The sequence below is a fragment of the Helianthus annuus genome, chromosome 12 (assembly GCF_002127325.2).
Source record: "Helianthus annuus cultivar XRQ/B chromosome 12, HanXRQr2.0-SUNRISE, whole genome shotgun sequence".
Lineage (NCBI taxonomy): Eukaryota > Viridiplantae > Streptophyta > Magnoliopsida > Asterales > Asteraceae > Helianthus > Helianthus annuus.
The window spans coordinates 58,137,323-58,209,411 of record NC_035444.2 but is presented as its reverse complement, the minus strand read 5'-3'; the positions used below and the strand labels follow the sequence as shown (position 1 = coordinate 58,209,411).

The window sequence follows — 72,089 nt, the reverse complement described above, 5'->3', positions numbered from 1 at the left end:
ATAGCTCTCTCTAGGGTTTCAAAATGTAGAAGGTGAAGGAGCAGGGAGGTTATACTCGTGTTTGGTCCTGGCTCCAAGATTTGAGTTCTGAAATTTTCACAAAGGCCCTCTTAAGTAAAAAAAAGAAATTAGTTAACTAGGTAACTTGACTTGGTTAAGTTATATAACCTATTTTACTTGTCTAACCCAACAACTAACTAGGTTAGTTTATATTACTCACTTTAAAATCGTAAACTTAATTAATTTAATTAATTAACAATAAAAAGGTAACCGTATTTATAACGAATTAAATAAATAAATAGATAAATAAATAAATGAATAAATAAATAAAGATAAAAGATTTCCAACGATACGACGGATTATAATTTGCAAGAGGCAAGTTTCTAAAAATAGATTTTTTTAAGACTCGGTTTCTAAATTAGGAAGGTCATGAAAACGCGGAGCGTTACATAAATAATACATGTTTGTTTCATACAAGTTAACACGTTACTAACACGTATTGATCATGGCAAACCACGTAGCAATCATAAAATAACATTCTCAACTTGTGCGAGTCGGATGGTTGGGCCATTGAGCTTGTGCGAGCCCAACCATCTTGTGCGATCTAAGTGTCTAAGCCCAAACTATACCCGGCCCAACATATAAGAAGTCCAACATAAAGGTCTCGGCCCATGCAAGAGCCTTGTGCGATCCGAATTGGATTGTACGATTGGAGGTTGGGCTGCCCGGCCCAGATTAGACAACACAAGTCTTGTGCGATCCAGGCAGACTTGTGCGGTCTGTTTGGGTTGTGCGATCGAGCTAGTCCAGCCCAAACTGTACACCCGCCCAACATCACAACTTGTGCGATCCTAGTGGTCTTGTGCGACTGTGAGTCTCTTGTGCGACTGGACTCGTGTGTTTGGTCTCGTGCGATCAGATCAAGATGTCTTGTGTGATTTGGGCTCTTGTGCGACTGGGTTTAATGACCGATTATTATGTTAATTCGGTTACAAGCATTTATCTTGCCAATCAATTACCAAGTTTCCAACTTATCTCATATCAATTAGCAATTAATTTGTTTCCAATCATGCCCCTAATCGATCAAACTAGCACATCTAACATTTCAATTCACATGAACCCTAACCTAATCATATGAACAATAACATAACGATTACATGAACATGTGCCATAAGATTCAACCCGAAACACAAGATTTGTAAACTTTCCATCAACAAAATTAACCCATCGAGCAAACCCTAGCAGCCGACTAACATTCAACAGTTTCTATTTCATCATGTAAGCAATTCGTGAACAAGCTAAGCTAGCCGATTATCAACACTATCTTTCAATCTATATGTGAGCCGATTAACAAGAACATCACATACGGTTCCTTATCAAAAATCATGTCTACAACTCTAAAAACACGAATCATAATACCATGTAACAAAACATAAATCACTAAGCGATTAGAATCAAAGAGAGAGAGGATGATCTTCGGTTGTCTTGTGCCGTCGGGTTCGAAGAAGAGAAGAGGGAGCTAGGGTTTTGTGGACTTGTGTGTTAAGTGTCTTGTGACAAATGAGAATACCAATCCCCAACTATAGGAATTTACACGATTAAGAGGAGTGGGCCGAGCCCAACTCGGCTGCCCTATGGTGTCCGATTACAAGGTGTGGCCCAAATGGGCTTGTGCGATCAATTCGTGTTGTGCGGTTCGGGCCGTTAAATATACACACACATTACATAACACAATGCACATAGTCATAACAATCATTAAATAATATATTTCACATAAGCACGTAGCGTTACAAGATAGGTCTAAAGTACGAGTTGTCACAAAGTGCACCCATCGTGGACGTAGTATAGTGTTGGTAAGATACCGAGGTCGTCCAAGGACACAAGAGCTTTTAGTACCGGTTTATCCTTAACGTCTAATCAAATCAAAAAGTTAGAAAAGGTTTTTAAACTATAAAAATAAAAACTAACTAAATGCTGAAAAATAAAATAAAAATAATAATAGATAGACAAGATGAATCACTTGGATCCGACTCGTGTATTAGTATAACCTTTGATTATTTTCGCACTTTTGCACTTGTTTAAGAGATTATCTTAGTTATTATAGTAGGCCCCTCTTTTGAAGGCGACGTTACCCTCAACCCAGTAGTTTGAGTCAGCAAGGATACAATCCTAAAGGGTTGGATTATTGGAAGATAATTAATTAAGTTATTAATGCAAATTGTGGTAGGCCCCGCTTTTGGCGGTGACGTTACCCTCGGCTAAGTAGTCTGAGTCAGCAGGGATACAGTCCTAAATAGCCGGGTTATAGTATTAATAGTAGTTAACTTATGAGGGGGTCAAAGAGTTTGGATCCCCGCCATCCAATACCTATGGGCATTTAAGGAGATCCTACTAAATTTGACCCAGGTCCCTTGCAGGACCTCTAAACGCTGAACAAGGGCAAGACCCTTACCAAACCGTTCCCTTAACCCCCGACCAGGTAGCCAACATACCTCCATATAGACCGTGGAGATATGAATGGTAAAAATCTTTTATTTTATATAGACAGTAAAATAATGCCAAGACACCACGGACAAACGATAAGGAAAGATCACCTTCAACATAAGTAACTAGTTATTAAAGTCATTAATACAAAACCAAATAAAAAGTGCAAAAGATTAAAAATAAAAAGTATTATACTAAACACTTGTCTTCACCAAGTGATGTAAGAGACTTAGGCAAACATGGCCTTGATTGTCAAGAACTCTTACGATCAATCTTGGATCCCGAGACGACTCACACACTCTACGATGGACAATGGATGATGGTGGTGGATGATGGTGTTATGGTGGTGGTGGGTGGTGGATGAAGTGTGAGAGAGGTGGTGTGCCAAGGGATGAGTTGAAATGAAACCAAGCACTCCTATTTATAGGCTGAACAGAAGGCTGGGCACGGCCCCGTGTCCGCTGGACACGCCCCCGTGCCCGTCTGACACTCTCTCTCTTCATTAATTGTTATTTGCAATTACAATTAATGCGTCTGCTGTGCTTTCACCACGCCCCCGTGCTCACTGGACACGGCCCCGTGGTGGGCAATGGAAGCTTCTATAGGTTTGTCTTTTCTGCTGCTTCTTGGGCACGGCCCCGTGCTGGCTGAGCACGGGGCGTGTTCAGTCTTCTGTTTTCTCTTCTTTGCTTGGGAGGATGCCGTTGAGGGGTCGGGCAATCCACTTTTGTTCCTTTTCTTGTATTTATGTTAGAATTGGCTGTCTTTTTGCTTCTTTTGTGAATTTAAGCTCATTTCATCCTGAAAATACAAAAGGAAGACAAAAACACTCTTTTCCCAACATTAGTACTTAAAAAGGGTTAGTTTTATGCCTCATTTGATGTAATTTATATGTTGCATTTTACACACATCAAATACCCCCACACTTGAACTTTTGCTTGTCCTCAAGCAAAACTCTTTAAATATATGGCTTACACTCCCAAATGGAATGGGTAGAAGAGAAGGTTTTTGGCTTGTCATAGAGTGTCGGGAATCCAAGATCTTTTTAGGTTTTATTTTTATTTATTTACAATCCTATTCGTTATGATTTATTTAGAACGTTCCATAAGAGAAATTACTTATTTAGGCTTAGCATGCCTTTTTAAAATTTCATTTATATACAAGTTCACATACCTCACGGGAGAAATCACTCAACACTCGGCCGAAGGTGTAATTTTTTAGTGAATCACTCGAGAGCGGCATGGAACTTATTCCTACCATAAGCTTGCCAAGCAATCAATCCTCCTCCTTTTTAACTATATACCTTTGTAAATATCAAGAGGACTTTTTGGGTGAAGGGTTAGGCTTGGGCTAAAGGTGGGTGGTTGGGTTAGTGGTTAGTAAAAGGGCGAAAAGCGTAAAAAGCGTCGGTTTTCGTAAAACACTTTGTTTTTAGTGACTTTTTATTTTGAAGTATTTCTCCAAACAAGCTTTTGTTTTCATAGCTTTGTTTGTTTGTTTTAACTTCATCATTCTCTTTTTTTTTTTTTTTGATCACACAAAACTGAGCTTACGAAAAACCGAGCTTGTTACTAAAATAAAGGGTGAAAATAAAAGGGTTTTTGGTGGGTAAAAAGGGTTTTTAGGGTAAAGAAATGAAAGGTTTAGGCTCAAAGGGGTTAACTAGGGGGATTTTGGGTAGGTGGTAAAAAAAATTGAAAAATAATGGTGTAGAAAGAAAAATGGTTAGTCCTAATGCCTCCATCATTTACTTACTTGGGTTTAAGTTGGGAAGGACCGGGAATGAATCGCCGTGGCAAGTTCTAGAGTTGTAAGAACCAAGCGGCTATTCACACAAGAAACGAAAAATGAGCATTTAGTCTAAAGATGTGAATTTGTATGCTCAATAAAGGCTCAAAACTCACTTTTGTGGGAATGGGTTTTTAATGTGATCAAGTATATATAATCAAATTTTAACTAAGCTTGTTATGCCGTTTCGTAATTTTCTTATGTTGGTTCTTGTTATCACGACGCTCTCGGTTGTGAAGTTATAAAAATATAACCTTATTAATCTTAGGATTCCTAACTTAAACTTTAGACAAGTAAAAAAAATGAAAATTTTTGAAAAAAATTTGGAGTGTTTAGCGGTTCCAATAGAGTTTTGTGTAAGGCTTGTTGTTAGGACTTGCAAAATATCGAGGTGTTAGCTTCCCCCCCCCCCACACTTAAATTACACATTGTCCTCAATGTGTCCCAAAAATAAATTTTTAGGTTGATTGGATGTGTAATGTGGTGTTAAAAAGCAAAGATTTATGTTACTGGCAGTCTGGACACGGCCCCGTGGGGACCAGACACGGCCCCGTGTTCAGGTGCCAGTAACAAAAATTAAAGAAATGAGACAGAAGCCTAGACACGGGGGCGTGTCTGGTGAACACGGCCCGTGTCCAGTTACCTGAACTGGGCATTTTTCTGCAGGGGTTTCAGCACGGGGCCGTGTTGGTTGGACACGGCCCGTGTTGAGCCTTCTGTAATGGAGAATTTTGTGTCGGGTTGCCTTGTTCTTGTGCATGGGGCCATTTTTCTCGTTCCCTTTGTCATCCTTCACCACCATGAGTGTGTTTTATTTATTATAAACCATCAAACTTTAGAAACCATCATTTCATTGCAACCATAGAGAGACATTACATAAAACTAAACATGAAAACACATAAATATTAAACCATGGAGTTCTAGCCCTATACTTTATTTTAATTAGCAAAATTTCCAAGAAGCTACTAATCTTGGTTAGATAAGGCTTTTTAAAACTCCTTCTTCCGGGTGTGGCTTTCCTCACATGTCGGCGAGCCACTCCTCCACCTCCCTTGGAAGGAGAAAAGAGGGCTCATTGGCATTAGTTTGAGGAGTTTCGATTTCCGCTGGGATCTCTTGTTGGTGTTCCACGGGAGGTTCCGCCGGAAAGTCTTCCCACTCGGTAGGGTTTGCTAATCCCGAGTGCCAAGTTCCAATCCTGTTGTGGAAGGATTGGTTCCATCGGGGGTGCTACGAGAATATTTAACCTCTGGTGCAAGAGGTTAATTTCTTGGAAGCTGCTTTCGAGTCCCACCGTAAGATCGTTAATACGGTCAATTAGGACCTCCTCTACTGACATCATTTCGTCGAGAGCCTCCCTTAATGCTACCACATAGTGCACAAGCGTAGCTTCAACGGAGGGCCTCCTTCCTCTTCGGCTGTTTGATGAATGCACGGATGATGTTTCACTGTTTTCACTCGACATTCTACGAAAAATAAACTGAAAAATAGTTTATTTGATGAAACAGTATCTGGACACGGCCCCGTGCTCATTGAGCACGGCCCCGTGTTCATCTTTCTGCAGAATTTTGAAGCAAGGAAACTTGAAATTTTAAGTTATTTTCTGAACTCGTGGGGTCTTTTTAAACATTAATAACTTAAAACAATGCTACATAACATGTTTTTACCAAGATTCCTTGAACAAAACTCATTGCTTCCTACCACAAAGTTTGAAGAATTCAAACTTTTAATGGTAGTTTTTAGAGAAAGATGGAGAAGAAGGAAATGGCTAGAAGAGGAAAGGACAAGATGGGTTGTTGGAACCTTCTTTTAGACTTACCTAAGATAGTTTGAGAGAAGATTCCTTCAAATCTCTGTCCCAAGTTGGTCCAAATGTGCAGAATTCTTGGCTGCATTTATAGAAAACGACAGCATCCTGGACACGGCCCCGTGTTCATTGGACACGGCCCCGTGTGCAGATGGAGTTCTGACACAGTTTGTCTGTATTCTGACGTACTGATCAGAAGGGAATCTTTTGGTGAACACGGGGGCGTGTTGGCTGGACACGACCCCGTGTCGAGGGACCATTTTATGAAGTTGTCTAGTTTTTAAGGAACTTACCCGTATCGGGCGGCTCTTGATTGGTTGGAACAACCCCAAAGTGCCTAAGATACCTTAATTGCCCTAGACTAAGGCGAGAACGCAAGAGGTTGTCGGTGAGGGTAATTCCTATTTTCATTCTAGGTGGACAAGTCCAACCCTTTTCCGAGCTCTCGTTAAAGAAGGTGTATGCCGAATCGCTCAGGTCTATGTATGCACCGAACGAAGTCGATGGAGAGTCCTTCACGGCACAATCGGCACAGGGACGACTATCGTCCAAGTCTTCTCTAGGTATGAAGGTATTTTCGGAAGCAACGAGGTTGTCGGAATGCGGTTCAAACATTTCTTCATGGTCATCGTCTTGGGGAGGATCGATAAAATCCTTCCTAAGTTCTTTTGACCAATTTAGAATTAGCTCTTCTAGTTGAAATAACTCGTCAAGTAGCATTTCCCCTAGAATATCTGGCTGGGCGCATTCGAGGGAGAGATAGTGCTTATTTTTACTTTCGCCCCTCTTAAGGTTATAAGGAATTGGTGGGTCTATATAGTGGGGCCTATAATTTAGAAAGTAACATTTTAATTCTTCATGTTCGCCTCCACATAATTGACACCACGTACCATAAGAGTGCCGAAAGTAAAAAGAATTACTATCACTCATGTTTATGTCAGAAATTACCAACCGCCGGGATCTAACGGTTCTGTTTTCAGTAAGAGAATCTTGGGCACGAGGGCGTGTTGAGTGAGCACGGTCCCGTGTTCAGCTTACTGTCTGACTTAAAACAGGATTGCCAGTTCCAATGATTGAGCATGGGGGCGTGTTCAGCGGGCACGCCCCGTGCTGAGCTCTGCAGAAGCTGAAAAACTAAGAAAATCCTAAAAAGTTAAAAAGAAAAATAAAAATATGATTAGGCCGTTGATTCCTAACTTTCTTTAAATCCTTGTGTCCCCGGAAACGGCGCCAAAAACTTGATGCGTGTTAAGTGCGATATATTTTTGATGTATATTTTAAGCCCTTTTTACACTTTTAGCCAAGTTTTAAATTTATAAAACACGATATTTACTAACACTAAACACACATATGGGCAAGTGCACCCATCGTGGACGTAGTATAGTGTTGGTAAGATACCGAGGTCGTCCAAGGACACAAGAGCTTTTAGTACCGGTTTATCCTTAACGTCTAATCAAATCAAAAAGTTAGAAAAGGTTTTTAAACTAGAAAAATAAAAACTAACTAAATGCTGAAAAAAAAATAAAAAAATAGATAGACAAGATGAATCACTTGGATCCGACTCGTGTATTAGTATAACCTTTGATTATTTTCGCACTTTTGCACTTGTTTAAGAGATTATCTTAGTTATTGTAGTAGGCCCCTCTTTTGAAGGCGACGTTACCCTCAACCCAGTAGTTTGAGTCAGCAAGGATACAATCCTAAAGGGTTGGATTATTAGAAGATAATTAATTAAGTTATTAATGCAAATTGTGGTAGGCCCCGCTTTTGGCGGTGACGTTACCCTCGGCTAAGTAGTCTGAGTCAGCAGGGATACAGTTCTAAATAGCCGGGTTATAGTATTAATAGTAGTTAACTTATGAGGGGGTCAAAGAGTTTGGATCCCCGCCATCCAATACCTATGGGCATTTAAGGAGATCCTACTAAATTTGACCCAGGTCCCTCGCAGGACCTCTAAACGCTGAACTAGGGCAAGACCCTTACCAAACCGTTCCCTTAACCCCGACCAGGTAGCCAACATACCTCCATATAGACCGTGGAGATATGAATGGTGAAAATCTTTTATTTTATATAGACAGTAAAATAATGCCAAGACACCACGGACAAACGATAAGGAAAGATCACCTTCAACATAAGTAACTAGTTATTAAAGTCATTAATACAAAACCAAATAAAAAGTGCAAAAGATTAAAAATAAAAAGTATTATACTAAACACTTGTCTTCACCAAGTGATGTAAGAGACTTAGGCAAACATGGCCTTGATTGTCAAGAACTCTTACGATCAATCTTGGATCCCGAGACGACTCACACACTCTACGATGGACAATGGATGATGGTGGTGGATGATGGTGTTATGGTGGTGGTGGGTGGTGGATGAAGTGTGAGAGAGGTGGTGTGCCAAGGGATGAGTTGAAATGAAACCAAGCACTCCTATTTATAGGCTGAACAGAAGGCTGGGCACGGCTCCGTGTCCGCTGGACACGCCCCCGTGCCCGTCTGACACTCTCTCTCTTCATTAATTGTAATTCGTAATTACAATTAATGCGCTTGCTGTACTTTCACCACGCCCCCATGCTCACTGGACACGGCCTCGTGGTGGGCAATGGAAGGTTCTATAGGTTTGTCTTTTCTGCTGCTTCTTGGGCACGGCCCCGTGCTGGCTGAGCACGGGGCGTGTTCAGTCTTCTGTTTTCTCTTCTTTGCTTGGGAGGATGCCGTTGAGGGGTCGGGCAATCCACTTTTGTTCCTTTTCTTGTATTTATGTTAGAATTGGCTGTCTTTTTGCTTCTTTTGTGAATTTGAGCTCATTTCATCCTGAAAATACAAAAGGAAGACAAAAACACTCTTTTCCCAACATTAGTACTTAAAAAGGGTTAGTTTTATGCCTCATTTGATGTAATTTATATGTTGCATTTTACACACATCACCGCCTTAGTCCTCACCCTCACCTATAAATAGTGGACTTCTGTCTTCATTTCAACCTTTTAAGCTCCCTCATCCGCTCTCAAGGTTCCGAAATCAAGACTTATTGTAAGTTTTCGCTCCGATTTCAACCTCCATTCCACTCCTACTCCATCTTCTTGCTTTAAAATCACAAATACACACACACACCCTTCAAATTTTACTTAAAATCACCGATTTTAGACCACTCAAAGATGGGTTCCACTCGTTTTGCTTAGGAAAACTGTTGTGGAGCATCACTCAATCGAGATTGGTTTAAGATCTAAAGGATTTTCACATTTTTCAACTTATTTATGAAACTTCTCTTCAATTTTCATAAAACGTTGGTGGAATCGGGACTCCATCAGACTCTCGACTCGTTCCATAGTCGAGAGCCGACTCAAAAACTGATTCCCACCAAAGAGATGGACCGACTAACGGGCCGAACATGAATCTTCATCAAGAACAGAACACCCGATCGAATGGGCAAAGCCCATCCGTCCGAATGGACTGGGCTTGGTGCTTTCCATGGTTTGAATCCGTCAACACGTCCGTCTCCGTTCAACAAAACCGTTGTTCAATAATTTTTTTACAAAAACTTCAGCTCAGCCCATCCGTCCGAAAGACAATGTCCATCTGTCCGAATGAACTGACCCTGATGATTGCCATTATTTGATTCCTGTTATCATGTCTGTTAGAATGTTTTTAATCAAAACTTCAACAATTTTAACGGTTTACAAACAGCCACAGTCCATCCGCCCGAATGGACCATGTCCATCCATCTGGATAGACTCGGTTGCCACACCAAATCTTTTCTTCCTACTTTTAAACAACGGTTACACATCAGATCATTTTGTTCCAACAGAAATAGCCCATCCGTCTGAAAGGACAAAGCCATCCGACTGAATGGACAAAAGCCCATTCGTCCGGATGGACTAGACCCACCCGTCCGGATAGACTGTTGGACACTTAACTCGCTTTTTACCCCACTTGACACTCTGAATTTCAACCATGTCAGCACTTGGAAGACTTATGCTTCTGTTCCCGTATGCAGACTGATCCGACGCTCCCTTTAATCCAACCAGACCGTGTTTATCTGTTAAACACGCACTGTGAGTATACTCGAACCCCTTTTTGCTTAACGCACTTTTGGGTGTTACATACGTTCTCTATCAAAACATAACACACAACACAAATGTTGGTGCATATTTCGTACGTCTGCCACTGTGTGAATAGCTAAATAGAGCGTGTGTTGAATATTGTATAGTATAGGAGAAAGTTGGACACGGTGCGTTAATGTAAAGGTTAACCCGATCGGGTGGCTGTCCGATCAGACAGCACTCTGATCGGGTGAGCTCTAGTATGTGTGATGTCTATAAATAGGAACCTTAGGGTTCCATTTGGACAAGCTTTTAGTTCCCAGAGGGGAAATGTTGTCCAACTGGTCTCGTGGTGTTGTAACGTTGAATAATCAATAGAGACCAGATTATAAGTGACTGTTCGTTTGCGTATCCATCTTCTACTCGTTTCTTTTCGTTTCTATTCGTAATAAACGCACCGAACACATCGTTTCGGGACCGAAGCTCCGTGGAACTCACCGGATCTTGAAATCAGCAGCAAACACTTTCATGAACGCTAACCGCTCCTGCTTGCTATATGTGATTTGCGGAATGCTTGTACTATGCTTATACGATATTACTTGCCAGACCGACTTTAGTAACGATAGTACTATAGTTTGGTCTCAGCACCTGTGTGACAGGGTTTGCTTAGGATCACATACTTTACTTCACGTGTTCGCTTCGGTGAACATGTGTCGCGCATACTCTACTCGCAGTCACGTGGTTAGGTTGTATCACTGATGGTAGTTACATGCATCGCCCGTTACGTGTTACATGCTGGTTATGCGTAAACGCTTTTGATACTATACATATGCAAACTTGTGTACTCACCTTTACTTTATGTATTGACTTTTATTTTAACGTATGTGACAGGTTGATTGGATGTTATGCTGCAAACAAGTTAGGAAGTCTAGAAACTCACCAAATAAAATCTGAGTTGTCGGAATGGAATTTATTTTTGAGACTGAATATCTGTATTGACTGTTTTGAATTATTTGTTTAATAGTATGGGATATTAAACCTTATAAATATTGTCATTTGATAGATGTTATGGATTCTCTTGAACAATCCGTTTCGCTCAGTGCCATGCCCCGATGATTCCGCCATCGGTTGGGGTGTGACAAAAAAGCTTCACACTCCACACATTCACTAAAAAACGCCACACATTGTATAAAACGTCGTACAACTAAAAAAATGGCGCAGGTTATTGCATGGAGCTTTGAGAGGTCAGATTGACGTTTCGTCCTAAAGTTCTCTGACAGGAGAAGGGTGAAAGTCAAAACAATCAAGGCCGTACTTAGTATGGATGAATCCGGTGTAACACAAAAGCTTCACACTCCACACATTCACTAAAAATGCCACACATTGTATAAAACGACGTACAACTAAAAAAATGGCGCAGGTTATTGCATGGAGGTTTGAGAGGTCAGATTGACATTTCGTCCTAAAGTTCTCTGACAGGAGAAGGGTGAAAGTCAAAACAATCAAGGCCATACTTAGTATAGATGAATCCGTTCAGAAGGATATTCTAGCCCTTGGGGTTCCAGTGGCCTACGATTATGAGAGGAATCGAACGGTAATAAGAAGATTAAAGAGAAAATTTCCAGAAGATGATGATGATGATGACGATACTGATCCACCAAAAGCTACGAGTTGGATTCTGGATGAATAATCAAGAACGGTGAAGGTGAGCTATCTACACGAGGGGGGTTATTCATTGACAATGGACGAAGTGCTGAACACAGATAGACTACATCTTCTTGAACAGCTCTGTGATTTAGCACTTTTGAACGATGCTATATCCAGCGTTGTGAATACATTCATGTATAGGATGCAACAAAGAAGAGATGATGATGAGTCTGAGGAGAGTGATGAACAAAGCGATGGTTACATCTCTGATGTAATACCATCCACTGAAGACTATTAGTTTTTGTTTGATTTCGTCTTAGCTGTACTCTTTTAAATTACTAATGAATTTAAAAACGCCATGAATGCCAAGAAATTTACCTTGATAACGTATATGAACGGTTGAAATCTACAAAAATGCCTAATGAATTTGGGAAACGCTATGGAGGAAAAGAAGTTACAATTACTAAATGATTTTATTGAAATTGGGGACGTCATAAACGCCAAAATATTTACTATGCAGGTGATCTAAAAAACAATAAAAAGGCCATGTATTTGTTGAATCTAACTAAACGCCAAAAAAGTGAGGCGGTGTTATGAGACGAATTGAAAAAAAGAATATAAAAGGACAAAAAGCCCTTCCGCCCTTCACTGTATCGCGTGCCACTTCAGGTTGTTTTCTCCAGATCCCATATATATGGTAGGGTTCATTTGAGAACCACTCTTATTGCGAGAACCATGAGAACCAATGTGAACACAAAAAAACCTAAAAATACCTAAAAAACACATAAAAAATTATTATTTTTTAAATAAAAATCGTTGTTTTTCGTTACCAAAAAAAATTCGAGTAACAATTATGGATGCACATGTGCATATGTATCATTTCTTTGACAAATTCCGTAATACATTCCAGTATTAGACAATTGCACTTTCATTTACACTAATACACTACTTTTTACATTAGCAATATATAAAAGACACTTGTGCATCTATATGTATGAACATGATATAACGTGTTTTGGTACAAAAAGTTTGTGATTTTGAATGATAAAGTAGGCCAATATACATGTTTTTGGTTAGTTATATCTAGTGGTTGATGGTTTGGTTATATTTGTCACTTTATGATGTAATATGTTGTTTGGTATGGTGTGAAGGGTGTTGATGCACATGTGCATAAAGTGAAAATACTATACATATTGGTAATGGTAGTGTATTATGGATAGTAGAAGGTAATGGTAGTGTATTATGGATGGTATGATAGATGAAAAGGAAACTGTCTTCAAAGTAGTGTACCAAAAACACGTTATATCATGTTCATACATATAGATGCACATGTGCATTTCTAATATTGGTATGTAAAAAGTATTGTATTACAGATGTTAATGTAAATGAAAGTGCAATTGTCTAATACTGGTAATGTATTACGGAATTTGTCAAATAAATGATACATATGCACATGTGCATCCATAATTGTTACTCGAATTTTTTTAGAAATGAAAAGTAGCGATTTTTATTTAAAAAATAAAATTTTATGTGTTTTTTTAGGTATCTTTAGTTGTGTTAACATTGGTTCACGCGATTCTCGCAATAAAGGATGGTTCCTAACCGATCCTTATCCTATATATATATATATATATATATATATATATATATATATATATATGCGTGGAGATACAATAGGAAGTTTATTTGGCTAAGAAGGCTAGGAAGTGATCTTGGCCATCCATTTAGTTAATCAAGGGCTAAGATTAAATGATGGAAATTGAAGGGAAGAAAAGAGGCGCGTGAGTTTGTTTAGGGGTATTCTAGTCAATGCAAGGCAATAGTTTCTCTCTCCTCCAATTCCCCCCCCCCCCATTTTTTAAACGTTAATAATTCTTTCATACGACATTGTTTTTTTATAAAAATTGCACCAAAAAAACGAGCGTTTTTTATCTTTAAAACGAGTATACTATTGCTATATTTTCAAAAAAAAAATTAAAAACCCAGTTGCGTAAAACGCAATAGAAAAACCCCCAGTTACGTAAAACGCAATGAAAAAAAACCTAAAAAATGACATTTTTCTAAAACGCAATGCACCAAAAACACAAAGAAATGTCTTATTTGTAAAACGCAATGGCCAGAAAACACAAAGAAATGTCTTATTTCTAAAACGCAATAGCCTAAAAACTCAAAAGAAAATGTACTTTCTAAAACGCAATGGACTAAAAACACATAAAAATGTGTTTTACCTAAAACACAATGCACCAAAAACACATACAAATGTCTTATTTGTAAAACGCAACAACCAGAAAACACTTAAAATGTCTGTTTTCTAAAACGCAATGGACTGAAAACACATAAAAAAGTGTTTTACCTAAAACGCAATGCACCAAAAACACAAAAAAATGTCTTATTTGTAAAACGCAATGGCCAGAAAACACTTAAAACTGACTCATTCTAAAACGCAATTGCCTAAAAAACAAAAGAAAGTGTTCTCTGTAAAACGCAATGGACTGAAAACCTTTAAAAAAGTGTTTTACCTAAAACGCAATGCACCAAAAACACTTCAAGAATGTGTTTTTCTAAAACGCAATGGCCAGAAAACACATAAAAATGTTTTAGTTCTAAAACGCAATTGCCTAAAAACACAAAAGAAAGTTTTCTCTCTAAAACGCATTGAACCATTACAATAGTTTTGTCTGTGCTGTGAATTGTCTGTGTTGTGAACTGTCTGAACCAATGCAGTTTACGAATGCAGTTTCCAGAGGCAATTTACAGAAAATTAATTTTTCTGATGCATTTTTATTACAGCAATTTAATCAAAAAAAAAATCTATTAATGCAGCTCAACCCCAGCCAGGGGCTCTGCCCCTTGGACCCCGCCAGGGGCGCTGCCCCCAGACCCCCGCTAAGATCGTAAAACGCAATGACTAAATCAAAAACCCAGATCGTAAATCTGAAATTAAAGAATTTCTTACATGGATCGAAGTGATTTCTTCAACAATTGACGAATTTTGAATGATTGAAACACTTATTAGCACTCGAATCGAACGGATCGAGTGATTATCTTCAAAATCACCGGGAAAAACGAGATTTTGTATGAAATTAAACCGGGTTTTCTTCAAAAAAAAAAAGCTGAAGAACACGTTGATCGGGTGTTTGAATCATTGATTGGTGATGAAAATCGCACTATAATGTAGTGATTATTGAGATAGAAAGTGAAGAAATGGTTGAAGATGGTGGGTTTTGAAGTTACTGGGTTTTGAAAAGGAAGAAGAAAGGGTTGGATTGACTAAAATACCATTTTTCTTTATTTTAAATGTTGCCACATGTCCTAATCCTATTGCTTCCTACACTTCCTAGCCAAAATAAACTTCCTATTTGATCCTTTCCCTATATATATATATATATATACACACACACACACTAGCATGATGCCCACGTGATGCGACGAGAGTGACACGTCGCATTGCTATACTCGTTTTTAGTAGTTTTCTTATTCATATAATATTTATTGTAGCATCATTGTGATAGATATACATCAAAAGCGAAGTAACCCAGTAATCCATTTCATTGTGTCGTGCATGGTTCGGTCGGTTCGGTTATTATCCTCGACCAAAGCTGAAACCAAAGTCATTGGTTAGTCTATTTATTAACAAATCGGTTTTCGGTTAATCGCTTTGGTTTATTTGGTTAGATTAACGGTTTTTGGTTTGGTTCATTTAATTTCAGTTAATAGCAAAAACCAAATTTGGGCTAAAATTTTTGCTTAAAAATATATGAAATTGAGGTATAAATACATGAAATGAAAGTCTAAATATATGAAATGGAGATATAAAATAGGATATATGAACTGAAGGTATAACTAGAAATATATGAAAATATGAATGATATGGTTCGGTTCAGCTAATTTTGATTAAATGAGTGTACAAAAAAATTGATAATCGGTTTTTGGTTAATTCGGTTTTCAGTTAATTGAGATTTTGTTTAATTTCAGTTCGGTTTCGTCTGTTTTTGGTTTGGTTTAGGTTAATGTAACACCTCGTAAATTTGTGTCGAATTATTTGATGACACGTGTCTTTAACTCTCAAATATGCCTAATAGTTTGGACGAGAGGGACTAATTTTGTAAAGTTGTGGAAGTAAGATTCTGGAGGGACCAAAAGTGTTAACATGCTAAAATTGTGGCCTCTGAGTAACACTTACGGACCGTAAGCCTTATGTGCTTACGGATCGTAAGAAGGGTAATTTAATTGTCGCTGGCAATTGGTTACGAACCGCAAGGCTTAATCCTTACAGTCCGTACAGGATTCAAAAACCAGGGGCGCCTAATTAGCTTACAGACCGTAAGCCAGAAGCCCATATGGTCGTAAGGACTGTATCTGGGCAAATTTTTGTTTGCTGCCCAAGTATCTCTGCCATCTTGCCACCTTTCTCGCACATTACCACCTTGTAGGAGCTCTTGACATGTCTAGGGACACTTGGGGACATCTTACAACAGACCTTAACACCTGGAATGATCTTGTGTATCATCTCCAACTATAAATAGGGCCTTAAATCAACCTTCATACTTGCTCATTTCATCAATACTTCCTCTATCACTCTATTCTGGAGCTCCTGATCAAAAAAGGACCTCCCTCTGAGTTCTAATATTCTCTAGGATCACAAGTAAGTGTTCGTACTCTGCTCATTTCATTTTATAGGCTAGAATTTAGCCGTAAGTCAAGCAAATTGACTTTTGCTTTAACTGTCGGTTAAGACCATTATGGTCCAGCCATTGTTCGAATCGAACATAGCTACATGATCGTAATAAGGCAGGTGTTAATCCCTCAAAAGGCACCTCATGGAAATCACGTTAAATTGGTCAAATGACGGGTCAAAGTTATGTTTAATAAAAAGTAAAAAACGCAGTTTTCGGAAAACTTATAAAATGAACTTGTAAATGTTTAACACATGTTTTTGACATCATATCAGTTGGTAATTAATATTAGAACATGTATAAATTGCTCGTCATTTCCAGTTTACATGTCGGTTCGCAACCGAAAGTCGAGCAGTTTGACTTCTGCTTTGACTTCCGATTCTGACCTGAATTAGCAATTTTAGCTACTGATTCTAAGTTGCATTATGACCATAATTATATTTAGGATAAACCTCTGTGGTTATACAACTTAGTCATGATCAGTTCTTGAGTTTTGATGCAAGTTCATGAATTAAGCCATATTATGCCGTAAATGCCCTTTTGGTGCATAACTTGGTTTTATACCATGATGAAAATATAAAATGGATAACCTACTAATGTGGTAACATAATTAACATGTTTTGGCATATTTAACTTATTTATGGCTCATCCGATAACCCGATACCGCCTATGCGCGTACGGTTAGCTTATGTAACTAGTTTACGTAAGATAACTGAATCGGGTCAATTCTTTTTAAATTTCTTTCAAATTCCAGAATGTATATTGTTTACCCATATTATACAAGTCTTAGTACTTATGAGGGTTTAAACTACATTCTATCCGGTCATCGCTTAATCTAGCGTATCGTACCGTTTTCGTTATTTTAAGTTAACTGGTCCAAGTCTATGACTTGAATAAGACCCGTTAACATTCTAATCGGTTATTATACCATTAATTCCAGACTAAGGCATTCCAGTAGATTGCAACCATGCTAAGTTAATTGATATATTGGTTGTGCTTGTTATTTTATCTTGCATTGTAAGATGATTAAGCCAGGTAAATATTCTTAACTTATTTTCCCTATACGGGCTTGGGATACGATATATTATTACCGCATGGTCGGGTATGGGATCAAAGACCTATGTGTCGGGAATCCAAATAATCCGTTTTAATTCATATTGCTTGAACATAAACATTGGGGTTAATACGACCGTTGATATGGTGTAAACCATACTATTTATCTTATGTATTTTGTATAATATTTTAATGTATTTTTATTAGTATTTGAGTCGGTTTTGTTTAGTTTTACTAAATTTATAGTTTTATTATTTTATAGGTGTTCGTGAAGTTTGGAGCTAAAATAGAGAAACATTGAAGATACTTGATCGAGTACTGACATCAAGCAAACACGGTTAATAAACGAATGTTCGGGAGTTAGATATAGAAGTCAAGGGACCCAAATATCCAATATGTGAAAGTGAAAAATTAAATGTGACATCTATTAAAAAGTGAGGGATCAAAAATGAATAAAATTGTGAAATTTGAATTAATGTTTCTAACATGTCACAACAAAAAGGAAAAGAAAGATGCAGCAAATTCATTTTGAACGAACTAAGAATATTAGAATTTGTGTGCGGGCCAGTTCATGATTTGTGTGGCATTTGGGCCTAGTGTTTGGTGATATACGAATGGGCCATTAAATTTCGTGGATCAAGGGGATATATTAAGAAAAGAGGGGCTGAATAATTGAAAGGGGCCGAGACCCACTTTTTTTTAACGTCCAACATAAGAATCGTCGGGTACTCCACATGCGGCACCCATTGGCCGAAAGGTAGCCCGCGGCAGCCCAACCTGCACGCACGGAGCCCCTAGCCCACCATGCCACCAGTTCCAGGGAAAACCCGACCCTGCACCCGTCCGAGGGCACGACAATGCATAGCCGGTAAAACCAGGGTGGATCAGGAATCGAACTCGAGACCTTTCGATCAGGAGTCTTCCTTCATTTCATCCGAGACCACTTTTACATGGAATAATATATTTGGGATGAATATTATTTGAGGATACACGCAAGACGAACAGGGAGGCTGCCATAATATTAAAGAAGGAGGCGGTCATATTATATGTGTAGAAGTTGGACGCCACTTTTTGAAGAAAAGGGCTACAGATATATTATTTAGGAAGGCATATAATATAGAAGAAGCCATACGAAAGAAAACAAGAGAGAGGAGGATCAAGAAGGTTTTACGGTTCAAGATTTAAAGCCGCGATTCAGGATTCGGGGTTGGTTTGCAATTTATTATTTTTTTGGTTTCGTTAGATTTTGTGTTTTACAAACTATTAAATATGATTTGTTTATCGTTTGAGACTTGTTTTTTTTAGTGGTTATGGTTCTTGGCTAAACTCTATATGCTACTTAGGTTTATGATGAACACCATGTTTTGACTAATTAATTTTTATTTGGTTTATGGACTCTATTTTGTGGATTTAATAATTAAAGTAAAGACTTGTCTGTGTGTTTTCTGAGAAGAGGTTTGAAGTGATTAGAAGTGGGAGGTCCATATTTGTTTGGGGAAGAGGACGCGCAAACATTTTTTTAAATGAAATCTCTTTTGAAAAACAATCTGCAAAACAGATTGTCTGCGCCGCACAGACAAAAGAGGCTAGAAAGCTCTTCTCAGGGAAAAAAAACAAACACCTAAGAATTTTTGCTTATTCTACTTCTCTTTCGTCTTCTGTATAAAAGTTGGTTTCGATAACAATTTCTTCAATAATCATAATCATGAATTAACATGAGAGGTCGATAAAAGTGTTAACATGTTGTGTATGATTAAAATATTTTTAACAATCATATGCTTGGTATTAAAATCAAGAAACGTTTTGAGACGACATGGTCTAAAACCAAGGCGTAAAATGCAAAAGCGCGCCGCTTTTGATACGTAAGACGAAATTTATTATATATATATATGTATATATATGTGTGTGTGTGTGTGTGTGTTTATATATTTCCCATATATGGTTCTAGTATTGTTTGCTCAAAATTTAGACATAGGTGTGGTTTAATATTTAAATAGCATACATCTACAACCTTAGAGGCACAAAATCTCTATAATACACTCGAAGTACAACCAAACAAGCTATAGGTACAATAAATAAAACTCTGTAAAAAAAGAAATATAAACAAATTAGAAAACGTTTAGGGTTAAATTTTATTAAAACTATAACATTAAACATGAAAATATGTTAAAACAAAAATTAAAAGATATAAAGCTTATAAAGTGTAAACCTTATAAAAGTTACACTCATCACTCTATTCCTCTCCATCTCTTTTGTATCGCTACTTCCTCTGCATGTGTATAATCCCCACAAAAGCTTATAATTTTTTTATTAAGCATGCCATAAAATTTGGCTTCATGTATCTAAAATGTTCGCTTCGTCGTTTCACAAGAAAAGCGTTCTTGGCACACGATTCATGTTCTCGCCTCCTATCACTAAGCAAGCCATAAAATTTGTGCTTCATGTGTCTAAAGCACTCGCTTCGTCACCTCAAAGAAAACGTTCCAGACACGATTCATGTTCTACACTCGCCTTGTGTCACAATAAGCGCAACACACTTCAACTGAGGCACACCTCGGAAATGATTTTTAAACCAAGAACATATCTCATTATCTATTATTTGACAATCCAAATCTATCTATACTTTCTATAAAAGGAGAAATCCCAATGACATACGAAAAGCTGATGTGTCAACAGGAGAGGCTGTCCAACAATGTTTTTCTTATGTCATCAACGATGAGGTGGCAGCCATAGAGGGAGCATAGTGACATCATAATTCAAAGATCTGCCATCAAACCACTGCCCCACTTTCAAATTTCAAAGGTCTGGCCCACATTCAATTATGAAACCACTGATGTTCATTCAAAATTCAAACCACTGATGTTTCATTAAAATGGGAGGGTAATTTGAAATTTAAAACTTATAGGGATATGTAATTTGCATTTAATGTGATCAGAGCTTCAATTCTTCTCTCTCTCAAATATAAATTCAAACCCAAATCTAAATCCGATCATAATTTCAAAAACCCATTTCAATCTCTCTGTCTACTCTCTCTCTCTCTCTCTCAACTCGCTATCTCTAAAACTGTAGATACAGAGAAGAGGATGAAGACGACAGAGGCGTTGCATTTAACATCGATTTGAATATTATGCAGACCAACGGTAGTTTAAAAATAGGTATTTTTTGATTTTTTCTTTTTATCACAAACTGAAGGTTTGTATGCTAAATGTTCTTCAGGTAGATCTTGCTGGATTTGTTATTTGGTGTGGAAGTCTTGAGTTCGTTGGCCGAACTTCCGAATGTAATCAAGGTTATATAATGGATCTCAACTTTATTGATGAAGAGGTAATGTCTGTTTGTGTTTAAAAATAGATGTATATGTGTTTAAAATATAAATCAGGTAATTGTTATTTTTTTGGTAATCGTTAATACACTTTGTAATCAGTTCTTCTTCTTCTTCTTCGTCATTTCTTGAGCTTTGTTACATGTTTTACAGATTGAAGTTTCTTCAAATCGTCATCTTCTCCAATGCTTCCATCGATTCTTCTATCGCTAAATCTGGTAACAATCCGTGACCTAATTTCTTTCATGATTCTATGAAATTTGTTTGATATGTTTGTAGCTTTTGATTTTGTCTTTGATTTGTTATTGTTTATTCAGATGCTTGCATTGGTGTACCATGTGACTACGAGTAGATTGATTTTGATATGTTTGTAAAAGGAGAAATCTCAATGACATAAGAGAAACTGGTGATGTCTGTTTATTCATCATGTTTAACAACGATTTGAATATTATGCAGACCAACGGTAGTTTAAAAATAGATATTTTTTTGATTTTTTTCTTTTTATCACAAACTGAAGGTTTGTACGCTAAATGTTCTTCAGGTAGATCTTGCTGGCTTTGTTATTTGGTGTGGAAGTCTTGAGTTCGTTGGCCGAACTTCGAAATGTAATCAAGGTTACAAAATGTATCTCAACTTTATTGATGAAGAGGTAATGTATGTTTGTGTTTAAAAATAGATGTATATGTGTTTAAAATAAAGCATGATTCTATGAAATTTGTTTGATATGTTTGTAGCTTTTGATTTTGTCTTTGATTTGTTATTGTTTATTCAGATGCTTGCATTGTTGTACCATGTGATTACGAGTAGATTGATTTTCAGTTGGTATATTGGTGGAATGACAGCAAGTCCAGGTTATGCTTCAAGCTGTCTCGATCTCTTTGGAGGCGGATAGGTGGCTTTGGGAGGTCTGAAAAACTGAATTGATAATATTTAGGGAAAATAGGGTTGAAAGATGATAACCCAACAGTTAAGGATCTCATTCTACAGCTGCGATAAATTTAAGGGTATTCTGAAATAATGCTTCCTAGATTTTTGAAGACCGACAAATGTCCAAAGAAGCATCACTGTGGACATTTGTCGGTCTTCAAAAATCGAGGAAGCATTATTTCAGAATACCATTGAATTTATCGGAGTTGTTAAATGAGATCCTCCACTATTGGGTTATCATCTTTCAAACCCATTTTCCCTAAATTTATTGATTCTGTTTTTCAACAGGGATGTATTGCAATGATTCCTCTCAATTGAATAGACGGACACTTGCTTCCTTTCAAAGGGTTATGGAGTGGTTATAACAGCTGGTCATGCTAAGGACTGTTATAACTAACCACTGCTCCTTTTAAAGACTGATGGACGTAAAGACTGATGAGACCTATCCACTGTTGAAGACAAAGGCCTGTTAAAGACAGACACTTATGTACCTAAGGGCTGATCAACCGAAGGAAAACCACTGCTCAGCAACAGCAGTGGTTCAGCATCTACAGCGGATTCAACATCAGTATTTATGTAACAGTGTTTAGTGTATCAGTGTTTAGTTATATACAATCTCTCGAGACAAACCCTAGAGTTTATGTATATACAATCTCCCCATGTTGATTTGATTAATGGTATGTTGATTCGATTAATGTTATGTTATGTAATTGCTACAGTTTGAATATTATTGTTATTATATTATCATCTGTTGATCATGGTCTGTTAAAGCACTGCTGTTAAACATTCTCTGTTGAACTGCATCATCTGTTAGTCCATAGCAGAGGTTCTCTTTGGCAGACCTTTGCTTGAAGGAGATCTGGGTGTTTATCAGCAGATGTTCATCATGATGCATGTGTAAACAGATGTTTGAAATCCTCTGTTGAACTACATCATCTGTTAAGGCACAACAGATGTTAGCAATCTATACTGTGGAATGATCAGCAGATGTTATGTTTGGCAGACCTTTGTTTCAACAGCAGATGTCAAAATGTTTAAAGATTGTATCATCTGTTAAGTAACAGCAGATGTTAGCTTTATGATGCTTTTGTATTCATATTCAGCAGCAGAGGTTGTGTTTATCAGCAGAGGTTATTTCCTATAACAGTCTTTATGTTTATCAACAGAGGTTGCTTGGAACAACAGACTTTGCTTGAACAGATTTTATGTTTGACAGAGCTTTATCTAAATAGAGGTTGAGTGCATAAATTTGTTTGTAGTCAGAGGTTAATTCAAGTGAAGTTATAATAATGATGAATAAACAAATTTGTTGAAGCCTTTTAAGAAAAGTGTTTTAAGTGTCGATGACTATCCATAAATTTGTTGAAGCCTTTTAAGTATCCATGCCTGCCCATAAATTTACAGAGTATAATTGAAGTTGTAATGTATCATGAAGAGCCAATTAAAATATATGGAGAATGTACAACAAAGGTTTAAGTTAATATAAATAACAAGATAAGCATACATGATTGTAATTTAAATATTCGTAAGTCGTAAGTTTTCAAAATATAGAAGTTTGATACATCACCATCTCATAATTTATCTCAAATGAGATAATACCGACAACCACAACTATCTGTAGACTTTCTTTAAGATCAGCTTGGCTTTTTCTTCAGAGTAGACAAATTTGCATCTCATATTTCTGTAGATACCATTGGGCTTTGTGAACTTCTTGGTGAATTGACAAGTCGTGTATCTAAATCCCTTGCCATGCTTCTCCCGTCGAAAGTCAATTACAGTGTCAACTCCATTCAGATTTTCAACTATCATCTTCAATGTTCTATGAATCCTTGATAAAGACGCTACTTTCACCTTCAGACGCTTAAAAATAAATATAAAATATCAATAATTAATAAGAAATACATAATGTATTTAAGTAAAGTAACAAAAAACAGCTTAATTGTAACAAACATTTAACATCAAAGAATGATGAATAATATATTAACAGAATAAACTTACAAAATGTTTGCTGCAGTACCATATGATTTGTAAGGGGTATACATCAGGATCAGCTTCATAATCTGAGACGGCGGCATCAAAATCTGGGTTGTCGAAATCATCGGATGATTCATTCGATACAACATAATCACTATTAGAATCTGTGTCATTGGATTCTTCAACATCCGACTGGTGATACAGATCTTCGGTAATTGGAGCAACTTCTAAATTAGGTGAGGAAGTATCGTCTATCGGATTGTCATTCGATTTGGGTGCAACAATCTCACATTCATTCAAATCAAAGGCAGTAAGCAGAAAGATGTAATCCGTTACGTATCTTAAAACAAGTACAATTCCTGTTTGCATACCCATGTAGTGTACAACCTTTTCCCATCCAACGGTTATAAAGTAACAATTCCGAAGAGGATCACGTTGAAGTAGTACATCAAAAGAGTCCCATTGATTCACATAGATCTTAAATATCTCTTTAAGTTTACCAACTCCAATACTGACGTTGACTAACTCCTTGGGTATTAGCTGAACAAAAAGATATAAAATTATGAAATCAACAAAGGTAAAGTAAAATTAACAACTATATCACTAATTACTATAGTAATATTTAAGTATTGGATTAAAATACCAAAACTTACCAACACGTCCTTACAAACATCAGTAAAACTATGGGAGAATGAATCCATACATCCAAACTTCCTCTCAAACGATATTGATGTGAACATAGAAATCATTGGGAGTTTTGTTGGATAGTGATGAACTTTTTCAAAAGGTGTCAGCAGATATGTATATGGTGCAGTTTTTTTAAATACCAACAGACATCCTTCTTTCAATGAAAGGTCAGAGACAACTGAGGACCATCCTTCTTTTAGAGCAAAAGTTCCATTGTGTTTTGAGAATCAGTAATCCCATTTCATACCGTTTACACACTCTATAATGCCAACGTTCCCAGGAACTTCTTTGAGTAAATGATTGTTTGCAAAGTTTTATGGTATTATCTGTTGAGTTCAAGTATTTAAGTATTGGAAAGTATTATATGTGAGTTAATTGTTAACAATAAAACTATAGAAAATGGTTTTAATGTAACAATCTTACCAAGATTTTAGAATTAAGAGAATCCGAATATTTATAAAAAGACATCTTCCAAAATATGATGTTTCTAGTTAAAAATCAAAGAAAAAAATGAGACAATGTATTTTATCAAATACTTCATTATTTATAAAGACTCTGATAACAAATGTGAACCAACAATGTTTAACATATCTATGTCATTAAGATAACGCATTTAATATTTATCGATTTATCTAGAGTATATCAATAAATAAAGATTCCTCTAAAGACTGTAGAATCGAGTACCAATGTCAAGTCATTTAATCATATTCTTTAATATCAAAGAAGAAAAACAACAAAATATACCTTATCGATTGCTTTCAAGAATCCAAATGTAACACCATATCAAACAAAACTTCAAATCGGAAACATTATAAAAAATAAAAAAGCTTGTAAAATTAAATTGATATATCATCTAAAATATGCAATACATTGAGAACAGTCTTCATAACAGTTGTTAATCATGTGCATATGAAACTAATGTATATACAAATTTTAATAAATATTATTATACCTTGATCGAAGTTGTTGATGATGTCAAAAGTAAGAAGTATTCAAGTGGAGTGATTCAATATTGAAATGGACATCGGTGATTAAAACATGAAGCACTTTTTATGAGATCAGACAAACAATTTTGTAAAGGGGATTTGGAGAGTCGTTAAAAAGGTAAAGTATGTTTCTATCTGCCTCTATGTAAAAAGGTAAACCGTCATTGGAATAATAAATTACATTTTACCGCCATTGAGATAAGGAACTTACATTTTACCCCCTAATAATATAGCTTTCCTTTTCAAATAATTCAAATCATTTTCAAATAATTCAAACCATTATCAAAATACTTTGAAAGTCTTTTTCTTGAGTGCTCAACAATCTTCTTCATTCAGATATTTGAAATTATGGATACGGATAATATAATTTCAAGTAAGTATGAACTGTTCTTTCAATCAAGTCAAAGTCAAGTCTATGCTGAAGTAAAAAAAGGAAGCGTGTTCTGCAACAAAAGCGAAACAACAGTGGTTTTCATCGTACATCAACATCCGATTCTGTTAAAAGGATTCCATTATTAAACACTCCAAGTGGTATGCCTTATAGGTTTTCAAACAAAATTTTACAAGAAATATATATTTATATGTTATGTTTTGGGAATCCTTACACATGTTTCGTATTTTACAAGTTTCAACAACCAATGTTGTAAGAAGGAATGTGCATCATTTTCCTGCTTATACTACTCCAAATATTAGCAGTAATTTGTTTCACTCATCAACAGAAGTAAAAGGTATACTTACTGCAGATATTTTTTGGTAATTTCAAAAATTTCATAACATGTTCAAAGTTCTTTCCTTGAGTGGTCAACAATCTTCTTCATTCAAGTATTTTAAATTATAGATACAGATAACACAATTTCAAGTAAGTATGAAGTTGACCTTCAAGCAAGTCAACGTCAAAGCTATCCTGAAGAAAGAGAAAAAGGAAGTATGTTCTTCAACAAAAGAGAAACAAAACAGGTTGTCATCCTACATCAACATCTGATTCTGTTGAAAGGATTCCATTTTCAAATACTTCAAGTGGTATGTGTTATAGTTTTGCAAACAAAATTTAAAAGAAATATGTATGTACATGTTATGTTTTTGGAATCCTTACATATGTTCTTTTTTACAAGTTTCAACCACCAATGTTGAAAGAAGGAATGTGTATCATCTTCCTGCTTATGCTACTCCAAATATTAGTAGTAATTTGTTTCACTCATCTACACAAGTAAAAGGTATACTTACTGCATATATTTTTTTTGTAATTTCAAATAATTTTCACAATACTTTCAAAGTTCTTTTCTCGAGTGGTCAACAATCTTTTTCATTCAAGTATTTTAAATTATGGATATAGATAAAACAATTTCAAGTAAGTATGATGTTGACCTTCAAGCAATTCAACGTCAAATGTGTGCTGAAGAAAGAGAAAAAAGGAAGTATGTTCTTCAACAAAAGAGAAACAACAGAGGTTGTCATCCTGCATCAACATCTGATTCTGTTGAAAGGATTCCATTTTCAAATACTTCAAGTGATATGTGTTATAGTTTTGCAAACAAAATTTAAAAGAAATATGTATGTATATGTTATGTTTTTGTAATCCTTACATATGTTCTATTTTACAAGCTTCAACCACCAATGTCGAAAGAAGGAATGTGTATCACCTTCCTACTTATGCTATTCCAGATATTAGTAGTAATGTGTGTCACTCATCTACAAATGAAAAAGGTAAACTTACTGCAGATATTTTTTTCTAATTTAATTATGAATTGTAGTTTTGTTCGTTTATTTTATATACTTTTGTCTTATAAGATTCATCAAGAAAAATTTCATCAAGGAATGTCCATCACACTCCGTTTGGAAGTACTAAGCAAACATCCAATTTTGTTGAGAGGACTCCATTATCAGATATTACAAATTGTATGTTTTAAATTTTTGGAAACAAAATAGTTGTTTAATCTTAGGTTTTATGAATTGTTATATATTTCTCATTTTACTAGCTTCAATATAGGTGGAATATCTAAAATTGAGTTACAAATGAGTGATGAGATGTTACCGGATTCTGTAGTTAAGAAGATTCATGGAATTTCTAAAGGTATAAGATACGAATGTAAATTCCTGTTAAGTTTTCAATATGTAGATAACTTATGTTGACTTATAAATTTGCTAAGTGTGTAGATTATATTGATCATGGAGATGCCATCTTTGTGTGTTCTAAATGTGATGCAATGTTATGGGAAGATGAAATGCTTAGGGGAAATAAAAAATGTAAGAAAACATCCTATTCTCTTTGTTGTTCAAATGGAGATGTTGAGCTACCACAACCGCCTACACCTCCTCCATTACTACGTCATTTATATAAAAAGTCATACCTCACAGTCTCGCAATTTCATGGATAATATTCGAGCATATAACATGATGTTTTTCTTCACATCTCTTGGTGGGAAGGTTGATAAAAGTTATCAGAGAGGTAAAGGTCCTTATGTATTTAGACTACAAGGTCAGAATTATCATCGAATGGGTAGTCTACTTCCGGACGATGGGGAAGAATCCAGATTCTCCCAGCTTTACATATATGATTCAGAAAACGAAGTTGTAAATCGTCAAAAAGCAGTAAGGTAATTTCTTTATGATAATTGTGGCATTTATGAATATATATTTTGCTTTTCAGTATATTTACATTCATTATCATTTGAAATGAATGTAAATTTTAAAATTTTATATTTCTGGCAGTTCTCAGATAGAATGCAAAACTACAAGAAACAACCAGCTTTATAGTACAACCATAGAGGGTCTTAAAGATATGTTGGATTCTTGCAATCCTCTTGTCCAGTCCTTCAGAATGGTAAGAGATTGTTTTCAAGAAAATGAGTTTCAAGATGTAAGCTTGAAGCTTATTGGAACAAGAGATAAGGATGGAAGAGTTCACAATTTGCCAACAACATCAGAAATTGCTGCGTTAATAAATGGTGATTTTGATGGAGCACTTGATAAACGGGACATTGTTGTTAGAAAGAAGTCTGGTGGTCTTCAAAGAATTAGTGAGCTTCATCCCTCTTACCTTGCTTTGCAATATCCACTTATTTTCCCATATGCAGAAGATGGTTATAGAGTTGGTATTAAACATCATTGCAATTGATAATGAGGTACTTAGAACCAATCTTACAATTAGAGAATTCTTTTGTTACAAAATTCAAGATAGACAGAATCAGTTTTCATTGTTAGTTAATGCGAAAAAACTATTTCAGCAGTTTTTGGTTGATGGATACACGATGATAGAATCTGCCAGGTTGAATTATATAAGGACACAACAACCTAAACTTAGAGCACAAAATCTTAAGAACTTGAATGCTACTGTTGAAAGTGGAGAGAATAATACCTCAAGTTGTGGTAAACCTATACTTTTACCTTCATCATTTACTGGTGGTTCTAGATATATGATGCAAAAGTACTTGGATCCTATGACAATTTGCAAGTCTGTTGGATATCCCGATTTATTCATAACGGTGACTTGTAGTCCAAACTGGCCTGAGATTTACAGGTGTTTGCACGATAAAGCTCTTAATGCTGAAGACGGGCCGGATATTATCTCTAGATTATTCAAGTGTAAATTGGATCATCTTATAAAAGATTTCAAGAAACATAAATTCTTTGGTGATATACAAGCAGGTACCCTTTAGTTATATTTTTTACTTTGAACATCTAATTATATTTATCTATCAGCTCACTGTTCAAAAATTTCAATTATGTATACAATGGAATTTCAGAAGCGTGGACTCCCACATGCTTACATATGTTTGTTCTTGGGTGCTGAAAGCAAATTTCCAACTGCATCTGATATTGATCGTGTTATTAGTGCTGAGATACCAGATAAAGAAAGAGATCCTGAATTATATGAGCTTGTCAAGCAATTTATGATTCATGGACCATGTGGTACAGACAACCCACTTTGTCCATGTATGGTTCAGCAAAAATGTTCTAAAAAGTTTCCCAAAAAATATGTAGATGAGACTTGTGTTGATTCTGAAGGATATCCTGTCTATCGTCGTCGTCAAACAAGTAATACAGTAGTAAAGAATGGTGTGACACTTGATAATAGATTTGTAGTTCCTTACAATGCTCTCCTGCTCAGAAAATATCAGTGCCACGTTAACGTTGAATGGTGCAACCAGTCAGGTTCTATCAAATATTTGTTTAAATATGTTAATAAGGGGCCTAATAGTCACTGCTTCTGTTTTTCAAGCCAATAGCACCAAGAATGATACGGAACAGAATGTAGCTGTAGATGAGATAAAAGCATACCTTGATTGTAGATATATCTCTACTTGTGAAGCTGCTTGGAGAATATTCATGTATGATATACATTATAGATATCCAGTTGTTGAAGTATTACCTTTTCATTGTGAAGATGGTCAGAGTATTGTGTATAACGATTATGATAATTTGTGTGATATTGTTATTGATCCAACTGTGAAAATGACAGTATTTACATAGTGGATGAATTGTACTAAAGTCGATGAATTTTCCAGGACATTGAGGTATGTTCAGTTTCCGGGATATTATGTATGGAATGCTAAAAATCGCAAATGGAATCGAAGAAAGCATCCGTATAGATCAATTGGGAGGATACATTATGTCCCACCATCACTTGGTGATTGTTATTACCTAAGGATTTTATTGAATCATATTAAGGGACCAACCTGTTTTGAAGATATAAAAACAGTTGATGGGCAGGTTTTTCAAACATTTAAAGATGCATGTTTTGCACGGGGGCTGTTGGATGATGATAAAGAATATGTTAATGCTGTCAAAGAAGCTAGCACATGGTCAACCGGAGATTTCTTGAGGACCTTTTTTGTAATGTTGTTGTTGTCAAATTCGATATCTCGTCCTGGTGTTTTTTGGTCGGAAACGAAGTCCCTGTTATGTGAAGACATTCTGTATCAGCAACGAAAGATAACTGGTATTGCAAGTAATGCGATTATTTTATTAAAGTTATATACAACTACATTAAAATTATGCAATAGCTCTGTTATTGGGAAAAAACTAATACTTTTTTCAACATTTGTTTTAGATTTGGATCTTCAACAAGAAGAACTTGAAAATATCTGTCTATCTGAAATTGAAAAGTTGCTACTTACCAATGGAAGTACAGTGAGAAATTTTGATGATATGCCAAGTGTTCCGGACAATTATGTTTCATCGTCGAACAATCGATTGATAATGAAAGAATTATCGTATGACAGACTGGCTCTTCAAAGGGAACATGATGGTTATGTAAAGTGTTTAACTACCGAACAGGAAAGGATATATAAAATTGTTATGGAAGCAATTGAAAAAGGTGATGGAGGTGTGTTTTTTGTATATGGTTATGGTGGAACTGGAAAGACGTTTCTTTGGAAGACATTCTCAGCTGCATTACGATCAAAAGGTGAAGTTGTATTGAATGTTGCATCCAGTGGAATTGCTTCATTTTTGCTGGATGGTGGTAGAACTGCTCATTCAAGGTTTGTAATTCCAATCAACATTAATGAGAATTCAATATGTTCGATAGAGCCTAATACTGAGTTAGGTGATTTAATTAAAAGAGCAACATTGATTATTTGGGATGAAGCACCTATGACTCACAAGCATTGTTTCGAGGCTCTTGATAGAACAATGAGAGACATATCACGTTCTAGTCAACCGAACATGCAATCCAAGCCATTTGGGGGAAAGGTAATTCTATTTGGTGGTGATTTTAGACAAATTCTGCCGGTCATCCCTAAAGGTACCAGAACAATGATAGTCAATGCTTATTTGAATTCTTCTTATATATGGCGCCACTGTCAAGTACTAAAGCTAACTAAGAATATGAGATTAAGAGTTGGTTGTCAGGAAGCAGATTTGAAAGAAATAAAGGAATTTGGAGAATGGATTTTAAAGCTTGGTGATGGTCTGCTTGGTGAAGAAAATGATGGTGAGATTGATATTGAAGTACCAGATGATTAACTTATTCATGACCAAGTCAATCTTATTTCTTCTCTCATTTCATTTATATATCCAGACATGAATAAGTTTTTGTGGGATTTAACGTATTTTCAACAAAGAGCGATTCTTGCTCCAACTAATGAAGTAATAAAGAGTTGTTAGAGAGTCTGCCTGGTGAAGAAAATGTTTATTTTAGTTCAGATAGTTTATGCCAATCGGAGTAAGAATCAGAGCTTAATATGGCATTGTTTCCTCCTGATGTGTTAAACAATCTTCGTTTATCTGGTTTACCTAACCATAAATTAGTACTAAAACTTGGTGCTCCAGTGATGTTACTCAGAAACATTGATCAGGCAAATGGATTGTGTAATGGTACACGTTTACAAGTCACGAAGCTCGGAAAAGTTGTGATTGAAGCAAAAATTATCACAGGGACTAATATAGGTCATCATACTTTGATTTCAAGACTGAAGATGACACCTTCTGATAAAAGAATACCTGTGAAGATTTCTCGAAGACAATTCCCACTTTCACTGTGTTTTGCTATGACAATAAATAAAAGTCAAGGACAATCATTGGAGCATGTTGGTTTATATCTTTCACGTCCAGTGTTTAGTCATGGCCAGCTCTATGTTGTTGTATCTAGAGTAAAAAGTAGGAAGGGGTTGAAAATTTTGATTTGTAATAAAGAGAAACGAGTCTGTACAACCACTAATAATGTGGTTTACAAAGAAGTTTTACAAAATCTATGATGATACTAAACACCTGGCAACCTGGCAACGCCTGTTGGGTATAATGGAGGAACTGTTGTTAGGAAATGTTTGTTGGAAAGCAATACAACTTTTTGAAAGCATTTGATACTTGCTCTGCATTAAGCCTATCCTGAGAACACATGTTGTTAATAACATTATTCTCTTAACATCTGTTTACTAACCTTTGTAATTTCTGTTGACTGACCTTTTTAACATGGGTTGACTAACATCTGATAGTTACTACCTATCCATCTGGCAATCTCTGTTGGAGATAATGGATGACAGTTCTTAGTAAAGTCTGTTGGAAAGCAACAGAAGTTTTTAACAGTTAATAGACAACAGTGGTTTCATATCAACATAATGGAATTGCTGTTGAATAAACCTATTGATCATTAATTTATATCAATTTTGTAAGTCTGCAGTAATTATTTTTTTACTCTCTGTTAATATGTGTTATGCATGGTTTTATAAGAAACGACCCGTTTTTGCACACGGGTCTTACCGCTAGTACTATATAATAAAAGAAACCACTTTGGGGACGCATGTCGCTTTATGAGGTGGTCTCAATTAAAATTTGTAGAAGAGATTTCATGATAAAGATAAAGATAAGTGATAACCATATATTAATTATTAAAATTAAAAGATTTTGATGATAAGAATAAGGATAACTGATAACCATATATTAATTAATAAAATTAAAAACTATATATTAACGTTTTTATTATTTATAAAGATAAAAATAGTTTTAACTATTTATATAAAAGTTTATAATCTTTATCTTTATTTACTATCTAATAACCGACAGGTAATGAAAATTAAAAAAAAAATAGCATTTTTTTTTCTTTTAACGTTTTCTTTTACTTTTTCCGCTTATTAATAACTATTTAAATTAAGATCATCGACTTAGCCATGCGTAATAATTAAGTTTCTAACGTATTAATAAATAAATGAAAAATAAAGTAAAATGTTAACTTGTGTAATACACAAGTTTCTAACTTAATAATAAATAAATAAAAACAAAGTAAAATGTTTATATATAATACATTAAAGTTCATTTTTTTTTCAAAAACATGTATTGACGACCATATGTGTGATTGGAACACTTTTGAAACTTGAGCGACCTAACTGGAACACTTTTAAAACTTGGTTATTATTCTACAAAGTTACCCCATAATATATAAAGTTATATTTATTCAACCCGTGTAATACACGAGGTTATAACCTAGTATAAAATAATCAATTTCATTCCACCTCTAAGTAAATTAAAATCAAGGAAAATAAATTACATTGTCTATTTATCCATTTAATAATAGTGGTTTTTATCATTAATTTATTTGCTTCTCAAGTAATAATAATTCATTGTACTCTTAAATCGGTGGGTGTGGGCGTGGCCAAGGGCGTTGTTGGCCTTTTAATGTCGGGTGCTCCACCCCGGGTTGGCGTTTTGGTGGACGTTGTCCGTTTGGCGTGGCAATAGTGTTTGGCGTGGGATGCTAGCCTGGGGTGACGTGTCTGAAAATAGTTGGCTAGGTATTGATGACCGTTTGACTAGCCCCTTCCATAATGCCAGCCTGGCCACGCCCCTTCCACACCCCATTTCTTTGGGTGTGAACTAGTGAAAGACACACCTATCACTTATCAAGCAATACCCCAACCTAAGCCCCTCCATACCCTATATTCTTATGTTTACATTAGTCGCCTATTATATTTGATGACTCTGTTTTTTTTGAAATATCTCAACATTAAATGAGTATGTTACCTTTTTCTTTCCAACACCATATATATAATAAATAAAATAAAATCAAAAGAGAAGCAACGCCGCAATACAACTTGTACATTGCGTATCGAATGTTGTACATCACCTTTAAAACCCTGAAATGCAAAGGGTGTCTTTATAGCTTCCCTTTTGAGACAATACACCCTGAATCAACCACCCCCAAATTAATCTAACATGCGCGATTGTTTCGTCTTTCTCGGTTCATTTAAACGTCAAGTAAAGTACGAAGAAAACGATCGTCAAAACCCCTTACTCATCGTCAACGATAACGGCTATGCAACCGCCGCCGACGAACTCAACAATCCGACGGCGGCGATGACTCTAATTCTCAAATCATGGCTCAGCGGCCACTGGTTCCGTTACTTGATCCTTGTGATGTGTTCGCCGTTACTCATCCCTCTCGTATGCGTGTTTTCCCCTTTCATTTGCGTCGCTGAGGTCTGTTTCTGCTTCTGCCGCCGTCGCCGGTTGAAATCGGATGGTTTGCAACCGCCGCCGGTGGTTCCGACGCCGGTGCCACGTCAGCAGGAGGATGTGAAAGCGAAGGAGAAGGTGAGTTTGTTAGATAGGTATTTGGATGATCAATTAGAGCTTGCACTTGAGATATTAGATGAATGTAGTGGTGATTTAGGGTTTCGGTATGATTGTATTGATGAGTTTGATGATAATCGGAGTAATAGTTTGTGTTAGAGTTAGATTGACGAGTGTGTGTGATGATGTGTAACAATCTGTTGTGATTGTATATAACTAATTTCAGGCATACTTACCTAGGGTTTGATCAAATCATATTCTGGATTTCTGATTATAGTTTTTGTTTTTATTTTTTCCATTGATTTTGTATTCATCCTGTTAAAAAAATATGCTATTCTGGAGTCTATTTTGTTTTTATGAACGGTTGCCAGTTAAGAGCTCATTATTAGTTTAGACTTTAGATTAGGATTGTTGAGCTCATCCATTTATATTATAGCTAGTGGTGTCTTGAGTGTGGAATAAGGCTTTGGGACCATTAGGTCATGGGTTCGATTCCCACAAAGGAGTTTTCTTATATTTATTGGGTTTACTTCTGAATTGGTGTATAGGCATTATGCCTAGTGGAGATGGATATGATCGGCTGGTTCCGCTGGTAGCACGATGATACTTCAATGGTTCGTCAGTGATTCAAAATTTGCCGTTCAAACAAAAGGATTAGGATTGTTGATAAATCGTTGAAATCCAGTTAATCATTTGAACCTAAGTAAGGCGGCCGATTTAGATGGTTTAGTTCACGGTTAGTCTTTGACTGTTTGATGGTTTTGTTTACGTTTTGAAACTTGGAACCGATCGTGTGAACTAAACGGTTCATTTAACGATTGTGTTTTTATTTGTTTCTTTTATTTTATTCTAGAAATATGAGGTTATTTATATGTATTATGCTCGTAACCAATAACCATTAAAGTTTCTAAATCAATGCAAAGTTATGTTAAAAAACTTGGTTTAAAACTGTTAAAATAGGCTAGTCTGGCTTCCAACTAAGTCATCCGGTTAACCGGTTTGGCTTGTTTTTTTTTTTTTAACCGTAGTTAGTGGTTTGATCCAGAATTTTTATCAAAACCAGTCGAACAGATAAAGCATGCTTCTTGAGAAAAGTTATCTGAAGTATCCAAGTAGCGCATAAGAATCAAGTGTGATGATGTTTGAAGTAAGTTTGATTATATACATTTCACCTTCATCAAGTGTGATGATGTTTGAAGTAATTTTGATTATATACATCTCACCTTCCATTAAGGTTAGCCGTAAATCATATTCGCCATAGTGAAACGGAGTACATGTAAACTTTCACTCATATAGGTTATTGATAGAGTTTGGGAAACGCAAGGTAGGGGCAAACCCTTTTCTCTAACCCAGGGGTAGAGTGGCTGCTGTAAGTGACACCCCCTGACCCCGATAATCTTTTATTTTTTACACGCATAGTATAGTAATATCGATAATTTTTTATTTTTTACACGTATATAGTAATATCTATGTAACATAAATCGTGATTTAAGAGAATTAAAACACCACCATACAAAGATACTAATAATGATAGTAGTGAACTACTACTAGCATGACGTGGTGAGTATTCCTTTGATTTTTTGGGTTGAAGTTTAATAGATTTCATGGTTCGATGTATCACCTGTTTTGTGTTTCGGTTGTTTTCCGGACTACTTTCTTGTTAGTTGGGGTTTCGTTTTAGTTAAAGTTTGGCATGTTCAAAAAGAAAAACATATAAAAAGCAAATAGACAAGACTTTCAAATTACACATACATTTCCTGAAAAATGTCTATACGTCAAGACGTTAAGGCTAATGCATACACAATTATAGGAAAGGCCCAATGGCAAATATCGCTTAACATAGAAGTCAAATTCAAATGCGACTTTAATGCATCAATGCTAGTGTCATGTGTTTGTGATTTTTGCACGATAAACGTGGCATTTCACAATGCAAGGAATACCAAGGTTGGTAAGAAACTAAGAATCATATCTTTATCTCTTAAATCTTAAATAAAACATGTTAGAAATTCTACAAGATATGAACCTCTAAACTAGTTTAACTATCAACTTATCCATTGATAGAAGAAAATATAACTATGAGACAAAAAGGTTTTTTATTTTTATTAGTGAATGGCCTAAAAACGGGGGTTTTAAGAATGCCTACTTTTGGCCGACGACTTTTGCTTATACATGCCTCACTTGTCTTTTGAGTGTAAATGATAATTACAAACCTACATCAGCAAGAGATAGAGAGTGTTGTGATATGCATTGCGTGTGTCATGTGATGTTGTGGAGTTTTTTTCCCAAACTAGTGTAGATACAAAAAGTATTTACTTATTTGGATACTTTGAAAAATATTTACTTATTTGGATACTTTTCTTTATCTCTTTAATTTTTTACCATATTTATACATTTCTTTTTATTTTTCTACCCAAAGTAAAATTAGATTACTATTAATAAAATTGAAATAATTAAAATACTTAGTATCTTTTTTCAAAACTCAAATTTCAAGAAATTCGAAATTTGTAACTTTATTTTATAAATTGCTTGAGTTCAAATAAACTTGTTTGAAATAACAAACTTTCCACCAGATTACTATCACTTAATCGATATAACTTAGCGTAGTAGATTTGTGAATTTATTGTTTTATTTTTTTATGAGATTAGTTTAAACGGGGCCTAGACAATTTCAGGTTATAAAAAGAAAATAAAACGGAAAAAGAAATGAAGTTTTTTTCCCAAACTAGTGTAGATTATATGGTTTTTTTATAATATTTTTTTGCAGATTTTTTTTAACTTTGCAGAATTATTGTAGAATTTAATATATTTTTGCAGTTTTTTATGGATTTTTCGCAGTTTTTTTTGTAGAATTTTTGCTGATTTATTTTTTGAATATTTGCAGAATTTTTATTTTTTTACAAAAAATAATTACTCATATTTTTGCTGATTCTAATTCTGTGAGTAATATAATTTAACTTTGGGTAGAGAAATAAAAAGAAATGCATAAATTAGGTAAAAAAAATTAAAGGGATATAGAAAAGTACCTAAATAGATAAATATTTGACACATTGCCCCACAAGAGCGTAAACGTTGGTAACCAAAAGAGCGTAAACGTTGGTTAACAGTGTTTAATTAGAAAAATATTTGCGTTTGCCGGGAGTCGAACCCGGGTCTATTGCTTGGAAGGCAATTATCCTAACCGTTGGACTACAAACGCTAACTGATGTAATATTTCTGAGAAACCCTCTTAAATCGCAACATATGAATATCAAAAATGATTTACTTTTTCCAGAAAGAAAAAAACTTCAAGAAATGGTTTACTTTTTCCAGAAAGAAAAGCAAAAAAAAAACTTCAAGGTCAAGCATCATAAATGACCGGATATTTTTTATCTAATCGTTGAATTGATGAGTCTCGAATTTATAAGTTTATTGCAGGTAAGTCACGAATACAATCATCAAAGATCAAACAGTGACGTAAATTATATCTTTTTACATGAACTTGTTATAGAAATTGCTCGTATTTCATCAAAATATGATCATGAGTTGACAAGTAAATAACAGCTATAAGCTGTGAGAAGGTTGACATCGATTGCTCTCTTCATCATCCTTATAGTTTTAACTAATCTACCAACTAAAAAATAGGGCTTTGGTACAAGTGTTTTTTTATTTCGATGATAAGTCGTGACCAAACATATGAGTTGGATCACATGTAGAAATAGACAAGGGCGGAGCTTTATTGGGGCTTGGGGATGCCCGGGCTCCCATCAATTTTTTGCTCTGGCCCTTACCGATTTTTGCTCATAGTGTAAATTTTACCAAAATTTTCAAAAAAAAAAAAAAATTAGTGTGAAATATTGGATTTTTAAGAGCCCCCAATCGATTTAGATTTTAAGAGTTCAGTCCCTATCGATTTTTCATTCAAGCTCCGCCACCGGAAATAGCTCAAGTCAAACTATGTTGACATGTCATCATTTATTTTATTTAGTTAATGATAAACACATATTCAATATTGCAAACCACTTTTTTTATAAGTCTACTCCAAACGACCTTTTCACATCAGTATGTGTGACCCATTTATTTAATCTATTTAAAGGTAAACAAGGTGTTATGATGTTATACAAATATACAAACACTATAAAGTCTCTATGGAATTGATTTAAAATAAACATGGCGTTATGATGTTGTATAAATATATAAACACTATAAAGTCTATGGAATTGAAGTTGTTTCCATGGTTGTCATCAATCTAAAATTTAAACAAAAATCAAGGATTAAAGAGAAAAATTTTACATCATTCATGAAATATATTCATACTATGTAGGCAAATATGACCTTAACGCATAAATGAACATAGTCAATGATTTACGTGTTCTTACAATAAAACGTAATAATGGAAAAAAAAAAGCTAAAAGTAAGAAAAAAGTTATTGAAATTCAAGGTAAGAGATGTTGTCAAAACATTTTTATCAATTAATCCTAACTGCAATTGTAGTGAAAGTTATACCCTTTTTTCTAGCACACTTCCATATGTTTAGGTGGTTCAAGCACAAGTGATCAAGCTCTTATATCAACTTTGTATTAGTCCAATGAGCTCGTAATGTAAAAATCTGGTATGTATGCTTCATTTGTCACGAACACAATCATATTAAAAGTGAATGTTCTGAGTAGGAAACAAGGAAAAGGAGACTGATTGATGCAAAACCAGCATTACCGTAATACCGTCTAATGATCTAAAGAAAGTTGAAATTCCAAAGCCTCGATGAAGAGTGTTACGAATTGTTGTTGAGGAGGATAAAGTTACGCATAATGTTGTAACATGTATATTTTTTTATTAACTCTATTCTTATACAAATTTATTTTGGAGCAAGTTGTTTATTTGTATCTATGGAATTTGACCGTCTTACTTATGTTAGTACACATAGGTAATGTAACATGTTCAACAATAGAACTAGTTTTTAATGTAACATGTTCAAATAGAACTCGTTTTTAATATTAAACCCGTAACATGCTCAAGGAATAGAACAATTATTCCATATATAAATTTGTAACTTTTTTGTGCATCATCATTTATACCCCTTGCTTTGGGGCTTTTTCAAAAAAAATATTGATTTTCCACTTTCAACCTTAAAGTTTTCTCTTTTAAATTTTAACCCATTACTTGATTTTCCACTTTCAACCTTAAAGTTTTATGTTTTACATTTTAACCCATTTGAAATTTTTACTTAAACGTTTTCATCTTTTTTAATTTAACACAATACTTTATTATTTACAACTTTGGTCCCCCATACTTTTTATCTTTCACAAGTTTTTATTTTTACGTTTCGTTCTAAATTTTGCGAGTTAACATGTTGTAGCGTGCATGTGAGGTTCAACGTTTTTGCCCTATTTTCTCATATTTGACAGACCCGTCGCAACGCATCCATTTTTTCCCTTTTGAAAACTTCACCGCAATGGGCGGGTCCTAGATCGACTAAGTTATTATTTTCTACGTTTTACATTTCTGGTTAATTTCTTCACATTAACACACTGTAACGGGTGTGCGTGGTTCAACGATTTTAGTCTCCTTTTCGTTCAGTATAATTTTTTTCCATTTTATCTATTTTATTTTTACGACGTTGAGAGTCGGTGTCGTTGTGGCATTGGTGCTACTTGGCACGGTTTTACGAACGTTTTTAACCTATTAAATTTTTTACTAATATTTTGTTTCGGTTTACCCCTATACTTCTTTTACTTAAAAACTATTTTTCACGTGCATATTTTATATATGGGTATGTATAAATATGATTTCTTCTACATTCTGACGTAAACTTTTTTTATACACGAGTCTGGTCAAATATAATACGTTTTCGTTTAAAGAAACCATTTTTACGTGCATATTTTTATGTACGTTTTCGTATAAATTCAAGTTATTCTTCGATATGAATTTCATTTACTTTACGTTTGATCCAATGACAAATGCTTATTGAAAGATAGAGTAAATCCCTTGCCCTCTCATTTACAACTATCAAACATATATATCGTACAAGACATCTCCACATATTGAGGAGAGATTACATGAGATTGCATTTACAAATATAGAATATAATTTCCTATTGTATTATTATCTATTACACCCCCGCAGTCGAAGTGAGAGGAGGCCGAATGCTGAGACTGGACCGAAAATCATCAAATAACACCTTTAGTAAGCCTTTCGTGAATATGTCAGCAACCTGAAACCGCGTAGGAATGTGTAAAATTCGGACGGAGCCTCTTTGAACCAGGTCACAAACGAAATGAATGTCCAGCTCGATGTGCTTGGTACGTTGATGCTGAACTGGATTCCCGGATAGATAGATAGCACTAATATTATCGCAGTACATAAGACTCGCGGTGGTTAGAGGCTTATGTAATTCCAACAAAAGATTTCGAAGCCAACAAATCTCCGCAACAACATTGGCAACACCCCGATATTCTGCCTCAGCACTAGACCGAGAGATAACGAATTGACGTTTTGACGACCATGAGATGATGTTAGGACCTAAATAGACACAATAACCCGATGTAGATCGGCGCGTATCCGGACACCCCGCCCAATCGGCATCCGTATATGCACGTAATGATAAGTCCGGTGAGGCACCGATAGTTAAACCATGAGATGATGTGCCTTGTAGATATCGAATAACGCGTTTAAGTGCATTCCAATGGTCCACTTTGGGTGCGTGCATAAACATACATACCTGTTGTACGGCGTAGCAAATATCAGGTCTCGTAAATGTTAAATATTGTAGAGCTCCCGCAAGGCTGCGATACAGTGTCGGGTCATCATAATCATCGCCCGAGTTCGACCCAAGCTTGGGTTTTGTATCAACTGGTGTGGCAGCGGGTTTGCATGAAGACATGCCAGCCCTGTCGATTATTTCTTTTGCATATGCCTGTTGAGAAAGAAACATCTTGTTACCTTGTCTTTGCACGTGAATACCCAGAAAATGACTTAAAGGTCCTAAATCCTTCATTGCAAATTCGGCTGCAAGGCGTGACATAAGATGTACCCGAAGAGAGTCTGTCGATGTCATAAGAATGATGTCATCAACGTAAATAAGAAGATAGGCAGTATTGCCATTCTGGTGGTACGTAAAAAGTGAGTTGTCACATTTGCTTTGTTGAAAACCCAAAAAGAGCACAAAATCAGTAAAACGTTGGTACCAGGCTCGTGGAGCCTGTTTTAAGCCATAAAGTGATTTCTGTAGCAAGCACACATGATCAGGATACTGTTGATGCCGGAACCCCATGGGTTGATACATGTAAACTGTCTCATGAAGGTTACTGTGTAGAAAGGCATTGGTAATATCCAGTTGATGGATCTGCCATGATTGTGACAAAGCAAGAGTTAAGATAGTACGTATGGTAGTCGGTTTGACAACCGGACTAAATGTTTCACCACAGTCTACCACAATCTGTTGATTGCTTCCGTCGCACACAAAACGTGCCTTATACCTTTCCAATGAACCATCGGAGCGAAATTTGTGACGAAAGAGCCACATGCTGTGTAAAACATGCATATGTGGTTGTCTTGGAACTAACACCCAGGTCTTATTTTTAATAAGAGCATTAAATTATGTGGTCATGGCGTTATGCCATTCCGTGCTGGACAAAGCGTCTTTTGGGTTTTTAGGGATGGGAACAAGGCACGAGGAAGCAAGGTTAAATATATGCTTGGGTTTGTGTATGCCATCCATAGAACGAGTGCGGATGGTGCGACTGGGTGGGGGAGAGGGGGTGGGGTTGGTAGAGAGGAAGATGAGGAAGTCGTGTGAGGAGACGACTCAATGGTGGGGGGTAAGATAGAACCGGAGGGAGAGACACGGATAAGGGGGGAAGATGGGTCGATGTGAGGAATAGAGGGTGGGCTGTGAGTAGGTGAGCTTGGTTCGGATGAGAGTGGGCCGGGTAGGTTGGGAGCTGGTGAGTGTGGGCCGGTTGGATGGGGACCGGCTGTAGAGTGGCCAACTGAGTTAGGGCCAGTTTGGTTAGGGCCGGGTGAAGTTAGGGCAGGTGTGTTTGGTCCGAGATAGTTGGGGTGATGGGCTGATATGTGTTGTACATGGGGAGGAATTAATTGGGTTAAGGGGAACAGTGTGTATGTTGGGAATATAATGGGTGTGTGAGTCATGTGGAACAGTGGGTAGTGGAGTGGTAGAAGAAGTATTTGGATGGGTGGATTGGTTTGAGGGTGGGGCCGAAGAAGCTGGATATGAAGTGGGGAGATTATGATGAATGAGAAAATCATAGTGTGTTGGAGAGGGGTTAGAATTGTTAGCAAACGGAAAAATGGTCTCATCAAAAAATAACATGCCGATTAATTATGATTTTTCGAGTGTTAAGGTCAATGCATTTGTAACCCCGATGATTAGGGGGGTAGCCGAGGAAGACACATGGCATAGAGCGGTATTGTAATTTATGAATATTGGTGTAAGGTATAAGGGGGTAGCATAAGCAACCAAAAACCCGAAGGTGTGAGTAAGAGGGTATGTGTTTATAGAGTTTTTGAGTGGGAAAGAGATTGAGAAGAATTTTACTAGGTAAAATATTGTGAAGGTAGGTTGCCACTTCTAAGGCGTGATGCCAATATGTGTTAGGTAATGAAGAGTGGGCCAAAAGGGTTCGAATAATATTGTTAATGGATCGGATTTTTCGTTCGGCTTTTCCGTTTTGGGAGGATGTATATGGACAAGAAAATCTAAAAGACATGCCATTGAGTTTGCAAAACTGGTGAAAATTATGGTTGTTATATTCCGTACCATTATCGCATTGGAATTGCTTGATTTTTCGTTCAAATTGTGTGTGGATCATATTATAAAAGGTAGTAAACGTGGAGAAACCTGAGATTTAGAAGTGAGAGGATACGTCCATAGAAAATTAGAGAAGTCATCAATAAAAAGTATGTAATAACGATGACCCCCCGCACTAAGAATTGGGGAAGTCCAAAGATCACTGTGGATGATATCAAAAGGCATGTTGGTAATATTATTAGAATCAACAAAAGGTAACCGAATATGTTTACCAAACACACAAGATTGACAAACATTGTTTTATTATTAGAATCAACAAAAGGTAACCGAATATGTTTACCAAACACACAAGATTGACAAACATTGTTTTTCAAAGTTCCACAAGAAATAAAATTGGAGTTTTTAACTGAAGGTAATAAAGACGATCCCTGATGACCGAGACGTTGATGCCATGTGTCTTGAGAAAGAGCAGTAAGAGCGGTAGGAGTTGTGATCTTGGTGACTTGGGATGGATCAAACGTGTAGAGTCCTTCCGAGCTATTGCATCGTAGGATAGGTGTCCGAGTCTTGAGATCCTTCACCAAAAAACCAAAGGGGTCAAACTCAATGGATAAGTTATTATCGGTAGTAAAACGACGAACAGAGAGTAAGTTTTTGATTAGGGAGGGGGCATAGAGGACATGATTTAATTTAAAAGGTGGGAGGGGAGGGGGTAGTGTAAGGTCGCCTTATCCATGCACGGGGATGGTTTGACCATTTCCCACAAGTATATTTTTATTAATGCTTTTATTAAAAACAGACGAGAGTTGAGAGTTGAGAGTTGGAAGCCATATGACCTGTGGCACCTGTGTCCATAGCCCAAGAGGGGTCGTGTAGTGACATAGCATACATGGCTTGATTGAGATCCGTTGGCATGTGGGTAGCGGCGAGCGGGTCTTGGACCGAAGATACCCGCTGAAGAGTTAGTGTTGGACTTATTCATTGTTGGGTATGGGCAAGGAGGTATGTGGTTCCAGGACGCCCATGCAGACTGTTGAGGTGTTCCTTGATGTGGGCCGGCCCAAGGTGCAAGATAGGGCCAAGGGTAATACCCAGCAGGAGACGAGCCTCCCAGATTGCCGCCACCATACTGGTTTCCGTAGCCACCTATGCCGCGACCTCCGCTTCTCAGCCGAGCTCGACCCCGGCCGCGACCGCGGCCACGGCCGCGGCCACGGCCGCGACCCCGTTCATACGAGTCACCCCTCTGATTATGCGATTGCTCTTGTCTCTCGCGGCTATCCTTTGGTGGCGTGTCAACGGAGGCGGTGAAAGCCGCACCAGCCGATTGGGCCGAGTGGTGGACTTGGCTGATTTTTCTGGATTCGGCCATGCATAATCTTGAACGTGTGTCATAAAAATCGGACAGGGGCTTCATTTGCTGAATGACAGACGCTGTGTTCTCGTATTGCTCAGTGAGTCCCGATAGTAGTTGTAGAACGAGTTGCTTGTCAGTAACCGGTGAACCAAGGTTTGTTAATTGATCAAAGATTACCTTAAGCGCTTGACAATATGCAGACATGTTCGGAAATTGGTCGAGGTGCGTGTTGGCAAATTTGTTGTTGAGATCGATTGTGCGAGTGGCCTTGTTGTCTTGGAAGATGTTGGCAATGGTAGTCCACGCGTCATAAGCGGTAGTATCAGGCTTAAGAACGGTGTGTAGCAGGTCGGTTGAGATAGTACTATAAATCCATTGGAGTACAATAGAGTCGAGACGTTCCCATGTCTCGGTGGAGGTGGGCGGTTCTTTGGTTTTATCTTTTGCCTTATCTGAGGATGTCGCGGATTCGGTGGCTGATTTGGGTTGAAGATGGTCATAGACGAGGTGTGCTTTGCATTGTATCTTGAACATCTCTGACCAGGTTGTGTAATGCCCGGTTTCGATGTCTAAGGTTACGGGGATGAGGTTCTTGATGGATGTTACTGTGACTGCGGGGTGAGGGGTTGAAGAAGACATGATGATGATAGGAAGAAGAGAAGAAACGGCGCAAGCAGAAGGTAGGGTTAGGGGGATCGGCTATGGTCTTAATACCATGAAAGATAGAGTAAATCCCTTGCCCTCTCATTTACAACTATCAAACATATATATCGTACAAGACATCTCCACATATTGAGGAGAGATTACATGAGATTGCATTTACAAATATAGAATATAATTTCCTATTGTATTAATTATCTATTTCTTATACAGGTTACACCGAGTTCAACTTGATACGTCGAAAACTCGAAATGTGTGTTTTCATATGGTTAATGCATCATATAACGTTTGGACTAATCCATTCAATGTTTACGATGTACCCGCGCCGCAACGCGAACGGGTCTTTAACCCTAGTTTTTTTTTAATTTTAAAACCCAATTCAAAATATATATTCAGTTAAAAAGTAGTTGTATGGGTCGATTTATATTTTGATTCTCACTAATCCACCTATTGAAACATTTTACACGTTTATCACTTTTATCAAAGGGTTAAAAAGTATGTTTGACCATGTGACTTTTTTTAGCTTATTATAGATAACTAGGGTTAAGACCCGCCCGCGTTGCGGCGCGGGTACATCGTAAACATTGAATGGATTAGTCCAAACGTTATATGATGCATTAACCATATGAAAACACACATTTCGACGTATCCAGTTGAACTCAGTGTAACCTCTACAAGCATGTGATTGGATCAAACGTAAAGTAAATGGAATTCATATCGAACAATCATAACGTATTATATGTGATCCAACTTATACAAAGAAAACGTAACAGGTATGAAGGAAAATATGCACATGTAATCGAAAGAGATTAATTAGAGCTTTCGAAAAAAGGGGAGAAAAAGAAACCATAATTTGACTCCAGTCGGTTTGAAACAGACTTTACGAAACGTACATAAAATAAACACGAAAACATATTATATTTGACCCGAATCATTTACTAAAAAAGTTTACATCGAAACTTAAAACAACTTGAATTTATACGAAAACGGTCATAGAAATATGCACGTAAAAATGTTTTCTTTAAACGAAAACATATTATATTTGACCTAACTCGTCTATAAAAAAAGTTTACATCGGAATGTGGAAGAAATCATATTTACACATGCCCGTACATAAAATATACACGTAAAAAATAGTTTTTAAGTAAAGGAAGTATAGGGGTAAACCGAAACAAAAAATTAGTAAAAAATTTAATAGGTTAAAAACGTTCGTAAAACCGTGCCAAATAGCACCAATGCCACAACCATATCGACTCTCAACATCGTAAAAATAAGATAGATAAAATGGTAAAAATTACACTGAACGAAAAGCAGTCTAAAATCGTTGAACCACACACACCCGTTTCAGTGTCTTAGTACGAAGAAATTAACCAGAAACGTAAAACGTAGAAAATAATAACTTAGTCGATCTACCACCCGCCCGTTGCGGCAAACTTTTCAAAGGGGAAAAATGGACGCGTTGCAATGGGTCTGTCAAATATGAAAAAATAGAGCAAAACGTTGAACCTCACATGCACGCTACGACATGTTAACTCGCAAAATTTAGAACGAAACGTAAAACGAAAAAGTTGCGAAAGATAAAAAGTATGGGGTACGAAAGTTATAAATAATAAAGTGTTGTGTTAAATTATAGAAATGGAAAACTTTGAGTTAAAAGTAAAAAAAAAATGAAAAGGGGTTAAAATGTAAAAAGTCACATGTTTGGGTTAAAAGTGAAAAACCAAGTTTTTTTTTTTTAAACAACCCAAAGCAAAATGTACAAATCAAGGATACACATAATATATGGAATAATATATGGAATAATGATATTAAATCCCAGAAAAGAGATCCAGAAACGTGTTAGAAGGAAGATCCCCTGCTCACTCGACCTTTCTTCTTTGCTTGTGCCTCTTGTAACAATTATTGCGTCCAGCAACTATACATGACCATCTTCTTGTTTTTAGTTACTTATCCACCTTCAACATCTTAAATTGACATAAGTGGCCCTTAAGTTTTGTAAACTCTTTTAGCCCCCTTTAGATTAATCTTTCTACTACGATGTTTATTAGTTATAGTTTGGGATATTACTTTTGTTCACTATTATATTGAGTGCCCAACAAGACCAAGAAGTGTAATTATGTTGACTAACTTTAGTTTAAAAAATTGTGTAAGTTAAACCTAGCTATAAGTTATAATTCTACAACAATTTGTACTTTTTATATGATTAAATGTAAGAAAGATTTTACATAAACAAACCAATAAGTATACATTGAGACTTAAAATAATTATATTCTTAGTAGTGGTATGACTTAAAATAATTCTTGGTTATGAGCTCGGATGTGGATCGCACTTTGAATGAGAACACTTTAGTTTTCTTCTTTTTTTTTTTCTATTATGATTTTAACTTTAAAATTGTCTTCCTATAACTTTCTATGCATGAAGCCTGGACGTCAACATGCCATAACCCCTCTCTACCATATCAATTTTCCACTACTTGCCTTTTACTTGTCACAACTTACCAAATCACAGGAAATGCTACACGCTTCGTACACTTCCCATACCACAATTAATTTTTGAATTAAATCTAAAACAAAAAAGTTAACTAGAATGTGATTGGATGGTTTCGGGAAGGGACCCACCCAACCCACGACTTGTCACATGTTACCGATGGTGTTTACCGAGCCCACTCCCTCCACCCTTATCGTTAAATACAAACCAATCAATGTTAGTTGTTAACATTGAACTGGTGAGGGTCTCCAAGCGGTAGGTTTTCAAAACCAAAGGTTCATTTCGTAAATATTGAAGTCATCAAGAAGCCCTCCTTCGTCGTGGTTCATACGTTACACCCTCTTTTTTTCATTTTATTTTATTTGGCGCCTGGCCTTTGTTCCATCACTTTACCACAACTCCAAAATTTCTGGCAACATTCCTTTATTCTCTCCAATAAACCCTATTATACTCAACTATTTCTCTCTCTTACAACCAACAACAACCGACGGTTACCAATGGGAGCCTTCCGTACCACCGGTAGCACCACCGCCTCGCCGTCGATGGAGGACCGCCGTTTATGGAAGCACGTTCACGATAATGTTCACGGAAACATCTATCTCGATCCTGTATGATAGTTTCGTTCCTTTTTTTCTATCCGTTTTTACTCATTTTCAACATGTAACGCTTTTTTCTGCGGTTATTTTGATGCTAATTGTTGATTCAGTGTAACTGCTCCTATGATTTGATTGACAATTAGATGCGGATTTTGTTTTATCGAATTCGCAGTTCGAGTTTGAAGTATTTCGGCAGTTAATTCTTCGAATGTAGCTCTAGACGATAACATTATGTGTAGAACGGAAAATTATATCGTTAGTGTTTGCACTTTGAAATATACGCTATGTGTTAGTTAGTTAGGTGAATCACTTGTGGAATTAGTCTTTGTCTGTTTAGGATATCGTCAGCTGAAATCATAATTAGGTTGAATTTCTAGTTAGATTAGGTGTTAGCTCTAGTTAGGATATTATCAATTGAATTTCTAGTTAGGTTAAATCTAACTGTTTGTGATTCTGATGAATATATAGTTATTAGTATCTCAGATTCGCTCATTTGCTTGCAGTGTGATACATCAAAACTTTGAAATGCAACTCGCTTGAATTACTTAAGCTCCTTTTGAATTCAGTTTCAAATTGTTGAGGCTGTTGTTAAGTTTTATATATGTGAAGATATACTGTGTGTTGGTTAAATCACTTGTTGATTTAGTGTTTCTCTGTTTGAGAGAGATATTATCAACTGAATTTATAATCAGGTTGAATTTCTAGCTAGATTAGGTATAGCTCTATTTAGGATATTATCGCTTGAATTTCTAGTTAGGTTAAATCTTACTGTTTGTGATTCGTCATTTGCTTGCAGTGTACTACATCAAAACTTTGAAATGCAACTCGCCTGAATTACTTAAGCTCCTTTTCAATTAAGTTGCAAATTGTTGAGTCTGTTGTTAAGTTTTATATATGTGAAATATACTGTGTGTTAGTTAAATCACTTGTTGATTTAGTGTTTCTCTGTTTGAGAGAGATATTATCAACTGAATTTCTACCTTGGTTGATTTCTAACTAGATTAGGTGGATTAGTGTAGCTCTATTTAGGATATTATCAATGAATGCATTGCTATTGTTATGTCAAATTCATTCATTTCCTTGCAGTTAACTAAATCAAGTATGTGAAATCCAACTCTTTTGAATTACTTAAGCTCCTTTTAATTGAATTTCAAGTTGTAGAGTCTGTTGTTACTTGTTAAGTTTTATAATTGTGAATTACCAATTACATTCACTGTAGTTCAACCAATAACATTATTGTAATCTCACTGTTTGTAGTTTTTTTCAAAGTATATTTGATATAATCTCAGATTTTACATTTATTTGTAGTGTATTAAGCCTTTCATATGCAAATTTCCACTGACATTCAATATAACTCAATTGATTTGTATTAGCTTATTTTAAACTGACTTTTAGCGTTGAATTTGTTAAGTTTTTCATATCTGATTTTTCATTTGCATTCACCAGATTCTGTAATGACATTTTTGAATTTCAATTACTACATTTTAAATGTCACTACCTTTCTATGATGAAAAGGTATAGAGGACAAGAGATGCTTGATTCTTTTGGATTTGTTGCTTTAATAATAAGAATCTATGCGTAGGGCATTCTGTGTGCTGCAAACTGAACATGATTATGAGATAACATTTAAATTAATATTTTTATTGCAGCTCTCACTGAAATTTATCGACACTGAGCAGTTTCAAAGGCAAGTTTTTCCATTCTGAAGATGCTTGTACAAATCTTTCTTTCAAAGGGCTCACCGCTCTGTGCTTATTTTCTTTTATGCAAGTAGACTCACATAATTTTTCAACAATTGGCAGGCTTCGGGATTTGAAGCAGCTTGGTAAGTCTTGAGTTATTTTTTGATGATATAAAACATTATACATGTATTCATTTTCTGGAAGCTATGGAAGTTATAGACGTGGGAAGAATTTCTATGATGATAATATGATCTGTCATTGTAGCTTAATAACTTCTTCTAGAAGAACTACCTGAAGCAAAAAACAAGTTTTGTAATTATGTAATACTAATTGTATCTGTAGTTATGTTGATAAGATATCTTTCCTCTATGATAGGCGGCTATATCCTATAAAGCACTTTCATATTTATTTAAAGTACCTTCATAATTTTCATCAGATATTTTTTGACAGGTTTATCACACATGGTCTATCCTGGAGCAGTACATTCTCGCTTTGAGCATTCTGTTGGTGTTTACTGGCTTGCTGGTAACGCAATTGAAAAACTGAAGGCACACCAAGTAAGATTTGTATCTTATCGCCCGATTGTTTTGCTCAACTCTGTTAGTCAACACTTCACTGACAATCCCTGATTGTGTTTCTAGGGCTTAGAGCTTGACATTGATCATGCGGATATACAGACCGTAAAACTGGCAGGTGATTAGGTTTATGTAGTCTAATTTCACCGCCTTGCTATGCTATTACTTATCACCATTATGATCTTAGTTTACATCGTTTCGTAGGTTTACTGCATGATGTTGGTCATGGGCCATTCAGCCATTTGTTTGAGAGAGAGTTTCTCCCTCAGGTTATTCCTGGCTCCACATGGTAATTCTTAAACTAATCCTCATGGTGCATCTGCTTAAAATTGCATTGGTTATCACAATACTAACTTGATCGATGGTTTGCAGGAGTCATGAAGAAATGTCTTTGAAGATGATAGATCATATGGTTGATGAGCACAACATCGATATTGATTCTGGATGTCTAAAGAAAGTGAAGGTTATGTCATGACCATCACCTTCTTATTGTTTTGATGCACTTAAACAAGAAGTCCATCTTTTTTCTTTTATTTTGTCTTTTAATAAATAGGAGCATGTTTTTTGTTTTCTTTTTTTACAGGAGATGATCATTGCTAGTTCTGAAAATGCTGCAACAAAAGTATGAAAATGACAGCTGTTTTTTATATCTATATGTTAAGATTTAAGAAGTGATTCTTTTGTATTAAATCTTCTTTTGTAATTTTTGACCTTTGCAGACTTCCAAAGAGAAGCTTTTCTTATATGACATTGTTGCAAATGGTCGAAATGGCATAGATGTTGATAAGTATGTTATTATTTATTTTTTATTTAACAACTGTGGATCTTGATCGGGGTCATTAACACATTATGTTCTTACTATTGCAGATTTGATTACATTGTTCGTGACTCTCGAGCTTGTGGTCTTGGCTGTAACTTTCAGTTCGAAAGGTAAAAATAAAAAAATAAAAAAATTATGTCATGCAATATTATTATTCCGTTTATAATTCTTTGACTGACAAATCATGCTTTGTAATAAACTAATAATATCTCAGGCTGTTGGATACTATGCAAGTCATAGACAATGAAATATGTTATCGTGCAAAGGAATGTTAGTACCTCATTTAAGCTTTACTTTCTTAAATCTTTTATCATCTGTTGTCTTATTATAATGATCATTGATCAGATCTGACGGTCCACAAACTATTCTACACTCGTGCTGATCTGCACCGTACAGTCTACACACATGCAAAAGTGAAGGTAATTGTTAAAACCCACAGTTGGTTGATATGAAAATCCAGATGATGTAATCAGTAATATCTTATTGAATTTTTTGATTTTTTTTGTAGGCGATAGAACTCATGTTTGTAGATGCTCTTGTTAAGGCAGATAACTATCTACTTGTCTCCTCATTCATTCATGACCCATCTCAGTACTGGAAGGTAGTATTATAAAATATAAATTATATAGATTTTAAAACAATTACATTTGTTTTTTCACTTATGTTATACATATACATTATCTGCAGTTGGATGATTCAATAATAAAGACAATTGAAACTGATGATGCTGATGAACTTAATGAATCAAGAGATCTGATCAAGAGAATTAGGAGAAGAGACCTATACCAGGTTTTTTTTTTTTTTTTTCAGTTAATAATTAAAAAAGAAAAAATCAAGTAATTAGAGCATGAATTTCATAATTTGCGCTCATCTGCTTAATTTGCTTTAATTATTTTTCGCAGTTCTGCAATGAGTTTACTGTTCCCATGGATAAGCTGGAGCATTTCAAATATGTGACTGCACAGGACATAGTTTGTTCACAGGTTTTTCAACCGTAATTCTATCAAAATTTAGTCTCTTAGTTACACAATTAGTGATGGTTATTTCTGATTCAGAAATCTGGTGGCATTAATCTAAGAGAAGAAGATATAGCAGTCAGTAATGTCAAAATTGATTTGACTAAAGGAAGAAACAATCCACTTGAAAGGTATAATTGCAAGAACTGTTATTTATCATTACGTTTTTTTTTTTTTGTCATTTTTTCTAACTTTTCTTTTCCTATCTGCATGTGGTTTTCTCATCCAGCATCAACTTCTTTGAGGTACATAAAATTCCCATCAAGAAAATATACTCTCATCTAGTCATGAAATTATTAATAGGTTCAGTTTCTCACATTCAGTCCTTATCTTAATTTCTCCACATGCAGGATTATGATAGTAAAGAGAAATTCCCGATTAGCAAAGATCAGATAAGCCACTTGCTGCCAGCATGTAATCAGGACTTGATAGTGAGAGTGTACTCCAAGAAGCCTGAACTGGTACTACCCTCGATTTTCATTAAACAGGCCCAATGGAAACGAGCTTGATATTTTTTTTTTATAATTTTGCAGGTGGAGGTTGTTTCTCAAGCATTTGAGAATTTCCAGCTAAAGATGTATGGGATGAAGGCGCAAGTACATGGAACTCCTGAAAGGAAGAGGCGTAGGATCTTTTCAGGCTATCCAAATTAGAAGGTGAATACGTGCTGTGCAAAATATATACTTACACAGACAGCTACACTTACCCTTGTTTTTGGTCTTCTGGATAGAATTTAGCTACATAGATAAATAAAAAAAACTCAGGAATATTATGCTCTTGTAACTACTTCAGGTATAACCACTTAATACGGTTGTAAGGATGCTTGTATGTTGATATAGCAGAAAAAATGGTGATTTCGTCGTTATTGTTGGTTACCTGTAATAAAACGGTGATTTTCCAATGTTTCGAAAAGAAAGTTGTTTGAAAAGTAATGCCATATTCTGTGGTTTTTACCTGTACCACCAGCGAGTCTACCGTTTTTTGTAGCTTGCTTGAGCGAGTCTACTTGATTGAGTAATAACGAGCTAACCAGCAAACGAGTCATCTATCTATGCAGATAGTATAAGATATGAAAATTGTACAATGGACAGAATGGTTTCTATGATATGTTCTTAATGAGGAGAGATTTAATGGGGTGATTTCATGTATACCCCTACAAATTTGAAAAACATTATATATTAATACCCATGCAAAACCAAAAATATTATACATGCCCTTACAAAGTAGTCAAAATATTAAATATACCTAATTAATTAGAAATAATTATATAAATGACCATATTACTTTTATTATTCTAAAACTTCAAAATTTCATATATACCCTTCTATAACTTGTATTCAATTGATCGTTGTTAATTGAAATTGAAATTATTTTTTTTCAAAAACTATTCAGCACAAGCCCTCGTCCAGAATTGAAATTTTCAAAAACCCATCTACAATTGCACTCTTAATCAAACAGATGCAACAAACTGAAAAACGAACAAAACTTGATACATCATACACAATAAATTGAAAAACCAGTTCTGTTTGCTTACTTTGCGATTGTGTAATGCGACCATAACTTGGTTCGATGATCTGACGGGACAAACGACTGTTACCTAATTCGATTATTTGATTCTTCTAAGGGTTTGCAATTATGGAGGAGTGATGTCAACAAGAGAAAACATTCAGGTTCTAAGGGTAAACAAATGAAAGGGTAGTTTTTTTTTATTTTAAAAAAAGGTGGTTTAAATGAGTTCAAGTTCTGTCCCACCCTACAACTTTCATGAAAAGATTAATGAATAGATTTTTCCGGAGTGAAGCATAAAATATACAAAAGAGATGAATTTTGGATACGATACGATGTTGATATAAGATTCTTTTATCTTGTTTTATAAATTTTATTGTTTTTTTAAATTAGTTTTTTAAAAAAAATCCCAACACCTCCACTTTCAACTTTTTTTCTCAAAAAAAAAAACTGAGCATCATCACTTCACTTCCCAACAAATATGAACTCCAATAACAACCAAGTCAAAATTTCACCAGAAGTCTAGACCACCATTGATTCAAAGTTTTTTTTTTTTTTTTTGCCTACCAAAGATCTGTACAAAATGTGGAAACTAACTCTTGGGAGACAAGATGGTTTCTTTCTCTTTTGCAATCTTGAATTCCTGTACAAGTAGATTATTTATTCTCACTCTTAGACTGGAAGCTTCTTCTGGGAGAAACCATTGTTTTCCAAACTGATGACACCAAAACACACATTTTCATATAAACCAATAACATAACAATTCTAAATAATGATAAATGATCAAGAAATTTATCAAGCTTTGGCATACCATTGATATATCTTTCTTTGTTAGTCTCTCTGGAGCCTCTTTAATGAATCGCTCAATATAATACAGAACGAATAACCCACAGTCATACGAGTTTTTCTGTTGTGGAACCTGGTTAACGATAAAAAGGACGTTTAAGTTCCTTTTTAGTTCCATCTTCTGGAAACTTCAAATAAAAAAAAAAGCACAGATAGGTATATCGTATATGAAGAACACCTGCATTTTTCGGTCGATAATCCTATGATCAAGATTTTCCCATATTTCATCCATGATGGGGATATCTAAAGGAACTTCTGAATTTCTCAGGTAGTTCCATTCTTCTGTCAAAAACCTACACGACGGTAGATATGATTAGATATTTTATCTGGTCTCATTAGTTAAGAGGGTATTGGTAGGGTCGCGTGAGTTTACAGGTTCTCACAATCACAAAAAAAAAAAAAAAAAAAAAAAAAAAAAAAAAAAATCAATCTCTAGCAATTGAAAGTTTAGGAAAAGACGTATATAATAATACCTTCTAATTGTAGTGAAAATCGAGCTACTGACATGAAGTCCTCCGAGTGAATCCAAATGAAGAACAATCGGGCCTATCTCGTCTTCCTTAGATGGGATACATATAATCCCTAAGCTCCAATGCGCGCTAAAAATCACGAAAATGTTTTAATATTTACATATTTCTATAAAGAGTAAAATGTCATTTTCATCCCTGAGGTTTGGTCAGTTTTGCAACTTTTGTTCAAAGGTTTGTTTTTCCGCATCTGGATCCAAAAAGTTTGTAATCTTGCCATTTTTATTCGGCTCGTTAACTTCATCCAATTTTCTCTGTTAAGTCACGGGTATATCCATCTTTTTTGTTAACTTAAAGAGCAACTTGGTCTTTTTCACTTTATGTACAAGCATTTAGCATAAAGTACAAGTATTCAAAATACCCTTACTAAACAAAAAACAAAAACAATATAGCTAAAAATACGATAATACCCCTGAATTAACGAAGAAAAATGAATGAAGTTAACAAGCCGGATGAAGATGGCAAGATTTCAAACCTTTTGGATCTAGATGCGGAAAAACAAACATTTGGACAAAAGTCGCAAAACTAGCCAAACCTCAGGGACGGAAATGCCATTTAACTCTTCTATAAATTTATTTCTTTTTCGTACATCTAGTGGATAATTATTAAAATATTAAAAGCTCACCTTTCATGAACAGGAAGAACTATGTAAGCTTTTTCGAATATGTTTACACCTTTCCACCATTTCCTGAACTTCAGAAATGAATCTTTCGTGTAGTTTAGCTAAAAATCGAAGACAGGTTATTAACCAATTTAAAACACGAGTAATATAAATAAGCTTTATACTCCTAAATCTTTTTTGTCATATTATATCGGAATTGATAGAAAAAATAACATATTAATAAAAAAGGGAAGTACATACATTCTGGAGCTTGTTATAGAAATATGTATTGAAGAAATGGTAGTTGCATGTCCTGTCTTCTGATGATGATTGCTGAAGATATCTAGCCAAATCACACAAGCAAGTTTTTATAAGCAATTTTTCCAAAGGGCGAACTTCATAATCATGTAACAATATTTACATATTTTATTTAGTGTAAAATGCCATTTTCGTCCCTGAGGTTTGGCCAGTTTTGCGACTTTCGGCCAAAGGTTTGATTTTCCGCATCTGGATCCAAAAGGTTTGAAATCTTGTCATTTTCATCTGGTTCGTTAACTCCGTCCATTTTTCTTCGTTAAGTCAGAGGTATTTCCGTCTTTTTTGCTAACTTAAAGGGCAATTCGGTCTTTTTACATAAAGTGAAAAAGACCGAATTGCCCTTCAAGTTAGCAAAAAAGACAGAAATACCTCTGACTTAACGGAGAAAAATGGACGGAGTTAACGAACCGGATGAAAATGACAAGATTTCAAACCTTTTGGATCCAGATGCCGAAAAACAAACCTTGGACGAAAGTCGCAAAACTGGCCAAAACCTCATGGACGAAAATGACATTTTACTCTTTCATGTAAGAAAACCAACTTCCAAAAGTTCGAATTAGGATAATCTGACCCTGTATAATGACGTGGTGTCTAACGTAGTAACGTGTTAGTAACTTTGACCATATTGACTTTCCCTTGACATGGTACTATACATTAACCTTATATGTAATTTGCCTTTTTCCTAAAGGTACTATGTTAACAAATGTATGCGTAATGTCAACATAAAAAAGCTCATGATTGTAAATGATAAAGATAAAGATAAACTTACCGTATATAAAAATTCATGATAGTTGATGATAAGTATGCTTCAGGAGCAAGACACTCCATGTCGGTGTAAACAACTTCAACGGGGTTCCGATCATCCCTGAATTATTAATATAGGATACATAATCCAAATAACAAAAAGTCGAAAACAGCGATTAATAGTTGGTGAAAATAGTGTGGCATACCTTGATGGATAATGCACTTCAACGTCTTTCATGCTAAAAATTGAAATTTAATTACATCAATTAAAAACAATCTAATATTTCGTATAATAGTAATTTATAATAAATAATAAGCAAATAAATGAAAAAATTTATGAGTACCAGTCACTTAATGTTTCTGCATACAGTGTTGTGTCCGAAACGTAAGGTTCCTCAATGTCCTCATCCACCAGATTATAAGATGAAGGCTTAAGATTATACAAAATTTAAAAATCGTAAAACACATGTCAAATTGAAATTTAAAAGCATATATAAATACATAATAAAATTGACTTACAAGTTTAGGCTTCAACTTCGTTGAAGGCTGATGTTGAGGAGCAGGGGTCCTATTGAAAAATAAAAAATAAAAAGCATATTCAGAAAAAACTATCAGAATTTCTTAACAATTACATACATATTTAGAAAGAGACCCGTAAAAACGGTGAATAGAAGTAGTAGAACGGTGGACTTTATCAGAATTTGCGACTTTATGTCTCCTGTTATCAACAAGAGCGATAGGGCTTCGAAATTGTTCTGATCTGGAAGATGATTGCTGACTAGATCTTCCCCTATTTGAAAGTTGACCATTTTGACTCGTCTTTCTTCCTTGACGGGGACTGAAGAAAGACAGCTCTTCACCAAAGGCATTCACAGTCCTCGCCTAAAAAAATTAAATACGTGTGAATGCTTGTTTTTTTTCTAATATAAAACAGTTTAATATCGCAGGGTACCATACATCTTGATCAATCTTTTTAGAAAACATAAATCCAAATGTTGATGAAGCTAAAGATTTCTGATTACTTCTATCTTTCCTACATGATGCACCTACAAAACCAAAATTCGTACGCTAATAAGATTAAACATATTGAAATTAAATAAAACAAAAAAAATGCACATATCAACTTAATGCAACATCAAAACCTCACCATCATCGCTTTGATCGGAAAGTAGTATGGTTGAATCTTCACCATCCTGATAAGAAAATACTTTCATACATGTCATTACTTACATTACCAGACATTCCAATTACATTTCGGATATAATACACATCGAAATAGAAGACAAGCACAGCAAAACTATATCTTTTAAAAACTACATTCATGGATCTTGGGGTCATAACCTTGGTTTTAAAAAGCATGAAGCGCACAAAAGCGACAAGGTCTAAAATCAAAGCGCAAAAGCGGCAGGCTTCTCGTACATGAGGCGCAAATATAGTTATAAATAAGATTTATATATGATTTAATGTATAAATCACTTAAATGCACAATCTTTAACCCTTTTAGCCACATGTATAACACTTTAAAGCACAAAAACACCCTCTGTGCAAGAAGCGCGCGCCTCAGGGAAGCGCTTCTTGTACACATCTCGCCTTATGTCACACAACAAGTAACACTAAAAAAAGGTATTTGCCGTAACCTAATAAGATCATACTACAAATGAATATGATTTTGCAATAATGTAGAAAGATAAAGGTGTTGAAAACCTTGTGATTATTGTTACGACGTCGTTGGAGTTCCGCTTCGCATAGGCGGATAGTGGCTTTGAGCTTGTCGCCGTTATCTTTTAACCTAAGAGTGGAACTGGAAAGGTAACCCTTATGTCTGGAAATGATATCTTTTAGTTCATCGTTGGTTTTGGTTGTGTAATCGACGACGTCGTTTTCCCGTTTTGATTTGGTGATGATGAGCTCCGGTGGACGATCGTCCGATGAGTCGTCGTCGTCTAACACACTCTTCCAGTTGAAGTTGTCCAACACATTCTTCCGCTTGCTCCCGATCACTTCCGCCATTGTGGAAGAATCAGGGATTGACTGATTATTGAATATGTGTTTTGAAACCGATCAAAAAGTTGGGGAAATGGTATATGGGCGGTAAAGTTGGGGGAATGGTAGACCGATTAAACGGGTCATATACGGGTTGACCCGAATTTATGTGTGTACTGGTAAGATTAAAAATATTGGCTCGAATAATATATGGGTCGGATTGCACATCAAACCTGCTACGGGCTACTCGCTAACCCGATACGATTGACACCCTTGTATACAATATATATATATACAGGATAAGGTTCATGCGAGAGCCACCTTTATTGCGAGAACCAATATGAACACAACCTAAAATAGCTAAAAGAAACCTAAAAAAACTTAACCCCCCCCCCCGGCGCCCCCCTCAAGCTAAAATGCTAAAAACTAAACCCCAAAAAAATCTAAAAAACTTAACCCCCCCCCCCCCCCCCAAAAAAAAAATTAATATTTTTTACACTAAAATCGCTACTTTTAGGTTATGTGTTATGGGTGTGGGATGAGGCACATGGATCCCATGTGGTTTGTGGGGACGTGGAGAACACCACGCCTGGCCCCTTTCTTTTGTTGCATCTTGGGGGGTGGGTGAGAGCATCACTTGCGTCTTGTGCATCATGTAAAATGATTAACAGTAAGGATGAGTATAACATAGGTTGAGTGGTGGAGATGAGGGATAGGATGAGATTGTGGTGTGACGCTAAGATGACAATAAGGATTGTAATGTGAGTATGACAGATAGCCTTGGTTTTGAAGATTTAGACTTTATAAAACGATATTTTAAGATAAGATATGATTGAAATCATGTATAAATAAAATGATATAGTTAGTCTTTTTTTTTAAATTTAAAAATAGAATACCAACGATGAAATAAGAAAATCAGGGAAAAAGTTTTGAGCTCATAGGGGGTGTTTGGGATTCCTTTTCAACTTCTCCTTCTTAAAAGTCCTTCTCAAAAGCAATAAGTAAGAAATCCTGACTTCTTTTTTTCTCCTTTTTGAAGGCATAATTAGCTTCAAAAGTCCTTCTTTCATGGTGTTTGGGATTCCTTTTGACTTCAAAAGTACTTCTCAGATAGTGTTTGGGATTCCTTTTCTTCTCAAAAGTCCTTCTTTAACTTCAAAAGTCATTTTCAAAAGGAATCCCAAACAAAGTGTCATTTGGTACAACTAGTTAATTACTAGGTGTAGATAAGATTTGAGTTTGAATTCAATATCAAATGTTGCTGACATATAAATCAAAACTAACTTTTTTTCCTTCCTTTCTTTCTTGTGATTGTGATGTGAATATGAAAGTATTATAAAAAGTAATATGATGTTAGTTTATTATTTGATTTGATATTCATATACGAATTTGTGTCAAACTTTGTTACGAAGGTTTGTTATGAGAAATTAGCGATTAAGCTTTATGCTAGAGGTACAGCACACCCAAAAAAATGTATATTGAAGTACAACACACCCAAAAAAAATTGACTACAAAAGAATAGATTCTTATTATCTTATAAAAAAAACAAATTCAACTAAATCATTCATGTTTCTTGTTTAACATATTGTTCAACACGTTAGAAAATGATTATGTTAATACAGGCTAACAAAACTAAACACAGTAAACCAATAGTTAAAAAATGACAAAAATGAAGCCTTTTTAACTGTTGAATCATCTCCAAAACCTATAGAAAAAAAAAACATGTGATATCCATCAATTAGGAGCAGGGGCGGAGCTACCTTATGCCGGGGGGCAATGCCCGCTACGGCTTGGCGCGGAAAAATTTGGAAAAATTAGTTTAAATTTTGGAAAAATTTGAGGTTTTTTCGATTTCGTTACGGCTTATTTATAAAACGTTACGGCTTGACGGATTTTCTAGATCCGCCGCTGCCTAGGAGTCAAGATTAATATAATTCTAGTTTTGTCATATGTTTTAAAGGAAACCACAAACAAGCAAAACACTACCTCAGTCAAACATAACTACTTTTTAACTACTTGGTGGCAGCAGGGAGGTAAACCCTAATAAAATCTCTGTTTGTAAGCTGCTGCCTACAAGTAGGGCATTTATGCTGAGCATTTGTTGCAGCAGTGATGCACGCCTTGCAAAATATGTGACCGCACTTGGTGGCCACTTCTTCAACTAGTGGTCCCAGACAAACGGGACAGCTGAATGTCCCTTCCTTTGGTTGCGGTGGTGGTGGCGGCGGCGGCGGTGATGGTGCAACGCATTGTGCTATCCCTCTCTGCATTCACAAATCACAAGAACAGAACACAATATATTTAACCAATGTTCAATTGCTTAGTATAGGTAGCAATTTCAACTGTTTCTCTACGTTATCGCTAAACATGAAATAGCAGACCCTATTTCGTCGCTATCGCTAAGTAGCATATAGGTAGCTTATCTGCAGTGGCGGATCTAGCCCAAAAACTCAAAAACTAAGAGGTATCCCTTTTTTTTATTTTTATTTTTTTGACCAGGAGTATTCTTTGTCTAAAACCGAAAAAAAAAGTAAAAAATTTTACACTACGTAGACGGAGTTGAGGGGTATTTTTACACTACGGAGACGGAGCAATACGTGCTACCCTGCTTCTACACTACGTCACTACCTCCGCCCCTGCTTGTCGGTATTGACCGCTATTCGATATTAACAAATATGTTCAGTATCAGATTGGTCACCTTGCATACTTAATATTCCACTAAGAAGAGTAACACATTAATGGGTCTCTAAAAGCTATTTGCCCTAACCTAACCTAATTAGATACTGCAAATTAATATCCCTTCATATAATTTTCAAACATATATATGATATAATAATAAAGTAGAAAAATGAAGGTGTTGAAAACCTTGTGATTATTGTTACGACGTCGTTGGAGTTCAGCTTCGCATATGCGGATGGTTTTGAGTTTGTCGCCGTTATCTTTGAACCTAAGAGTGGAAAGATAACCCTTACGTTTGGAAATCATATCCTTTAGTTGATCCATAGTTTTGGTTGTGTAATCGACGACGTCGTTTTCCCGTTTTGATTTGATGATGAGGAGCTCCCGTAAATGATGATCGCCGTCGTCTAACGCCATGTTGGTTATGGACTTATGGATTTAATTTAATATTGATCTAGCTTTTTACATAATTATATATTATCAATTTGTAATACATGTAGGCACTAGCAGGTTGCATTTTGTGCTTCAGGTGAGTTTTGTGTTGTTTCATATTGTACACTTTTAACTCCACCACCTTTTTCAAACTCCCGTTTTGCTCCCTGTAGTTTGGTCACTTTAACGGTTTTGCCCCAAACCTTTCAAAATAGCTATTTTACTCCCTGATCTATGAAGGCCTTCATGATTTTGCTCATCATCCCTAAACGTCATCCACTTTAACAGCTAAAGTCTGTCACGCAGAGCCGTCCTCGAAAACTCTTGAAAAAATTTAGGCCTTGGGCGACAAAAAGAATTGAGCCCAAAATTATGGTTAAGGGTAAATGAGTTACAAAAATAAAAACTTAGTGATGGAATAAAGACTCGAACTTGAGACCTTTACATTTTTTTGAGATAGTTTTTGCCACTACACCACCAATATTTTTTACATAATAAACGGATGAATATACTAAATATATAATTTAGTAAATATATACAAGCTTATAAAGACTTTTCGGGCCCTTTGAAATTTTGGGCATCGGGCGTCGGCACGGGTTTGCCGAGCCCAGAGCCGGCCCTGCTGTCATGTGCAAAACACCTGAAGGGCAATTATGTCTTTTCCCAACCCTCCCTTTACAATTCCAGCTTAAAACCCTAACTGTTAAAATGGATGACGTTTAGGGTCGGGGAGCAAAATCATGAAGGCCTTCATAGATCAGGGAGTAAAATGGCTATTTTGAAAGGTTTGGGGCAAAACCGTTAAAGTGACCAAACCACATAGAGTAAAACGGAAGTTTACTCTTTAAATTATTATGACACCAATGACCCTATCACATTATATATCACCGCCCATCCCCTCCCCTTTCGATAATCAAATCTATCAAAAGGTAACATCTTACAGCTAAATGTTAAACCAGCGGAATTACAACTGAATCAAACGGCTGTTGTTGATTATATTAGTTATATAATATAATGACGGGGTTGGTTCCGGTACAAATCATATTTATCCTACAAACCGTAAGAACAGATCCTAGCACTTAAAAACAGTTAAATTAGCACATACCAAAACAATACATACATAAAAGTATCATTTTTTGAATTATATTAGCACATGAAAATTAATTAAGATAATTGATTTTAGCAATAGTTGAATGATATCAACACTTTTCTTAATCAGCACATTAAAAACAAAAAAGAAGATCCAAATAAAGAATTAATTGTTTGTTAGCATACTAATTAAGGAATTCAATATAATTGATATTATTTAGGATATTATTTTATCATTTCTCCATAATTGGTTGGATGGCACGTGACAATTTTTAAATGGTTCTTACAGTTTGTATTCGAAATGTGGTTTGTATTTGATCCTACTCTAATGACACTTTTGGTATGGTATGGATGTATGTTGTCACACCCCGATATTTCCACGTATTACCGGTGGGCCCGGAGGAGAGTATCGTGACGTAGTTGATATCATCATAGACAATAATCACAGTTCAATGCACAGCGGAAGTCTAAAAGTAATAATATTACAAACCGATTCGAAAATAATATAAAATATTACTCATCGGAATGTCAAAGGAACCACAGGCGGATCAAAACAAAGAAGCATTGTTCAACAGACTTAAAATGATAAAAGATTGCAAGGCTCTTTATATAATCACTCAGGAGATTCCAGGCCATTACGTCTAGTACCTGCACTTAACCTTTTGAAAATACGTCAGTTTACACTGGTAAATACAATTAACTGGCCCTTTTTAAAAGAGTTTTTGAAAATTATTTTAAATGCACAAGTGTCGCAACCCCCGATCCCTAATCCCCGGGAACGGGCGGCCGCGAGCCAGTTTCGGTGGTATCGCGTTATTGTCTAATTTGGCAGCGGAAATTTTCATCAGGACCGTAGTTAGGAAATATTTTATCAGAGTAAACCACCACATTTTATAACATTAAACACATGGGTAAAACCCAAGTTTTTCATTACACATATCTTCATAGAGATACACCTTATTTTTTTAAGAAAAACATCTATTTCTTTTAGGTAACTTTATTGCCACTTTTCCAAGCCTTCAGTGCTGTCCAGCTGGCTTCTATTTGGCTTTCACATTTTGTTACCTGAAACGCGTTTTAAAAACATTTTGTTAGTGCGAAATACTGGTGAGTGAATCCCAGTTTAATCAAGTTGAAATACCAATTATTTTACAATATTGAGGGCGCATCCGCAATTACATTTGTTTCCAAGATATAACAATTAACATCAGTGGTACTGTCATACTCAACTTGTGGAATGTTACCACGCCAGTAACAAATTTTGTATACAAAACCTCAACATACCCACTATAATTGTAATCTTACAAATACTCAATAACAGCTTAGTATATATTTAATTAAGTGAGGTTTTGTAAAAACAATTTACAAAAAGGTTTACACAAAAAGAGGATTACTCACATTGCTGTTTTAGGGTTTTCAGTAAGGATTTCCTGGGAATAATCTAAAAATTACACAAATGCACGTGTGTTAGTATAATAACTCATTTTAACATTAGTAATACCCTCCTCGAAACGGCATTCCAACGACTACGTCGGGCAGAACCACGACAGCCGTTACGGAACCCTAGATCAATCGGGCAGAGTATCTAATACGTCTCCAGGGGTTATGATACTTACATCGTAGCAGAACCTCGCTATTTAGGGCGTATAATGCCCGCGTATTATCTCTACTATTCAGAAATTGTGATTGAGAAAGAAATTTTGAACGATTTCGACTGAGATCCGAGGCCATCTATTTATAGGGGCTGAATTCGACTTTCACGCGGCCCGCGTAAACCTAGGCAAAGGCCTACGCGGCCCGCGTTGACTCCAGGTCAACGTATAGCCCATCCGGATCACTATGTAGGCTCGACATGTGTTGGGCCACGTGGCCGCACCGGGCTGCGCCACGTTTTGGGACTCTCGCGGCCCGCGTTAACTTAATGGGGGTCTTACGCGGCCCGCCTAAACTTATAAATCAACGAAATCAGGTCTTGACCTTCATACCGCCCGCGTAAGGTTAAGGTGGGGTCCTACGCGGCCCGCCTCAACTTAATTTTTCTTGTTTTTAATTATTATTATTTTTAAATGCTATATTGTATTTCGGACTCGGTTTTCACATACGCGTATATTTAAAGACATATATGAATATTTTAAAATATACTAGGTGTCGGGAAAATAATCGAGGGTGTCGGTTTAGTTAGGATTGTTACATCCTCCCCACCTTATTTTAGAGCTCGTCCTCGAGAACTACTGGAACAAATGTGGGTATTTCTTTTGCATTTCAGATTCAAGCTTGTAACACCTCGAATTTTTGTGTCCAATAATGTGTTAACACGTGTCATTTGTTTACACGTGGCATTGATATTAAATAAAGGACCAATTTTGACAAACCTTGAAAGTATATCAATTCGAGGGTTATAAATGTCAACAAGGGTAAATATACTGTATAGTAACCCTAAATAACGCTTGAACCTTCAAACGAATAAATCATAAATCATACGGAAGCGAAACGCGGAAGAAAGTGAGAGATTACGAACTACAGGGGTTAACTGTGTCAACATGTTTAATTATACCTCTGAGTGACCCTTAACGTTCCCACGGCTTCGTAACAGTATTATACGCTCACTAGAATATACTGTATAAATTCCGCGAAGTTCCGTCTTAAAACGAGAGAGTTATACTCAAACTCGTGTGAGAAGGGTTAAAAGCGTCAGCAATGAAAGTTAAGACTTTCAGAATAATTAAATTAACTAACCGGGGACTTAATAGCGCGGGTAAATAACACGAGGTCCTTAGTTGTAGTTAACCGAGGGCCAAACCGCAAAGTTACCCCTTCAAACCCGAAAGGTCAGGTAAATCATTACGAAAGATTTCGTTATTAATTACCAGGATTTCGTAATCATTTCAAAAGATTTTAAAATCTGAAAAACAGGCCCTACGCGACCCGCATTGCATGTTTGGTTAAGTTGAGGCGGGCCGCGAGCCTCCTCTTTTACTCGTCTGGTATTTAAATCCCAGGCGGCCCGCATTAGAAGCGCATGGAACTCCCATGCGGGCCGCATTAGACGCCCAGATGCAGAATGCTTGTAACTACTTGCCTTTTGGAGCATTTGAACGACCAAACATCAATCAATGAGGCATGGGTGCCCCCTACTCGACCCATAACACTTAGGGACACCTGCCCATCATCCATGACCAGTTGTAGCATGAGTTGTGATGATCTAAAGGCCTTTTGAACATTATAAATAGCCACATTGTGAGCATATATTCACCACACCTCAAACAACTCATCTACTGATCATTCTAAGCTCTCAAGTCCTTTTCTCTGCTCTATAAGCAAGAACACACTTCTGTAAGTCGTTCACAACCTTTTTGGTCATACATTTCCATAATTATAGCCTAAAAACACAACCGTCGTAACTAACGGTTGTCATTACAATAACTTGCAAATGATTCAGTCTTATGACGAATCAAAAGTGGTTATGAGATGGTATTTATGTGGGTAATAAACCCCTAAAAGGGTTCCCCCTGATCACCACTCTAACTATGTCAAATATCGAGTCAAACGTGCGGTTAAAAAGTCAACAGAAAGCTATTTTAGCGATTTATGCATAATCTGTAATGTATATGTTATGAAACCTGTTTTGACACTTATAAAACATGATAATAAGTATATAAACTTGTTTGCGCTCGTTTGAATCGACCATTTGCTATATTGACCCGGTTCGGAGCCGAATGTCGCAAAAGTTTGACTTTTGCTTTGACTTCAGTTCTGACCCGTTTTAGTGAGGTATAAATATACCTTAGGACTCTCTTAGGACCAGGTCACATGTCGGTATAAACCTCTGTGATCGGTTCATGAGTTATCCGAGTCTTTTGCGCATTTCCGTCATTCGCCTAAAAGTTGACCGTAACGGCCTTTATAAAATAAAACGAGTATTTCGGACACGTGAAAGGACCATAACCTTGCTTATTAAATTATAAGCATGTCCTTAAAGTTTCACGTCAATCCGAGGTCTAGAATGAGAGTTATGCTAAAAAGCGCAATTAAAGTAAACTTTAGTAATTAACGGCGCAATTAGCATAACGACCATCTAAACCAAGATTTCGTCACCAAAACTTTTACCCACTGTATTAAAATAATATTTTGGGAATTTTAAAGATTTTTAATAATTTTTACCTCGCTCATAACCTGCGGTTATGGCTACGGTTCGGTAAATACCGAATATGCCCTTTTCGGCCAAAACATGAGTTCTACAAGGTCTTTTGACCCGATTCCAGTTGCTACTGATTTTAAATAATAAATAAAGTATTTTAAGCTTTGTAAGCTGTTCGGGAAACTCAGATTTCCTGTAGAACTCGAAAAGCCCTTTTTAAAGTCTTTAAAATGACCGAAAAGCCCCTACGGGGCATAATATTAACTTAAACTCGTTGCGGGCGTCACGGAAGGTATCCTACTTATACCACAACCCATTTAAGGCATATTGACTTAGGAAATAAGCGTACGACTCTCATGGTTAACCGTTTCGCCTATTGCGCGCACGGTTCGGCTTATGAAACTAGTTTTCATAAATTAGCCGATACGGGTCAAATTATATTATTTGAACCCCAAAATCCAGAGTGTGAACCATTAACCCATATAAAACAAGTCTCTGAACTTGTTGGGTCAGAATCACACTCCATTCTCGGTTTTCGCCTTTTCGCGCGATTAAACCATATCTATATATATCGGAACCAACCGGTCTAGGCTACGGCCATCATAACGACTCGTTAGGATTCTAAGAGGTTAATTAAAACCTTCGTTCCAGATTAGGAGCCCCAGTAAAAGCTATCGGTGATTTAATCCAAATTAAGGAAATATACTTGCAAAGGTAAATACTTTAACTTATTTCCCCTATATGGGCTTGGGTTACGGTATATTAATACCGCTTGATTGAGCATTATATTCTTCCATCGCTTAGGTGGTTAATTAAATAATATGATCGGCTCATTTAAACAGTTTTGTTGCTTATAAGCCTTTGGGGGGTTTAATGACCGTTGTCCCGGATATCCTTGGCATCATTTTACGAAATGGCCACGACCATCGGCATCCCGGTGTAGGCGTACACCTGGTATAAAGTGTCGACATTAAATTAAAAGACGTAGCCGTTGGTTTTTATACTACGGTTTTACGCAAACGTTGTGTGTCTATAAATCTTTAACCCGGCACGACCCGGGCTACTGAACGCATAAAAGAACATGTAAAACGTTCACAAGATTTTATTATAATTTTCCCAAGTTATAAAAGAGTTTGTGCCTTGTGCATTCAAATCAATTTTAATAAACATTTTCAAATGTGTCAGTTGAATGTATTTACCAGTGTAAACTGACGTATTTTCCCCAAAAAGATTAAGTGCAGGTGCTAGACGAAATTGGCTGGTATTAGCTGCCTAAGCATCACGAATAGTCTCGCAAACTCGATGCCGTATCTGAATGAACAATATTTAATTATTTTGATCCGCTGTGGATACATTCGACTTCTGTAATACATTTGATATTACAATCAGAGGTTGAAATATATTTATTTATCTTTAAGCTTCCGCTGTGCATTATATAATTGTGTGGTTTGACTATATTGTTGCCAACGTCGTCACGGTAATCCCCCACCGGGCCCACCGGTGAGACACGTGGAAATCGGGGTGTGACAGGTTGGTATCAGAGCCAACGTTGAGTGAATTAAACACTATCCTATTGTGTTTAATCTCAATGACACAATTGCACATACTTGAGTCTAGACAAGAACTTAGGACAAATTCGGATTTATACTCCTTTTGTCTTTATTTTCGATTCGATTTTTAATAAATTTTGGAGCAGGAAAATGCCACCTGTTATATTCCGAGGAAGAGGAAGGGGAAGAAGTGGCAGAGGAGAAATCGTGACACATCACGATAACGAAGCTGGACCCTCAGGTACAAGACATCCTTCGATGACACGGAGCGAAGAGCCACAACGACGAAGGGATCTTTACGAACCCGCGAGGCATTCCACTTCGCACAGCTCGACGCCATCCTACCCGCACTCCTTTGGGCCAAATTCAGAAAATGATCCCAACAACCCACAACCTTCCTTCATACCTCTACAACGTTCGGTATCGACCCGGAATTATGACGACCCTACTCCATACTACATAGGTCTGTTTAATCCGGCTGACTACATACAGGAACCTTCAGGTTTTGTTCCACTAGGGCCACAAGACCACTTTTCTGAAGATCCCATGGAGGAAGATGAGGATCCTACTGAACCAGCGCGTGGTACGCCCACGCATCCGATAGAAGTTTCTGATGGGTCATCCTTCCATGGAACGCCCTATCAAGGACCTGACAGTTTCCAAGCGTTGTTTGACCGACATGAGTGGTACTACACGCCACCTCAACAGACATCACAACAACCGCGACATCCACAGGATCCCTCTGAGGATTCACGCTTTGTGGCCGTTACGCCACCACCTCCGCCACCGGCGCAACCAGTAATACCTGATCCGCCAAGGCGTAGGAGGACAAATGCTCGTATGTCTACACGAGGAGGAGGGGGTATCCACTTCAGCACTCCTCGACATTCTAGTAGTAGCCACTATCCGCCACTACAAGAAGAAGGACCTTCAAGTCCTATACAGGAGGCGAACTCCGCACCAGCTGCACAAAATTCGCCACCATTTGGGTATGACCAACCCATACCTGCTTATACGGGTCCAACGGCTTACAACCCGTTCGAACCGTCACAAGCACAATACAACTACGGCTATGAGCGCGACCCATATGTGGTGTCGGCAAGATATAATGCGCGCTACCCTGACGGAGCACATGGAAACATGGGACCACCGGACTACTCAGCTCATGGGTATCCAATACCTCCCAGACCTCCAGTTCCGCATCAAGCGCCACAACCACGTTTCTCTCCTCCTGAACAGGAAGAAGTACTCCATCGACTAGATCGTGTGGAGAGAGAGTTCGAGGAAGAGAAGAAAAGCCACCGAGGATTTCTCAAAGGCTTGGCGAACCTACTAAAGGGCAAAAAGAAGAAACGTGACCATTAGCCCTTAATAAGTTGTACTAATGTAATTTCTACTTTGAAATAAGTCTCTGCGTGGACAACTTATCGTATTTCAGTCCCTACGTGGACTTATCTTTAGTCCTTGCATGGGCACCTATCTTGTATTAGTCCCTGCGTAGACTTGTCATTTATTTTTAAACCTCTATAGAGGTATGTACTGTTTGAAAGACCCGTTTAGGGCAATATGTAATTGTATTTGAGATTATGGAATGTATGTTATGAGTTTTGTTTTAATATGTATAAAATAAATCAAAACCATTCCTTTATATTGATCTGCCTAAATAAAGAATCTTAAAAGGTGAAACCTAGCTTGGTGTCTTTTAAGATCCAGTCAAGATGGTACGACCTAATTGAAAAGATTCTGATTCCCTGTTAACCTCTGTACGCATGTTAACAATCATGGCAGATGTGATTCGTTAAAATCACGCACGTCATTCTTATACAATAATCCTTTAAGGATTTCAAAACCCAACTAAATGATTTATAAATCGTGGGTTAAAATCACCAATAAAGGTGATCAGTATTATTAAAACATCCATTAGTGATGTAGCGCCTACGGGCCAATATTATTAAAACATCCATTAGTGATGTAGTGCCTACGGGCCAATATTATTAAAACATCCATTAGTGATGTAGTGCCTACGGGCCAGTATTATTAAAACATCCATTAGTGATGTAGTGCCTACGGGCCAATATTATTAAAACATCCATTAATGATGTAGTGCCTACGGGCCAGTATTATTAAAAACATCCATTAGAGGTGTAGTGCCTATGGGCCGTAATAATTGTCTTATAAAGACAAAAGGCAGTGGTAGTCTATGACTCTCTGTCAGAAAGAGGTAAGAGAACTACGGTTCAAACCTCTATGCCTTTGATTCTCTGAAATCTCGGCTAATATTATAAAACATCATCATGATTAGGCTTTATGCCGCCAATACTATTCATATAGCTGAAATAGGATATAATCAAATCCTAATATTAAATGATATAATAAGTTAACCAAATATGGTCTCTGTACCATGGTTGACAAATTGTCATAAAAGACAATTATATAATAATCTCCTAAATAAAATTTTGTTATCTTCTGTAACAGATTCAAGTTACAATGGCGGATCCCAATGGAGAGAACAGCCACACAAATGAAGATGACTATGACAATACGCCAGTGCATCTGACAGGCGCACAACTGAAGGCTCTGATTGACAATGCTGTTCAGGCAGCTCTTGATCGTCAATATACTGAGTCCCAAGGCAGAACCGTGTCAAAACCACCCTCTAAACCAAAGACACACTCCAAACCACCCTCTGAACCCAAGAAAGATGACGACAAACACTCGTCCACTGAGCACAACGTTCATCGCGATAGAGAATATACTGATGCATCCAGTGCTAAGGGTTGCACCTACAAATACTTTGTATCATGTAAGCCCCGGGAATTTACAGGGGAGAAAGGTGCTGTTGACTGTATCACCTGGCTAGATGAGATGGACACTATTGTGGACATCAGCGGGTGTGCAGCGAGGGATGTGGTGAAGTATGTGTCCCAGTCTTTTAAGGGCGAGGCCCTGGCATGGTGGAGGGCGTTGGTGCAGGCATCTGGTAAGTCTGCTTTGTACAAGATGACATGGGAGGAATTTATTGCTCTCATTAAGGAAAACTACTGCCCTCAGCATGAGGTTGAGAAGATTGAGGCTGACTTTGTGTCACTGGTGATGACGAACCTGGACTGCCAGGCATATTTGACGAGTTTCAATACCATGTCTTGTCTGGTCCCGTACCTTGTAACACCAGAACCTCGAAGAATCGCCCGTTTCATTGGGGGATTAGAGCCTGCAATAAAGGCTAGCGTAAAGGCTTCTCGGCCGACCACCTTCAGGTCAGTTACTGACCTCTCCTTGTCTCTAACTCTAGACGCTGTCCGTCTGAGGACACTAAGGAACAAGGAGGCTGAGAAGAGAA

At 36.3% G+C, this 72,089-nt stretch overlaps 3 protein-coding genes and 1 non-coding gene across 6 annotated transcripts; 2 read left to right on the top strand and 2 right to left on the bottom strand.

The window, feature by feature from the left end:
• The first annotated feature begins 33,906 nt into the window (after nt 1-33,906).
• LOC118484713 lies at nt 33,907-35,036 on the top strand. The gene is made up of 2 exons (XM_035980579.1): nt 33,907-34,419; nt 34,947-35,036. The coding sequence occupies exons 1-2, from the start codon at nt 34,042-34,044 to the stop codon at nt 34,992-34,994; spliced, it is 426 nt and encodes a 141-aa protein (XP_035836472.1). The 5' UTR covers nt 33,907-34,041; the 3' UTR covers nt 34,995-35,036.
• A 2,485-nt stretch (nt 35,037-37,521) lies between these two features.
• Nucleotides 37,522-37,593, bottom strand: TRNAG-UCC. Its single transcript has one exon. It is a non-coding gene; the product is annotated as a tRNA-Gly (tRNA).
• Nucleotides 37,594-47,984: 10,391 nt separating this feature from the next.
• LOC110894820 (deoxynucleoside triphosphate triphosphohydrolase SAMHD1 homolog) lies at nt 47,985-53,237 on the top strand. The gene is made up of 19 exons (XM_022142046.2): nt 47,985-48,255; nt 49,893-49,930; nt 50,046-50,068; nt 50,376-50,482; nt 50,567-50,618; nt 50,705-50,789; nt 50,873-50,963; nt 51,084-51,122; nt 51,220-51,287; nt 51,368-51,430; nt 51,535-51,590; nt 51,666-51,739; nt 51,829-51,921; nt 52,008-52,109; nt 52,223-52,303; nt 52,376-52,467; nt 52,566-52,581; nt 52,687-52,797; nt 52,870-53,237. Exons 1-19 carry the CDS (start codon nt 48,145-48,147, stop codon nt 52,987-52,989), a joined length of 1,422 nt encoding a protein of 473 aa, XP_021997738.1. The 5' UTR covers nt 47,985-48,144; the 3' UTR covers nt 52,990-53,237.
• Nucleotides 53,238-54,283: 1,046 nt separating this feature from the next.
• Nucleotides 54,284-61,986, bottom strand: LOC110894819 (ubiquitin-like-specific protease 1D). 3 transcript variants are annotated; one of them, XM_022142045.2, is made up of 14 exons: nt 61,727-61,986; nt 58,026-58,071; nt 57,836-57,924; nt 57,531-57,760; nt 57,398-57,449; nt 57,223-57,308; nt 57,085-57,117; nt 56,904-56,999; nt 56,078-56,159; nt 55,841-55,938; nt 55,162-55,287; nt 54,867-54,981; nt 54,654-54,761; nt 54,284-54,557 (listed from the first exon to the last, which is right to left on the bottom strand). In XM_022142045.2, the coding sequence occupies exons 1-14, from the start codon at nt 61,955-61,957 to the stop codon at nt 54,435-54,437; spliced, it is 1,515 nt and encodes a 504-aa protein (XP_021997737.1). In that variant the 5' UTR covers nt 61,958-61,986; the 3' UTR covers nt 54,284-54,434. The 3 variants fall into 3 exon arrangements, with proteins under 3 accessions (XP_021997737.1, XP_021997735.1, XP_021997736.1); XM_022142043.2 differs by lacking the exon at nt 61,727-61,986 and adding an exon at nt 58,583-59,095; XM_022142044.2 differs by lacking the exon at nt 61,727-61,986 and adding an exon at nt 58,583-59,093 and having other exon boundaries at nt 57,398-57,446.
• Between the last annotated feature and the right edge of the window lie 10,103 nt (nt 61,987-72,089).

Excerpts from the sequence above, each read along its gene's own strand:
- LOC110894820 (XM_022142046.2), top strand. The coding sequence starts at position 48,145 with ATGGGAGCCTTCCGTACCACCGGTAGCACCACCGCCTCGCCGTCGATG. Across the intron at positions 51,123-51,219 it reads CTGAAAATGCTGCAACAAAA|ACTTCCAAAGAGAAGCTTTT; the intron begins GTATGAAAATGA and ends TGACCTTTGCAG. Across the intron at positions 51,740-51,828 it reads ACACACATGCAAAAGTGAAG|GCGATAGAACTCATGTTTGT; the intron begins GTAATTGTTAAA and ends TTTTTTTTGTAG.
- LOC110894819 (XM_022142043.2), bottom strand. The coding sequence starts at position 58,888 with ATGGCGGAAGTGATCGGGAGCAAGCGGAAGAATGTGTTGGACAACTTC. Across the intron at positions 55,939-56,077 it reads TCTATAACAAGCTCCAGAAT|CTAAACTACACGAAAGATTC; the intron begins GTATGTACTTCC and ends TTCGATTTTTAG. Across the intron at positions 55,288-55,840 it reads GTTCTTCCTGTTCATGAAAG|CGCGCATTGGAGCTTAGGGA; the intron begins GTGAGCTTTTAA and ends CGTGATTTTTAG.
- LOC118484713 (XM_035980579.1), top strand. The coding sequence starts at position 34,042 with ATGCGCGATTGTTTCGTCTTTCTCGGTTCATTTAAACGTCAAGTAAAG. Across the intron at positions 34,420-34,946 it reads ATGTGAAAGCGAAGGAGAAG|GCATTATGCCTAGTGGAGAT; the intron begins GTGAGTTTGTTA and ends ATTGGTGTATAG.